Raw genomic sequence first — 72,089 nt, forward strand, 5'->3', positions numbered from 1 at the left:
TCTGAAATGTGAGGAAAGTTCAAGCTTTCCCAAGATCTTTTATTTTCTTCAATTACTAAGTTCTGTTCCACATCTTTGGCTTATTCCACTTCAGCTCATCTTATTCAGTGCCTTGACTACTGTAACATCAAGAATTTATAATGAACAATAATAGTATTCTACTTGTGATGGAGGAAATTTGGGACTATTGAAACTATTTGGGAGTTAGGTATCATTTTACCACTACAGGTACCCCTTGGAAGAATTAAAATTCACTTGCAATTTTCACACAGATTGCTTCCGTAAAACAAGAAGCATCACTGGAGGATCCTCTAGGAACTCCAAAACTTTCCAAAGTTCACAAAAATGAGACAGCTCTGGATATTCAAATTACAAGTTCAGAACGTACAGTAAGACATACAAATCATGGGAAGGATAATCGAGGGGAAGTTACTATCATAAGTTAGATTTAGTGTTAAGTCACAGACCTAGACCTAAGTTACTAAAAATAACCCCTATGATGGATGCAGCATCTTAAGCCCCTATTCATATGCAAGTCAACCAATTTTTTCTTATGAGATCTGATTGATTTAGGGGACTAAAAGCTTGAGTGGTTGACATTCCTTCCTGGTTACCTGAGATAAAAACAAATATAAGGAATTACAAGTTCTCTTTGAGGTTAAGTTGGTAGATGGTGGTGGGCAATTCATCACGGGAACTTTGCTAAGTTGAATTAATTCATGGAGATATATATATATATATATATATATATATATATATATACATACATAGATACACACACATATATATATGTATATATGTATGTATATATATACATATGCATATTTGTATATATCTCCTTTTGTATGACTAAGTATCTTTCTGTCAACTTTTGAATAAGCTATGAATATTTCATTTCATTCATATACTGAAAACAAACAATCAAAAGACTTTGATTGAGACAGACCTGGACCAAAATATCCAAAGATCATATGTTTTGCCTTCTTAGAACCATATCAACCACTCTCTTATTTACACACACACATATATATGTAGTATGTAATATATATGTGCTACATATATATATATATATAGTCATTCTTAATCTGTTGTTGTCTTTTTGGTTTCTTTGGTGAGATTTGACAATGAGAATTCCAGTTTTTCTATTCTTCCCTTTCTATTTATTCATGTCTATTACTAATTATCAGTTTATCTATTCATCCATTAATTCAATCACTTATTTATTTGCTTATTGTTTTTGCTGTGTAGGCCACAAGTTCTGATTTCATAATTCTCGTTTCTCTTTTCAATTACTCTGCCCTGCATGTTGTGGTAAGATCTTCTCAAATTCCAAAGGATTTTCTGATTCTTCTTTTGTTACCATTTTCCTTTGTTTAGCAGAAGTTACTAATATATTTCTGAACTCATTTACTAGATCTGGAGGCTATCTTTCCTTCTGTAGATAGTGTTTTTCCAATCAATATATGTATTTGTGTTAAAAATATTTCAGTTTTGTTTTGTTTTGATATGTATATTTTTTAATTTCAGCTTTTTTCTTTAATTTTCCCCTTTTATTCACTGTTTGACTCCCTTTTCATGGTGTTTTCCTTGGGGACTGAATCTCAAGAAAGATTTTCTTAAGATAAAGCCAAATTCATTATATAGTGATCAAAGATCTTAGTCACAATATTATTGTGATTGAATTTAAAAGTAATAATCAAATGCTTACTGTTGTTACAAGCACTGTTCTAGTACCAAGGATCAATCAAGAGATATTTTTAAGTGGCTACTAGCCTACTATGTGCCAGTCACTATTCTAATCCCTAGCATCATAAAAAAGAGACAAAGGCTACACTTTGCCTTAAATAAAACAGCAAATACAGTTGTTATTCTCAAGAAGCTTACATTCTGATAAAGGACCATCACATATAGGTTAATCGGGAAAAGGGATTGGATATTTTGGCTTGAAAAGTTAGGAGAAGGATGAGTGGAGCCATAGCGAAGTAAAATGACAGACTCTTAAAAGAATCATTGCTACACTGATTTGATTCCATTTATAAAATGAAAAAAAATTGGTGTGGAGAGACTTAATTGGTGACAATTTAATGAGGAAATTAAATGTAACCTAGCTTGAGTCAAGCCTAGATATGGTGGCACACACCAGTCAAGAAATACCTCCTGATAACTTCCTCTATCCAAAGACCAGGCTAGCATTCTAGAGCTGAGAGGGTTCAATCATCCAAGGCATGGTCTCTGGACTGAACATCAAGGTGGCTGGTAAAGATTTTCTACTTTCAGGGGACAGAGGCAAGATGGCAGAGTAGAAGGACAGACCTGTAGAAGCTCCCCATCATAGCCCTCAAAATACTTGTAAAAAGTGACTCTAAACAAATTCTAAAGCAGCAGAAGCCAAAAAATTACAAAGTGAAAGAGATTTTCAGCCCAGGACAATCTGGAAGGCTGACAGTAAAGGTCTATCACACCAGGATCAGAGCAGAGCACAGCCCTTGACTTCACCAAGCAGCAAGAACAGTACCACAGCAGGGTTCAGGGTGCCACCACCAGCAGGAGTTCCCAGATTTCTCAACCCATAAACATCAAAGACAGCTTCAAATGTCAGTAAAAAAGCTCTTTCATCTGGATGAGAAGGGAATGCAACCTGGCCCCACCAGCAGCAGCCATTAAAGTGGCAGGGTCCATTTTTGGAGCCCTCAGCTTAAAGACCCTAAAGGAATTGAGCATCAGATCTGGTTCTCAGCCCTGAGTGGCAGTCCTGGAGTGAGGAAGAGCACTGGCTGGTAGAGCTGGTGGAGACTCTGGACAGGGAATCCTCCTCCTAGATCCTGGGCAGAAGAATTCTTGTGCTTGCTCCCAGACCAGAGAGCAGGTCAGGAGAGAAGTAAACTCCTATCCCTTGATTGTGACACCTTGGAGGAATGGAGAATTTACAGGTCCTCAGAGTATACCCTCTTTTTGACAAAGGACTTAAAAGTCAAGTAACTGGCTGGGAATATGCTCCCAAAAAAGGAAAAAAAAAACAAGACTGCAGAAGGCTACTTTCTTGTTGAACAGATATTTTCTTCCATCTTTTCTAAAGAGGAAGAAAAATGCATACCATCAGAGGAAGACCAAAAAGTCAAGGCTTCAGCATCCAAATCCTCCAAAATAAATATGCAATTCTCTCAGAATATGGAAGAGGTCAAAAACGATTCTGAAAATCAAATAAGAGAGGTAGAGGAAAAATTGGGAAGGGAAATGAGAGTGATGCAAGAAAATCATGAAAAGTGAAGGAGACCCAAAAAAAGTGCTGAAAAAAAATAATACCTTTAAAAATAGACTAACTGAATTGACAAAAGAGGTTCAAAATGCCAAGGAGAAGAATGATTTAAAAAGTAGAATTAGGCAAAGAAAAAGGAGGTTAAAAAACTGACAGAAGAAAATGTCTGTAAAAATTAGAATGGAACAGATGGAAGCTAATGACCTTATGAGAAACCAAAAATTACAAAACAAAGACAAAAGAATGAACAGATAGAAGACAATGTGAAATATCTCATTGGAAAAATAACTGATCTGGAAAATAGCTCCAGGAGAGAAAATTTAAAAATTATGGGACTACCCGAAAGCCATGATCAAAAAAAGAACACAGACATCATCTTTTATGAAATTATCAAGGAAATCTGCCCTGATATTCTAGAACCAGAGGACAAAATAAAATTGACAGAACCCACTAATCACCTCCTGAAAGAGATCCAAAAAGAAAAACTCCTAAGAATTTTGTAGCCAAATTCCAGAATTCCCAGGTCAAGGAGAAAATATTGCAAGGAGCTAGAAAGAAACAATTTGAATATTGTGGAAATACAATCAGGATAACACAAAATCTAGCAACTTGTACATTAAGGGATCAAAGGACTTAGAATATGATATTTCAGAAGTCACAGTAACTAGGATTAAACCAAAAATCACCTACCCAGGAAAACTGAGTATAATACTTCAGGGGAAAAAATGGTCATTCAGTGAAAGAGAGGACTTTCAAGTATTATTCATGAAAAGCCCAGAGCTGAATAGAAAATTTCAATTTCAATCACAAGAATCAAGAGAAGCATGAAAAGGTAAACAGGAAAGAGAAGTCAGAAGGGACTTACTAAAGTTGAATTGTTTACATTCCTACATGGAAAGATAATATTTGTAACTCTTGAAACTTTTCTCCATATTTGAGTAGTTGGAAGGATATATATAGACAGAGAGCACAGGGTGCATTGAATAGGAAGGGATCATATCTAACAAAATAAAATTAAGAAGTGAGAGAGGAATATATTAGGAGGAGAAAGGGAGAAATGGAATGGGGCAAATTATCACTCATAACAATGGCAAGAAAAAACTTTTTCAATGGAGGAGAAAAAGGGGAAGGTGAGAGGGAAAAAGTGAAGCTTATTCCCCTCACATTTGGCTTAAGAAGGGAATAACATGCACATTCAATTTGATATGAAAATCTATCTAGCACTCCAGTAAAATAGTCAAGAAGGGGATAAGTGAGGTTGGGAGATGATAGAAGGGAGGGCAAATAGGAGGAGGGAGAAATTAGAATTAGAGGGACAAGGTCAAAAGAGAGAATAGAATAAATGGTGGGGAGGATAAGATGGAGGGAAATATAGTTAGTCTTACACAACATGACTATTATGGAAGTCTTTTGCAAAACTACACATATATAGCCTATATTGAATTGCTTGCCTTCTCAGTGGGGATGGATGGGGAGGGAGGAAGGGAAAGAAGTGGGAACTCAAAATTTTAGGAACAAGTGTTGAGAAGTATTCTTGCATGCAACTGGGAAATGAGAAATACAGATAATAGGGTGTGGAAATCTATCTTGCCCTACAAGAAAAGAGAGAAGATAAGGGAAGGGAGGGGTGTGATAGAGGGGAGAGCAGCTTAGGGGAACTGACAATCAGAATTCATGGCACTTTGGGGTGGGGAAAGGGGAGAGATGGGGAGAAAATTTGAAACTCAAAATTTTGTGGAAATGAATGTTGAAAACTAAAAATGAATAAATAAACATTAAAAAAAAAGATTTTCTACTTTCAGCCCAATCTTATAAGACTGACTTATTTTGGAGAAAAACAGCTCTTAACACCTCTAAATCTTTTGTTATCTCCTACCATCTTGTTACACTTGCTGATAAATAAATACTCTCTTGTACCATCGTGTAATGCTTGCTGATATATGCTCTGTTGGAGAAATACTAATTCAAAAGCATGGCATGCAAAAAAGAATATAAATAAAGCTAGGCGCTTTATATTGTAAATGGATTAGCTGTATGCTCTTTTGCTTTCTTAGCACATAAATAAACATAATGAAAATTGAAAGTAAATGTATATTTAGCTCATTTCATTTTAATTTCACAGCTTTGATATAAAAATGAATTTTTGCATGTGAGTACAGGTTAAAAAAATCATTCTAAGTTTCCCCATGACTGTGTAATATCTTTAGAAGATTGAAATAATCAAATATATGATATATTTGTTTCATCCTAAATTTTGCACAACAAAGATAAATGCCATTTTTCAAGGTTTCAGCATTCCCCTTACAAGTGACGACACATCTTGCAAGTTCTAACATTGCACAAAACTTATACACAGGGAATCCAGAAAGTTATGCACTCTCTGTTGGGTTTCTGAAAAGAGTATTTTATTTTCCCGAATTGCATGTTTAAAAATATTGAACTTTTTCCTTATTCCTAATTCTATCCTTCCCTTTTTCTCTCTCCTCACCCTTCCTGAGATAGTAGGCAATCCAATAGAGATTATACATGTTCAGTCATTTAAAACATTTCCATTTTATTCATTTCCACAAGAAGATGAACAAAAAAGTGAAAAATAATATATTTTAGTCTATATTACTATAATATCAGTTCTTTCTCTAGACTCTAGAGTCTAAAGGCAGATAACATGTTTCACCCTGAGTCCTTTGAGATTGTCTTGGATCCTTGTATTTCTGAGAATAGCAAAGTCATTCATGGTTCTCCATTGTACAGTACTGCTGTAACTATGTACAATGTTCTCCTGGTTCCATTCACTTCACTTTTCATCAGTTCATGTAAGTCTTTCCAAGGTTTTCTGAAATGATCTTGCATTTCATTTCTTATAACACAATAATATTCCATCACAGAAATACACCACAGCTTGTCCAGCCATTATACATTTGAAGGACACACCTTTGATTTCCAATTCTTAGCCAATACAAAAAGAGCTGCTACAAATATTTTTTTGTCCAGGCTCTTTTCCTGATCATGGCCTTCGGGTAGTCTCATAATTTTTAAATTATCTCTCCTGCATTCATTCTCCAAGTCAGCTGGTTTTCCAATGAGATATGTCACATTGCCTTCTATCTCTTCAGTTTTGGTTTTGTTTTATAATTTCTTGATATATCATAAAGTCATTAGCTTCCACTTCCTCTATTCTAATTTTTTAAAGAATTATTTCCTTCCGTGAGCTTTCAATCTCTTTTTCCATTTGGCTCATCTTACATTGTTAAAGCATTTTCCACGTTGACTTTTTGACCTCTTTTGCCATTTGGGTTAGTCTAATTTTAAAGGTGTTCATTTATTCAACATTTTGGGGGGTTTCCTTTAATAAGCTGGTGACACATTTGTAATGATTTTCTTGCGTCACTCTCATTTCTCTTCCCATTTTTCCTCTACTTCTTTTACTTGATTTTCAAAATTCTTTTTGAGCTCTTCCATCGCATGAGACCAATTCATATTTTTTGTTAGACTCTCTGGATGCAGGAGCTTTTGCTTGGCTGTCTTCTGGCTGTATGTTTTGATTTTCCTCATCACCAATGATGTAAGAAAAAACCACTTCACTAAGAAAGGAAGAATTTATAATTTGTTTCTTTTCCCCCCCATTTGCTCATTTCCCCAGCAAATTACTTGACTTTTTGCTTTGTTAAATGAAGGCTTCCAGAAGCAACCTCTGCTTCAATAGTGGCTGCAGCTGCCCTGGGGCCAGGACCAGCCCCAGCCAGACCATGCTCCTCTCTCAGCCAGGTGAGAGACTCTTCCCTCTGATCTTTGAAGCTGTCCTTAGCATTTCTGGGTTGAGAAGTTTTGGAATCCAGAAGTTTGGAAGCAGCTGCCAGCAATTCAATCCCTTAAGATCTGTTCCCACTCAGTTCATGCAGGTGTGGCCCATACCAAGATGTGCTGCACTCCCAACCTGGTGCAATAGAACCTTCGCATTAATCTTCCAGATTGTCTTGGGCTGGAATTTGCTTCAATATGCCATTTTATGGCTTCTGTTGCTCTAGAATTTGTTCAGAGTCATTTTTACAGATTTTTGAGGTGTTTAAGGGGAGAGCTATAGCAGGTCCCTGCTTCTACTCCCTCTATTTTTCATTCTTTTGTTTTCTTTCATTGTTTGTTTTTTGGTTATCATAAAGTAATTAGCTTCCATTTGCTCAATTCTATTTTTTAAATAATTATTTTTTTCATTAATACTTTGTACCTCTTTTTCCATTTGGCCAATTCTGCTTTTTAAGGTATTCTTCTCATTGGTATTTTGAATCTCTTTTACCATATGGTCCTGTCTGTTTTTTAAGGTATTATTTTCTTCAGTATTTTTTTGTGTGTGTGTGTGTCTCCTTTACCAAGCTTTGACTCTTTTTTAATGATTTTCTTACATCACTGTTATTTCTCTTCCCAATTTTTCCTCTACCTCTCTTGATTTTCAAAATCACTTTTGAGTTCTCCCATGGCCTGAGACCAGTTCATATTTTTAGACCCTTTGGATGTAAAAGCTTTGACTTTTTCATCTTCTTCTGAGTGTGTGTTTTGATCTTGCTCGTCACAATAATAAATTTCCACCGTCAGATTTTTTTTTTCTGTTCTCTGCTTACATTTCCAGACTACTATTTGACTTTTAAACTCTTTGTTAAAATAGGGCTCTGCTTCCAGAGTGAATGGTACACTGTTCAAGTTTTAGGGGTTTTATGGAGCTGTTTTCAGAGATACTTCTAAGGGCCTGTAAGGTTTTAGTTTTTCCAAGGTGGTGATCTTATTAGAGGTGTCTGTTCCACTTCTGACTTGTGTTCTGGTCTGTGAGTGACCACAAGCATTTTTTTTCTGCCCTGAGACTTTGAAAGTGGTACTCCCTCCACTTTGGCCTCAAGCTCTGCTGTACAAACTGTTTTTCTCTCCCTGGAGCTTCTACCCAGGACTACAAACCAGATCTGAGTACAGGTAAAGCAATAGAGTACTGCCTCAGTTATAGCAAAGAAGCCTCTTGTAATCACCTTCTGACCTACTCTCTGACCCAGTTATCTTGTGTGGGCTGAAAACTCCAGAAGCATCTGCTGACACTACTGATTTAGTGGGTCCCAAGGCCTGTTCTTGGTTTGGTGACACCCAGGTTTTGCTGGCACAACCTGCACTGGGCTGTGCTTCTCTCTCACTTTGGTGGGCCAACTTTCTAAGTTGTCTTAGACTAAAAAGTTGTTTCACTCCATCATTTTGTTGGTTCTGCTGCTTTAGAATTTGTTTAGAGTCATTATTTAAGGATATTTTGAGGGGTACAGGAGAGAGCTCAGGTAAGTCCCTGCCTTTATTCTGCTATCTTGGCTCTGTCTTAGAATTATATTTTAACGTTAATTCAGTGCGTTGTATTTTTTTGTATTCATGACTGAAATAAGTGTGTATGCCCACATTATAATATGAAGAAAAATATGAAGAAAGCTCCTTTCTATTTGCCACATATATGAAGCAAGTTCTTTCCTCTTGCCTATCAGTGTTTTCATCATTTTAAATTATAATGCAAAACAAAAGTCTTTCATGGACACTCTTTGATTAATCCCTTATCTGTTACATGAAGTTAGCTTCATTATTATATACCTATATCTTATCAATTAAAATTAAGACAAGCATTTATTAAATAGCTGATATATCTTTGACAAAGTAATAGGCAGTGGGTATTCAATGACTGAAATTAGTCAATCCTGTATCTAAGGAGCTTACATTCTACTGAAAAGTAAGTTTCACATAATAGTCTATCTTAGTTCATTATAGTCTATCAACTTCTTGGTAGCTCCATTAATACAAGATGACCCCTGAAGGAATTAAAGGGATTTTGACAGCAAATGTCTTCTTGTGAATCAATTCTGGAGCTAGCTTAGTTTCTATTCAATTATGGGTCTAGTGCAATTTCTGCCATTTGAGAAAGCATCATTCATTGTGCAAATTGGGAAAAAACTTTATTTCATAGTTTAAAGTTACATAGCTAGGAAACCAGAACACCTGTGGCTTAGAATCCTTAATAAAGGATTTAGGTTATGATGGCCAGAAAGATCCAAAGATTGATGTAAGGACTTTTCTCACAATTATACATCTCAAAGAACCCATACGTTTTAACTGAAAACTGATCCCTTGCTGATCAATCAATTATTTTTTCCATGCTGTTCTGATTATGTACAGATACTTGAAAAAAGTAGGGATTCTTTTTCTGATTTCAGGGAAATACTCATATTCATTCTCTCCTTCCCACCTTAGAAATTTCTTAATCTTTCCTCCAATCAAAAATCAGATTATCTAGTGTTGTATACTCGTTAATTGTTTCTTCTTAAATAATTGGCTTTATTTAATTGTTTTTAAAGCATAAAATCCATCTCCACCATATTTGGAGTTCAGTGCCAAAGTTGAGGATGGTGGCTAGTCCCAATTTCCTGGGCAATTGCCATGCATTGCTTAATAAATTGATATGTTCAGAAGTTTGAACCTGATTCTTCCAATTATTTCATTTTTCATCCAACATCCCCAAGGTTCTCAACTTCCTTCAAAACGCATATATTTCAACAATTGCCTACATAGTGATTCTTTGGGGACAAACAAGTGATGATGATGATGATGATGATGATGATGGTGATGATGATGATGATGATGATCTCAACAAAAATAATAACAGCTAATTATTTACATAGTGAGTGCCATGCACAATTAAATGTGCTAAGTGCTTCAAATATTATCTCATTGGATCCTCACATCAACCTTGGGAAGTAAGGTACTCATAATGTACTTGAATAAATTGAGACAGCAGTTAAGAGACTTGCCCAGGTTCATGTAATTAGTAATTGTCTGAGGCTCCATTGGGACTCATATCTTCCTGACTCCAGGCCCAACATTCATTCCCCTGAACCACCTAACTTACCTGAATGAGAAACATTGTTCTGAACTAGTGATTGTTGTCCCTATCTCAGGACACAACTTATACCAGTTAAGAAGAAATGGCAGAACATTCACAGTAAATCAGCTCTGTCCTTCAATGGTTCTGCAAAACAACAACAACAACAACAACAACAACAGTCCTTTGTAAGACTAGTCCAAAGCAACACTAATAAAGTAAATTAACTCAGTGAACTGAGGTCACTAGGTATACAGAAACAATTTCCAGAAGGTTGGGTATGTTCTGCTAGTCCTTAAAGTACCAGGAAACAAGTAGTCATTGCTCCACTAAGCTCATCTTACATAAGGAGCTGTTCTGCCAGCAACTACACCTTTTGTTCTCGTGACTCTTCCTCCCTTTTATTTTCATACTAAGCTGTTAAGTAATAATGAAGGATATCTGACTTTATAAAAGTATGTTATTGAGAGGCTGAGTCAAGATTCAATAGAGGCAACAACCCAGTAAACTCTCATAATATTCCCCTCCAAACAACTTTAAGATAATATCTTAAATTTAATTTTGAAGTAGCAGAGCAAATAAAAGTTTAGGTTGATATATTTGATGATGTTATTTTTGAAGTTGTGAACTTCTTCAACCATTCTAGAGAACAACTTAGAACTATATCTAAATGGCAATAAAACTGCATACGTTTTGACCCAGCAAATACCACTAGGTCTGCATGCCCCAGAGATCAAAGGAAAAGGATCTATGTGCGTAAACATATTTATATCATCTACTTTTGAGGTGACAAAGAATTAGACATTGAAGGGATACTCATCAATTGAGGAATGGCCAAACAAGTTGTGGCATATGATTGTAATGGAATACCATTGTGCTATAAGAAATGATGAGGGGGATGTTTCAGAAAAAAACATGGGAAGATCTACATGAACTGACGCAAAGTAAAGTGAGCAAAACCAGATCATTATATATAGCAACAGCAATATTGTGTGATAATCAACTCTGAAAGATTTTGCTACTCTGATCAATACAGTGATCCCACAAAATCCCAAAGCAGGCATGATGAAAACTTCAATCCACCTCCAGAGAACTGATGAACTCTAAGTACAAATTGAAGTGTCATTTTTCTCATCTTGCTTTCTTTCATTGTGTGTTCATCCTTCATTGCCAAAGAAGACCATGTCATCAGAGAAAGGTTGGCTTAACTTGCACTTGACTTTGTTTTGAGGGAAGGAGGGCTGGGCAAGGTCACCAGCCTAACTTCTCCTCTGGAGCCATCTGAATCCAGTGGCCAGATATTCATCAGGATGACTGAAGATGGCCCAGGAGTCAATGAGAGACCTTGGCCCCTTTAGGGTGCAGCAAACGTGCATTCAGTGAATAGGCCTGTGAAGATGCAGTTGAGGGATGTCCTCTTTAATGAGTCAAAGAAAAATAACTACATGAGGCAGGGAGGGAAACTTCAGCAGTTACTATTGATAATCACTCTTAAGCCAGGAAGGTTTTTTTTTTTTCTTTTCTTTTTTTTCTTTTTTGGTTGCAATATGGCTAATATGGGAATATGTTTTGCATGATTTCATATGTATAATTGATATCATATTGCTTGCTTTCTCTGGACAGAGAGGGGTAGAGGAAAAGAAAATTTGGATATCAAAACATTTTAAGTGTTACATATAAATAATAAGTATTTTTTAAAAGTATTTATAAAGCCTACATAGCTTTAAATAATATCTATGTATGTAGACAAGACGTTCTTACATTGCTAACTATGTATAGGCAACTCAAGTCAAACTTATTTTTTTGGACAAAGAACATTATATTCGTTTTCACATCTCTCTTTCCTGAAAAACAAAGACAATGCACATCCTCTCTTTTTCTCCAAATGTAATTCAATCATCAGTCTTCAATGCTCTGCCTCTGCTATTGTTTAACAAGATATAATAGCTTGATACATTAACATATTCTTAACCTTTTCTATAATAATCACTTTCCATTTCATTCATTTTCTATTTTCATTTCCAAAACAATTATTGCTGCTTTCTATGGTCTTTTCTCTCAACAAAATTCTATTTCACTTCCATACCTCTAAGATATAATGTACAGAATTGTATGCTATTTTTCAAAATTTGTTGAAAACTGGATTTTATACCTGTCACATTTCTGAATATATCTTTTCTTCCTTTACCAAACAAATAAAGCTTTATAAAGAACAGGAAAAGAAAAAAAAATCTACTTCAGCAGAACTAACCAACATATCAAGCAATCCTGATATGTGCAATACACTTGGTTTAAAAAAAGTCTTAACAGAGCTATCACCAATACTGTTGCATCTTTTTGTGTCATCACTCACTAGAGCCCTGAACCAGTTTAATTCTTTTGATTATTTCAGTACCATCTATGCCCCAATATATATGTGTGTATGACCTTTATTTCCAATGTTGCCAAGTGCTCAGAAGAACCACATGATTTCATGCAGTTAATTATGAACCTAATGGCACTATATTGACGGCATTAGTTCTCAAATCTGTGACTTTGTTCAGCCTGCCATCACAATCTATGGCCTTTTCTCATAATGACCATTTATCATTTTTATATCACATGGTTTTATGGAATATATTTGATCATTTTATCTTTTTTATTAAGAAAAAGCTTTATTGATTATTCCCCAGTGTTTGTTTCTGGATTATTCTCTATATTTACCAATTATCCATCCTTCCCAGATCCAAAGATCCATTCTACCATAGTTAAGCAAAAATATATACACACACATATATTTGTATGTATGTATGCACATATGTATGTGTGTATATATGCATATGACATAGGAATGCCCACACATGTGCACATGCATGTATACACATATATACATATGTTTACACAAACATACAAATTAATCTTATTTGACAAGTGTGACCCATTCTACACTTATGGCTCACTGACAAACTGCTGAAAGGAAGGAGGTATAATTTATCACTTAATTTTCTAAGTCTTCACTGCATCGGTTAGAATCATGGTGCCTTTCAATATTTCTTCCCTTTACAACATGTGCTCTTTGTATCTATTCACTTAATTCAGATTCCTTTGCTCTTCATTCATTCATAGAAGTATTCTCAAGTTTCCCTGCAATCTTCATGTTTGTTGTTCCTTATATCACCACTCATTTGCTTCTTTATTAGATTATAAATTCCTTAAGGTCAAAGATTGTGACTGTTCTTTCAATCCATGTCAGTAGCACTTACCCAATGATTATGAATATTTGAATTCAATGATTATCCCCGATGCATATTCTATAAAAGACAAAAAGTTTGAAGGAATGCATTTTTATTAATCACCATCAGTGGTTGGAATAGCTCTTGAATCTCCTGAAGCCCCTTCCAAAATAGCCACCTTCAGCAATTTATATTATTGACAGATAGCTATCCACACACCAGAAAGGCATGCTTGTTCAATCAAATGTCCTTATTGAGATAGCAGATTCAAATACCTGAAATCCTATTAAGTCCAGTGATTGCACTCATAATCATTTCAAAGGAAAATGATATGGCTGCCAAAGAGTTTTCAATGTAACAGGTCATTTTTATTACACACAAAAGATAAAGAAACCTGAAAATAGAACATATTCAAAAAAATGTGGGAGTTCATGAAGTGAAAAATTATGGGCTTGGATTTTTATCAGATTTAAAGGGTCAAGAGGGTAAGCAGATGGCTCATGGTAGAATTTATTGGGCTTTTAGCAATTGTTTTGATGTGCCAGGCAAACCCCAGCAAGCTTATGAGATTGTAAAATCCAATGACCCTGCATTACAGTGAGGGTTCTGCTCCTGATATGTATGTGATTTTAGAGATCACATCTATCACTGGTTTATTATCTGTCAAAAACTCAGGGGATGCAACATGATTAATACCCCATGCTGTAATTTTTACTATTGCTCTCCTTTTAACTCTTTTCCCCCTCATTTTGCTATTTATGCTTCTCTTACAGTATTACCAAGCTCATGATAATTCAGTTGATAGCTCAGCAATGCAGAATGATTTTCCAGTAACTTTTTAGTTGTCATCAGTGATAAAATTTTATAAGGGATATAAAGAAGTTAAGTAAGTACTCATTCTCAAATACTGCCCTCAGTACGTGCATGCAACTCTCACTAACATCACAGGGATTTGTGGAAATAGGCGAAGGGCAGTCTGTGTTCTTTCTTAAGTACATAAAATTCACAACACTTTGTTCACTGAAACAAAGTATTTAAATGAGATGATCAGGCACTACAGTAATGATTCAGACAAATCTAAAAAGGCCCAATGAATTGGGCTTTTGCTTTTTGTTCTGGCAATGTTAATAGAGGTTTGGCATTGTGCTATGCTTTATTGTGTCAAAGGGTTCTATGTCAAAGCTCCTTGGAAACTGATGTGGAATCTATAATAATCCTGTATTATTTCCTCAAATAATAGAGTATGATGAGTAGTGCTAACTTCTCATGGTATTTATCTCAGGCTTCTGAGTTACAGGAAATGAAATCCTGTTGTCAATTTTGCTCAAAAGAATTCCAATATGTGATGAATTTACTCATTGAAATGGTCAAAAACAATGAAATGGGATAAATAACTTAATCATATATCATTTTATATATTCATTAATAGAATTCTAAAATGCACTTGAGATTCTAAATGGGAAAACTGAATATTATGTTCTTTTGCTTTACTTTTGTTTTAACCTAGGGGCTTAATACCCATAATGAGAATTACTTTCTCAGGCCAGTTAGGCCTAATATATCAGTTCTCCTACAAGTTCCATTACCTGGACAAGTCACTCAATGTGACGGTTAAGTTGACCATTCCCTGCATTTACTTGAGTACTTATTTTGTCCAGTATTCAATGGTTCCTTTTCAAAGGGTGCCAAAAGTTTGCAAGTCATTAAAAAGGAAAATAAAATTGGCATTTTAACAATGCAGATAAAACATATTACCATCTACACCACTGACACTTGGTGAGATGAGCTTTATGTCTAAAATGTAGGAATAAAGAGAGAATTATTTCAATGCTTCAAGTGTAGGTGATTTCATTGGTGTTTTATTTCTTCTATTTGTCCACAGCACAATTACTCTATACTTTTATAAATCCTTTTCATTAGTTGCAATGGAAGTTAAAAAAAAAACAAACATAAGATAGTGGCAAACCCTGTGAACACAAGTTTCCTAAAAGAGCTTGTCTTTGTTTTGGAATATAATCCATTCCTGAACTTGTATTCAAACTTTGTGTTTACAAACTTTCAATAATTCAGTTTGTATTTATAACTTTATCAGACTTGTTATATCTAATGCCTTGTTGGTATTAACTTTGCAAGCTAAATGTCAGGTATACTCCATATTGAGTCACTGGAGTAACTATGTAGGGAGTAAGGCAAAAGATATACTTTATTCAAAAGGAACAAATCAAATGTGCTGAATATTGGTAGTAGATAAATTTGTATGAAAATTAATGACTCTAAAGGTAGAAGAACAGTTGAACATATCTGGATCAAATTAAAAGAAAATTGTGGGAGGAGCCAAGATGGCAGAATAGAAAGATACACATATGTTAACTCCTAACCCACAGCCCATAAAACACCTATAAAGAACTCCCAACAAATTCTGGAGCAGCAGAAGACACAGAACAACAGAGTGGAGGAGATATCTGTTCCAGAGAGACCTGAAAAACTGACATGAAAGGTCTGTCCAGCGCTGGACCCAGAGCAGAGCCCAGCCCTGCCTTGGCCACACTGCACTGAGGGGAGCAGATCCAAGCAGGCTTCAGGGAAGGAATCTCCAGCAGCAGCACAGGTCCCTCCACCCACAGGTGCCAAAGGTCAGTGAGAGAGATTTTTTGGCTAGCCAAGAGGGGAGTGGGGTATCCCCATAACTCAGGCTCCCTTGGGAGGCAGCTTCGGAGGCAGCAGTGTACAAGGGCTCCCAAAGCAGGCAGGAGTGCAGATCCATTGTTGAAGGTCTCCATGTAAACCCTCTGAGGGAACTGAGCCCCGTGTGACAGCCCTGCCCCCACATGAGCAGCAGAACTTAATCTCACACTGAATAGCAGCTCCACCCCACGAAAGTCCTGAGGCTGGGAAGCAGCATTTGAATCTCAGACCCCAAGTGCTGTCTGCACAGATCTGGAGGTGAGGTGAGCGTGGAGAGGAAATTCAGAAGTCAAGTAACTGGCTGGAAAAATGCCCAGAAAAGAGGTGAAAAAAATAAGACCATAGAAGATTACTTCCTTGGTGAACAGATATCTCCTTCCATCCTTTTGGATGAGGAAGAACAATGCTTACCATCAGGGAAAAACATAAAAGTCAAGGCTTCTAAATCCCAAACATCCAAAATAAATATTCAATGGGCTCAGGACATGGAAGAGCTCAAAAAGGATTTTGAATATCAAGTTAGAGAGGTGGAGGAAAAACTGGGAAGAGAAGTGAGAGCAATGCAAAAAAAAGCACAAAAAGCAGGTCAACACCTTGCTAAAGGAGACCCAAAAAAATGCTGCAGAAAATAACACCTTGAAAAATAGGCTAACTCAATTGGCAAAAGAGGTTCAAAAAGTCAATGAGGAGAAGAATGCTTTAAAAATCAGAATTACCCAAATGGAAAAGGAGGTCCAAAAGCTCACTAAAGAAAATAGTTCTTTCAAAATTAGAATGGAACAGATGGAAGCTAATGACTTTATGAGAAACCAAGAAATTACAAAACAAAACCAAAAGAATGAAAAAAATGCAAGATAATGTGAAATATCTCATTGGAAAAACAACTGACCTGGAAAATAGATCCAGGAGAGACAATTTAAAAATTATGGGACTAGCTGAAAGCCATGATCAAAAAAAGAGCCTAGACATCATCTTTCATGAAATTATCTAGGAAAACTGCTCTGAGATTCTAGAACCAGAGGGCAAAATAAGTATTCAGGGAATCCACAGATCACCACCTGAAAGAGATCCAAAAAGAGACACTCCTAGGAACATTGTGGCCAAATTTCAGAGTTCCCAAGTCACGGAGAAAAATATTGCAAGCAGCTAGAAAGAAACAATTCAAGTATTGTGGAAATACAATCAGGATAACACAAGATCTAGCACCTTCCACATTAAGGGATAGAAGGGCATGGAATATGATATTCCAGAAGTCAAAGGAACTAGGACTAAAACCAAGAATCACCTACCCAGCAAAACTGAGTATAATACTTCAGGGGAAAAACTGGTCTTTCAACGAAATCGAGGACTTTCAAGCATTCTTGATGAAAAGACCAGAGCTGAAAAGAAAATTTGACTTTCAAACACTAGAATGAAGAGAAGCATGAAAAGGTAAACAGCAAAGAGAATTCATAAGGGACCTACTAAAGTTGAACTGTTTACATTCCTACATGGAGAGAAAATATTTGTAACTCTTGAAACTTTTTAGTATCTGGGTAGTTGGTGGGATTACACACACACGCACACACACAGAGAGACAGAGAGCACAGAGTGAATTAAATAGGATGGGATCATATCTGTAAAAAAATGAAATTAAGGGGTGAGAGAGAAATTTATTGGGAGGAGAAAGGGAGAAATGGAATGGGGCAAATTATCTCTCATAAAAGAGGCAAGCAAAAGACTTTTCAGTGGAGGGAAAAAGAGGGGAGATGAGAGAAAAACATGAAGTTTACTCTCATCACATTCAACTAAATGAAAGAAAAACATGCACACTCATTTTGGTATGGAAACCTATTTTACAATACAGGAAAGTAGGGGAGAATGGGATAAGCAGGGTGAGGGGGATGATAGAAGGGAAGGCACATTGGTGATAGGGGCAATTAGAATGCTTGGTGTTTTGGAGTGGGGGGAGGGGAGAAATGGGGAGAAAATTTGGAATCCAAATTTTTTTGAAAATGGGTGTTACAAGTTAAATAAGTAAATTAAAAAAAAAAAAGATTTCCATACCCCCCCCTCAAAAAAAGTAGTGTTGAGTCTAAAACATCTGTACCCTTTAACCCAGAGATACTATTGCTAAGTAGATATCCTAAGGTCAAGGATGAAACACCCCATAAATGTCAAAATATTGATAACATCACTTGTGTAGTAAACAACAGCTGGAAACAATGTAGAAATATGGCTATTGACTGAGGCACACCAAACTGTGATATGTGAACATATTGGAATATTATATCACGGGATACCAAAAAAATAAACAGAACAGTATGGGAAAATTTATATGAATTGATAAAAATTAGAAGTATATAGATCCAGGAAAACAACACACTAAAATGACTACAACCATGTAAACAGAAAGAAAAACTATAAAAACTGAATACTTCATAATTACAAAAGAAAACTGTGAAATAAAAGTAATGTTATTATTGATTACATTTCAGATTGCTCAGCTTGATAATGGGCATAAAATAATGTTTAATAACAAAGGACAAAATGAGAATTAGACTTGTGATTTTATAGGGAGCTCCCATATGAAGATATCCCTCTACCAATGAAAGTCAAAATGTCTTGTACAATTTACTATCCTAAAGAGTTGGCTAGAGAACTAAAAGATTCAGTGACTTGGAATCACCTTCCTTGATATGAGGATAGCTCTCTAACCACTATGGTTGGCAGATTCTCATTTATTAAATCATAGATTCTTTTCACATGGCAAGGAGGCAATATTTAAATACGTTCAGGACTTCAATTATGAATCAGGTCCAAGAGAAGGAGTTTTAATGTATTAATGCATGTTACTTTAGCTTCTTCAATCTCCTTGATTTTGTGATTTGTATGAAAAAGAATCTCAAATAGAAACATTTTCTGGAAGATCTTTTCATTTATCAGAATATTTGATAAAATAGTTTGCATTTTCAATAATTAAAATTACTAGATGATTTTAGAAGCAATAAAGGAAAATTCTGTTCTGCGGTGTTATTTCATGAAAAAGGAAAAAAAAATATCAGAAGTGCCAGTGACAAAGACTTGAAAGAGATTGATGATATTTAGCAAGCTTCTTAAGAATGAAGACTGTCCTACTTTAATATCTATAAATCTATAGTTCCTGGTATATCATATGTACTTAACAAATATTTAATGATTGATTGATAGAATAAACAAATAATTTGGGATGCAGATGGGTAACAATACTGCATTAAGAAAATACTTTTTCCCAGTATAGCAGTTGATATTTAGCATTTTTCAAGTTTTCAAAAGATGTTACATATAGAGTCTCATTGATTTTTATGCTCATGACTGTTAAACAAGTGCGACATAACAAAGAAGTGATTTGCCTATGATCACATACCTAGAGTTTCAGAAATGATGTCCAAATCAAGTCTTTCAATTTTAGATTCAGTGTTCTTTTTATAATATCACACCACTTACAAATATAGAGAAAAGAGAGTTATGACTGTATGAAAAATAAATTTTAAAAATTAGGTGACTCAAGCAGAATAGGGACCATTTAGAAATGATATTAAAAAAATTACTTTACAAGTATGGTCAAAAGGAAAAAGAAAAGGGGACTCCTCTAAAAAGAACAGTGTGACTTCACAGTATATTCTCCATTTAGCTTATATTTTAAGAAGTCATGTAAAAAGAGCAATTAAATCTTGAGAGTCAAGATGATAGAATACAGGCCAGGACCCAGCTGAACTCTTCCAATATCCCCCTCCATACAACTTTAGGACAATGCCTCAAATGAAAATTTGAAGTGACAAAGTCAACAAAATGTAAGAGGGATGTATTTATCCAGTCTAAGTCAACTTAGGTGGTCCATATGAATGGTTTATAACACCAAGATCAGTATAGGCCCCCACACAACAACAGGAATAGTGGAGGTGAATTTTGAAGGTAGTTGTGAGAACAGCAGCCAAAGCTTCAGGAACTCCCAACCCAGAGTTAGCAAACACATTAGACAATTGGCCAGAAAGGTATTTAAGGGGACCTTTTGCTGGCACTGTGTGCACCTGTTGTTAATTGGAAATTCTATTGCCTGTTAGCAGTTCTGGGTCACAGTTCCAAATGGAGAAGAGAATTTTTGATCAGTCACAAGGTTGAAAAGAAGCACAAAAAAATCAATAAAGAGAAGAATTCTTTTAAAAATAGAATAGAGAAATTAGAAGATGGAGTACAAAAGGTTATTAAAGAAAATAATTCCTTAAAATTTAGGGAAAGTAATAGAAGTTAATGATGCCAGGACACTTCAAGAAACAGTTAAAGTCAAAATAATAAAAAAAAAAAATACAAAAAAAATACAAAAATTTCTACTTGGAAAAAATTACTTGGAAGGGACCTGGAAAATAGATAAGGAGAGATAATTTAAGAATTGTTCAATTATCTGAAAATCATGATTCCAAAAAAAAAAGAGCTTAGATATCATATTTCAAGAAATTGTCAAGGAAAACTATCCCTATATCTTATGTCCAAGAAGTGAAATACAAGTTGAAATAATCCTTTGATCACTTCCGAAAAGAAGTCCAAAAATGAAAACTCAGGAATATTATAAGCAAATTCCATAACTCTAAGGTCAAGGAGAAAATATTGCAAGCAGCCAGAAAGAAAAGAAAAACTCAAATGCCATGGAGTCAAAGTCAGGATCACATAAAATTTAGAAGATTCCACATTAGATGAGTAATGGCTTAGAATATGATATTGCAGAAGGCAAAGAAACCAGATTTTTAAACAATAACCTACCTACCAAAATTGAGTATAACACCTCAGGAGTAAGGAGTGGAGGAGGAAGCATATTTAGTGGGATAGAGTATTTCTAGGCATTCTTGTTGAAAAGACCAGAACAGAATAAAGTTTGCCATTCAAAAATCATAAGAGTTTCAATAAATTCAAGCAGTTTACATTCCTATATGGGAAGAAGACACATGTAACACCTAAGAACTTTATTAATATTAGAGCACTTAGGAAGTGTCTACATAAACAGATAAACTGGGTGTGAATTGGATATGTTTGTGTGATCTCAAAAAAGAAAAATGTAGAGAGAAAGGGAGATGCACTGGGAGAAGGCAGAAGGGAGAAATAGAATGGGGGAAAGAGGCACACAAGGAAGAGTTTTTATAGTGAAGGGAAAGTGGGAGTTAGGGGTGACAGGCAATGCTCAAACCTTTCATTGGAAATAGTTAAAAAGAGTAAAGAAGGGAGGAGGGAGAGAATGATAAAATGGAAGAACTATTAAGAGATGTAGTGTTCAGAAACAAAATAAACTTTTGAGGAGGGACAGGATACAAAGAGAGAGAAGGAAGGGCAAAGAGAAGAAAATATGATGCAGGGAATCACAGTTTGTAATCAAAACTGTTAATGTAAAGGGGATGAACTCACTCATAAAATGAAAGTGGATAACAGAATGGATTAGAAAATAATAAAACAATACGTTGTATAAAATACACACACTTAAAAAAGGAACACACACATATGTAAAACAAAGGCCTAGAGCAGAACCTATTTTGCTTTAGCTGAAGCCAAAAAGGAAGAGGAATCATGATATCAAACTAAACAAAAGCAAAAATATAACTAGTTTAAAAAAATAATGAGGGAAACAATATTTTATTTAAAGGTACCATAATAATAAAGTAATATAAAAAAAAAAACTTCAATTTTCTCTGAGAAAAGCCTCACTTCTCAAATATATAGAAAACTGAGTCAAATTTACGAAAAAAATTAAAAATCTACAATATTAAATCATTAAAGGACTAAAAACTAAAAATGATTGGTAGTTTTCAGAAGAAGTCAAAGTTATATTCATAGATGTATTTTAACAATGTTCTAAGTCATTATTGACTGTTGTGTTATGAATGTATATTTAATAGAATTGATATATTTTTGCATAATGGGAAGATCTTTCTCATCCATTAATAAGTCCATGCGGCCTGCTTGAATCACACGTAAACCTAAGTCACATGAGTTTGGGGTCACATGAAGCCTGTAGTGGAAAGAGCTTGATGAATGGGGAGAACAGGAAAGGGTGAAGCAGGAAGGGTGAAACAGGAAGAGGTGGAGCTGAAGCTGAAGCTGAGGTGAAAGGAAGTTAGAGACAAATTGGAGCTGGGAAAGACAGCTGCCTAGCATGAATGAGAGAGCTTGTTTGTTGTTTGTTTAAGGGAGATGGTTTGTGAGAAGCCTAACAGAGGGATGGCTTGGAGATGGTATTGCCCTCTGCATCATTATTCTTTATAGATTTCTTTGCTGCTATGATGGATTCAGCTTTCTGGTGTCTGAATTGATGTTTTGGTTCTGTCTTCCATGTGGAGAGTCTGTTGTATTTCATGATTCAGAATTGTGCCGGGATATTCATGGCCACAATGGATGCTGTGAATGTCATATTGGCACTACACTTGTTTAAAAGAAAAGTAAAACAACTCTGAGGTAACACCTTATGCTTATCAGAAAGTACAAATACTGGAGGGAATGACAGAAAATAGCTATAACAATAAACTCCTAATGGAGTAGTGTATTAGTTCAACCATTCTGGAGAACAATCTGGAACTATCTCACAAAGCTTAGAAAGTTATGTATTCTCTTTGATCCAGTAATACCACTACTGGGTCTATACCTCAAAGAGATCAAAAAAGGAAAAGAACCCATATGTACAAAAAATATTTAGAGAAGCTCTTTTTTACAGCAGCAAACTACTGGAAATTGAGGAACTGCTCATTGATTAGGGAATGGCTGAACAAGTTGCAGTATGTGATTGTTATTGAGAGCTATTTTGCTATAATAAATGGTAAAGGGAGATCATTTCAGAAAAATAAAAACACAACATATATGAACTGAAGTAAACTGAAGAGACAAGAACTGAGGGAGCATTGTGCACAGTATGCATAAATGCGATAAGAAACAACTGTGGAAGATTGGCTACTATAATTAATACAGTGATCCAAAACAATTTCAGAGAACTTATGATGAAAAATTGCTACCTACTTCTAGAAAAAGAACCAGTGAACTTTGATTGCAAATTGGGGTATAACTTCTTCAATTCATTTTTCCCTTTTTTTAGTGATATGGCTAATATAGAAATATAATTACATGTTATCACATATATAATTAGCATCATATTGTTTGCCTTCTCAATGAATCAGTGGATGGGGAGATCAGGGAAGGGGGGAAAGAATCAGGAACTCGAAATCTAAAAGAAAGGAATGTTAAAAAAATAAAATTAAAGTTGCAATGAAGAGCATATTACCAAGGAAAAATATAGAATGGCATGGTACTAAAAGAATGTGAAAAAGTGTTAAGGTCATGTATGATTTCAGGCTTATGAAAATTGCTATATATATTCTTCCTATTTACATATGGAACATGACTCAGAAAATGTGAACTACTTCCCTTCTCTCCTGTCATATTCACTTTAATGTCCTTTTAACACCTTAATGCCAGACTGAGCAAATAGACGTTTGCTGACCCTCGTTACCTGCTTTATATCTTTTTATTCAATTAAATTCTGTGTCCTGGCTAGGTAGGAGGCTATAGAAACAATGGGCAGTCTAAGTTTATGATGATATTGATTAGGGAACTCAAATTTCAATAAAGATGTGTCACTATTTTACTCCTTAATGTTTAGAAAATTATTTGAGAAAATTTGCAGTTAAAAGATTGTCCAAGATTACACAAACAGTACTTATTGAACAGGGATTAACCCCTTGATCTTTCTAACCTCAAGATCAATTTTCTATCCCTTAAACAGTGCTGTCTAAATTCTCGGACTAAAATGTTTTTAACTTGGAGGAATGGGACCAGCCAACACCATCCAGTCAGATGACAATCAAGTCCCAGAACCTTACTCTAAATGAATATAACCCGACTGGATTATGCAACTGTTCTTCTGGCCCATTAGCAAACAGCCAGTATGCTACCATCAAATATGAGAAAGATCAGTGCTTTTTGTTTACGAAGGTGACAGAATGAGCAGCTTTCCATAGGTGCATGTGGGAGTGAGTTCGATTCAATAAAAATTATGAGAAAGCTCTGGAGCAAATTGAAGAAAATCTTATTTATTGGTCTCCCTTCCTTCAGCACAAATATAAACAGTAGTTCACCAGGATCAACAGTACCTTTTTCAAATTCATAAATTTACTTGAAAGTGACAGAGGAAACTTGTTTCCTTGGGTAAAATGGTGGAAAAGTGTGAAAAAAGATGAGAGGAAAAAACATTAATAGCTACTCAACTAGATAATGCAATAGAAAAGGAATTATTGGAGAGGCTAAAACAAGATATGTATGGTGACATCTACAACTTTTCTGTTCATCCCTTTGACAAAGTTTTGGAACATCAGGAAGTTGAAAGTGACACCTCAAATACTGAAGAGAAAGAGGAAGAGGAAGAAGAAGATGATGATGACTTGAACAAAAGGGAATTTGTGGCAGATGATGAGGTGGAAGAGAGCAGCATCAGTGATTCTGAGGCTGTAGACAAAGTAGAAGCTATCAGTGAAGAAGATGATGAGGAGAATTCTAGTGAAGTAGAAAAAGCTATTACTAGCAAACACAAAGACAAAGCCCCATTGAAAGATCCCATGAAGAGAAATTGAGACTATGCAGAAACAGAGGATAAGTGGGAGGCAGAAACAGTGACTAGACCCCAGACTGCTTGATTGTTTTCAGACATTTTGTAAATAGAAATAGGAAGGAGTATTCTCATTTTTCTATCTTTTAAAAGATCCTCTCTCTCTCATTTTGTGTTTAACACAAAATTTGTTGTTAAATACACTATTTGTCACTCAAATACTCATACTTTTCTTCTTTTGTGAAGGGATGGAGAAAACCTTAAATTCTGATCAGGATTTTCATGGGAGAAGCAGATGTATTAAAATAACAATTGGGCAGGTGAAGGCTCACAGGTTGGGGTTAAGCTTCCAATAGCCTTAGAATGGCATAGCATCATTTCCCACTTGATTTGACTTTTGTTCAGTCATATCTAACTGTGATTCATTTGGCATTTTCTTGACAAAGATGCAAGAGTGGTGTGGCATTTCCTTCTCCATCTTATTTTACAAATGAGGAAACTGAGGCAAACAAGGTTAAGTGACTCACTCATGGTCACACAGCTAATATATGTCTGAGGCCACATTTGAAGTCAAGTCTTTCTTACTACAGGTCTGGCATTCTGTCAACTAGCCAACTGGCTGCTTGATCACACTCCTTTTTGCTTAAGACATTTTTTGTTTTTTGGTTTTATTTACTCTTCTTTGTCTCTGCTCCTTTGGAGTTAAGAGGGAAAAAGAAACAGGCCACCTTATTTCTGGTCTCTTTTATACAAGGGGGGGAAATCTTCCTCCTCCCAAAATGAGCTTTGTCATTCAAACTGTAAGGAAGACATGGGAATCCTTTTCTTCAGGTTAATGGAGGATGAAGGAAAGGTAATATTTGATCTTCAAAGTAAGAAAATAAATATTTATTTTTTTAAAGACAATGTGTTTGTCTACATTTCAGCTTTGGTTTGCTTCCTGAAAGGTGTTGTACTTTTCTGATAAGAGCTAGTATCTTCTTATCTTCATAACTTTGGAAAGCTTTTGCTAGCAGAATTTGAAAAAAAAAAAAAGGAATGTCTTGGAAAAAAATGATTTAAACTTTAGAGGAATAGGTGTTCTATGACAATATCTCAGTATAAAGGGTTATAGTTATAACGAAAATTATAAATAAAGAGAAATGGAGCTGTCAGTTGAGATCACTGAAATTTCCCAATAGCAATTGATGTAAGACTGGTTAAGGGGAGATTGTTTAAATGTTCACCGCATGAAATTTATTTTGCTTGTTTTCTCACTTACCTCGAATACTTATTTATATTAGGGGTAGAGGTACATGTAAATTAATACATGAGCTACTATATCCTCTTATTTATGAGAAACTTGCATTTCCTAGGAGCATGGTTATAATATGATTTTATTCATTGTGAGATTTCTGAAATAAATCAGTATCCACTCCTTCCATATTAAAACTGTCTCCAAAGCAGGGATAATGTCTCCCACTGCTTTAAAGGAATCAAATTTGTTCCCATATCCCAATCCATATTGACATCATACACACAACTAGGGTCATACAATTTGTACTTACTGAGTTATATGTTTAAGCAGTTGATCGATCTTGTGTTTATAGCCATATAAACATGTATGACAACCAGAAAAATCAGATGAGAAAGTAAGCAACACAATGAGCATGAGGAATTTTGGTTGACAGCCAGGAGACTCAGATCTTTGTCTCTCATGTTCTTTCCTTCCTCTGACTGATCAAGGAGAAGAATGAGGTCAAATATATTAAAGGGAGTTGAGATTTTCTTTAAAGACAAGATGACTCTACCCAAAATTTAGTCTCTTGAAGATTAATCTCTGAGAGTATATTTACAGATATGACCAAAAGGAAAAAGAAAAGATGGGCTCCTCTAAAGAAAGCAATGTGATTTGATAGTATATCTCCAACAAGATCATTTTCTGAAAAGTGAAATTACAAAAAGCTTTAAGGAAAAAAAAAACAGTCATGGGCAAATGCAGAAGAGTGGCATGGAGCTGAAAGAAAACATATGAGTCTTCTAAAAGTTCTAATTACCAAAGGAGTCCTGGAGGAGCGGTCTAGGGAAAGGTCATTCTTAAACATGATGCATTATTCGACTAAGATGACCACATTTCCTCTGAGAGAGGACAAAACTGATAGTCTCCAGGTTTCTCTCACTTGCAAGTCTCCAAAACTGATGTTCAAAAATATGTCACCAAACTATTCAACGCTGCAATAGAGTCCATTTGCCATTTATAGAGACGGGCATATCTATAGCAACATTCTTATTGTGTCAGCCATGATTTACAGTAACACTAATAAATTCTTAATAAATACATGTCTATTATCTTTGAACATCATTATCTCGATTTTTATGAGATCAATGATTTTACAATATGGCAATAATTTATAAGAACATGAGAGAACTGGGAATAAAATCAGATTTTTACCTTCAAAAATATATTTTTTCTCTTTAAATTTAGAGAAGAGCACATTCATTACAAACATGTGTCTATTTATCATGAATAATGGCTTGTGATAGATCATTTAACTTCTTCCAAAATGTGTCTTTGAGAGTCAGTGGCCAGAGAAGTGTGTGTGTGTGTGTGTGTGTGTGTGTGTGTGTGTGTATTTATATGTGTGTATGTGTGTGTAAGATATATATATATGTGTGTGTGTGTGTATGTATAGTTATATATGTGAGTATTGTAAACTAAATTCCAAATTATTAGGTTAATTAACAGCTCAAATTATGAAATATTAAAATCATTATAAATAACCCAGGCTAAAATGTTCAATTTTTCTGAGACAATATGAATAAGTAAAATTCTGTTAAAATATAGTTCTTTCTATGTGACATTGAACATGGGAATGAAAATGAAATATTCCATGTAGCATATAAATTATTTTGATGAATCATGTGGTAATCTTCCAAAATTCTAAAGAAAAAAATTTGTAAGAGTTAAACTTAGGGAAGACTAAGACACAAAGTTCTGAGCATGATTAATTCATTATTAAAGTCCAAATTTACCAACAATGAGATCATCCTCTACTAGAAAAGTTGGAAGCAAACAGCTATTGTTACTTTTTGCTCCTGCTACTTGTTCTTTACGTAACTGAAAGCTTGTCTTAGGCTATCACTAATCCTTGCCCTGAACTGTGACCCCTATATACAGCATCCTTCCTGTATCCTAACTGCTTCTGGTTTCTAGTTCTTAGGTATTTTTTATAAAACCTAAAACTGATATTTGTCACTGCTACAAATACATCAGACCTGTTTCTTGGATCCAGGATCACATTTTGCCTATTTCTAAAAATTTAGTTGTTAGGAGAAATGGTGTTTCCTCAAACTCCTGGTATCTTATTCATGAAGCAGTCTTTTTATAATGTGATTTTATATGTAATTATTTTTAAAATTCATTTAAAATTAATTTCAAAATCTCTCACTCTCTGCAAACCCTCCCCATCCATTGTGAAGGTAACAAATGTAACATCAGTTATGTCTTTGAATTAAAGCTAAACATATTTATGCATTAGCCATGTTACAAAAAAGAAAAAAGAGAAGGATGGAAAGAAGGAAGGAAGAAAGGAAGGAGGAAAGGAGGGAAGGAAAGAAGCAAAGAAGGAAGGAAAGGAGGAAAAGAAGGAAGGAAAAAGGAGGTAAAGAAAGAGAAAGACAGAAAAAAGAAAGAAAGAGAGAAAAAGAGAAAGAAAAAAGAAAGAAGGAAGGGAGGAAGGAAGGAAGAAAAAGAAAGAAAGAAAAAAGAGAAAAAAAGCAAAAAACATACACCAATCCCCATTCCAAGTCCATCAGTTCTTGCTCTGGAGGTGGATATTTCTATTTTCATCATGAGTCCTTCAGAATTGTCTCAAATTTTTGTATTGCTTAGAAAAGCTAAGTAATTCACAGTTCATTCTTATATAATATTGCTGTTACTATGTAAAATATACTTTTGATGCATTTTGTATCAGTTTATAGAAGTCTTCAAAGCTTTCTTTTTTGTCTGAAAAAAAACTTGCTCATCATTGTATAGGTTCTACATCTACTTTCCTATTGAGTACATTTTCACCATAGTCATGCTATGTAGTCGAACTAAAATAAATGGAAGAAATCATATAACAAATCAAAACATGATACAGAAAAACACACATACACACAAACATGATCTACTACATTCTGCGAATGACTCCCATATTTCTTTCTCTGAGTGTGGAAGGCATTTTGCCTTAGAAAACCACCATTGGGATTTTTTTTTTTTAATGAGTTCTTGCGTTATTACAAAATTCCAAGTCTACCAGAAAAAAACTCTCACACACTGTGGTCGTTGCTGTGCACAGATTTCTCCTGGTTCTGCTCCTTTCACTCAGCATTAGATCATATAAGTCCTTCCAGGCCTCTCTGAAGTCTTCTTGCTCATCATTTCTTATGGCACAACAGTACTCCATTACATTCATATACCATAATTTATTCAGCCATTCCCCAATTGATGGGCATCCCCTTGACTTCCAGTTTTTGGCAACTACAAAGAGTGCTGCTATAAATATTTTTGTACATGTGGGACCCTTTCTCATTTTTATGATCTCTTGGGGATACAGTCCTAGTAGCGATATTGCTGGGTCAAAAGGTATGCATATTTTTGTAGCCCTTTGGGCACAGTTCCAAATTGCTCTCCAGAATGGTTGGATGAGCTCACAGCTCCACCAACAATGAATTGGTGTGCCAATTCTCCTACATCCTCTCCAGTATTTATCATTTTCTTGTTCTGTCATGTTTGAAAATCTTATACATATGATGTGGTACCTCAGAGTTGTTTTGATTTGCATCTCTCTAATCAACAGTGATTTGCAGCATTTTTTCATATGATTATAGATATCTTTAATTTCTTCTTCCATAAATTGCCTGTTCATATCCTTTGGCCATTTATCAATTGGGGAATGACTTGTATGGTTATGCATTTGAGTCAGTTCTCCATATATTCTAGAAATGAGGCCTTTATCCCCGAGCTTAGCTGTAAAAATTCTTTCCCAATTTACTACATCCCTCCGAATTTTGGTTGAATTGGGTTTGGTTGTGCAAAAACTTGTCAGTTTAATGTAATCAAAATTATCCATCTTGCATTTCATAATGCTTTCTATCTCTTTTTGGTAAAAAGTTCTTCCCTTCTACATATATCTGATAAATACACTATTCCTTGCTTCTCCAGTTTATTCATGGTATCAATCTTTATACCTAAATCATGTACCCATTTGGACTTTATTCTTGTGTATGGTGTCAGGCATGGGTCTATGCCTAATTTCTGCCACACTGTTATCCAGTTTTCCCAGCAATTTTTGTCAAACAGTGAGTTCTTATCCCAGAAGCTGGGCTCCTTGGGTTTATCAAACAGGAGGTTGCTATATTCCTTGCCTATTGTGTCTTGAGTGCCAAGTATATTCCACTTGTCTACCTCTCTGTTTCTTAGCCAATACCAAGTGGTTTTGATAATTGCTGCTTTATAGTACAATTTGAGGTCTGGTAGCACTAGGCCACCTTCCCAAGCATTTCTTTTCATTAGTCCCTTTGATATTCTGGACCTTTTGTTCTCCCAGATGAATTTTGATATTATTTTATCCAGCTCTAGAAAATAATTATCTGATAGTTTAATTGGTATGGCACTAAATAAGTAAATTAATTTAGGTAGAATTTTCCTTTTTATTATATTAGCACGGCCTACCCATGAGCAACTGATGTTTTTCCACTTACTTAAATCTGACTTTATTTGTGCAAAAAGTGTCTTGTAATTGTGTTCATATAATCCCTGGGGTTGTTTTGGCAGGTAAACTCCTAAGTATTTTATACTGTCTACCCTAGCTTTAAATGGGATTTCTCTTTCTATCTCTTGCTGTTGGACTTTGTTGCTAATATATAGGAATGCAGAAGCTTTGTGTGGGTTTATTTTGTACCCTGCAACTTTGCCAGAGTTGTTTATTAAGTAGTTTTTTACTTGAATCTCGGGGATTCTCTAAGTAAATCATCATATCATCTCCAAAGAGTGATAATCAAGTTTCTTCTTTGGCTATTCTTATTCCTTCAATATCTTTATCTTGTCTAATTACTATAGCTAACATTTCTAGTAACATATTGAATAACAGTGGTGATAATAGACATCCTTGTTTCACCCCTGATCTTACTGGGAATGCGTCTAGCTTATGCCCACTGCATGTAATGCTTGCTGAAGGTTTTAGATAGACACTGCTTATTATTTTATGGAAAGTTCCCTTTATTCCTATGTTCTCCAGTGTTTTTAATAGGAATGGATGAATATTTTAAAAAATACAAATTGCCCAGATTAACAGAAGAGGAAGTTGAATACTTAAACAACCCCATCTCAGAAAAAGAAATTGAACAAGCCATTAATGAACTCCCTAGGAAAAATTCTCCAAGGCCAGATGGATTCACAAGTGAATTCTATCAAACATTTAAAGAACAGTTAATTCCAATACTATATAGACTATTTTTGAAAATTGGGGAAGAAGGAGTCCTCCCAAATTCTTTCTATGACACAAATATGATTTTGATACCCAAGCCAGGAAGAGACAAAACAGAGAAAGAAAATTATAGACCAATTTCCCTAATGAATATAGATGCAAAAATTTTAAATAAGATTTTAGCAAAACAAATACAGCATCTTGTCATGAGATTAATATATTATGATCAGGTAGGTTTCATACCAGGAATGCAGGGCTGGTTCAATATTAGGAAAACTATTAGCATTGTTGATCACATCAACAACAAAGCTAACAAAAATTCTAATTTTTAATAGATTGCTTTTTCATTTAACTTTTGCATCTCCTTTTCCATTTGTCCAATTGTTCAAATTAGATTTTGTATCTCTTACCATTTGTCCCTTTTTTAAACAAACTTCTGCTGTGAATTCTTTTTTTCATATTTTTGAAGTCACTGGCCATTTTTTCTTCTACCTCTCTAATTTGTCTTTTAAATTCCTTCTTGAGCCTTTCCAACAATGCTCTTTGATCTTGAGACCAGTTCATATCCTCTTATGAGGTTTCAACTGGGAGTACAGTCTCAATGCTGACCTCTTTAGTATTATATTCTGATCTTTTTTCTCTGTAGTAAGATTATATGGTTTTTTCTTTCCTAGTTTACTTCTTGCTCATGATGATTGCCTTTTTCCTGGCTTTTAGAGTGGATCTCTGCTTATGGGGCACAGTTGATTCTGTCTCATGGTTCTTGTGCTTAGGACTTGAGGCTTTGTGCATTGTTGCCTCTGATTCTTTCAGAAAGAAGCTAGAATACTTCAGCTTACCTGCTGCTGAGTTTTCTGGTATGAAAAAGCAGAGGTCAGGTGATGTCATTCTGAGTTTCCCCAGATTTACCCTGGAGCTCACTACATGAGGTGTGATAAGGGGGAGGGTTGGCCTGGCCAGAGGAGTTTTCCTCTCCTGTGCTAGAGCACAGGCAGACTCAGTGGTTGGAGAGCCCATATCTGTGCTAGTGTTTTCTCAATTCCCCTGGTTGAGATTAGGCATGCTTGGGGTCTTGGTGTTGGTGCTTATGGGCTCAGGATCTCCTCCTGGTGTGCTGAAGTAGGGCTGTCTGGGAAAACTCTTATCCTGCACTGGTCTCCTTCAGCCAGACCAAGAGGGAAGTTCCTTTGTGATTTTCATGGTCTCTTGAGCTAAGAGGCTGTTTATCCCTTCAGCTGACCCAAGATTTTTCCTGGGAAAATATTCTCTGGGTTTTTCAAGGTCAACAAGGGGAGGGGATAGCACTTACAGATCACTCCACCATCCTGGCTCCTGGAAGTTCAAGCAGGTGATGTACAGATATTTAATTTGTGTACTGATAGTCTCAGGAGTGACTGCTGCTGTTACCAGGAGTCTTGTGCTTTTCTCTCACTCAGTTCCACGGAACTGCTGTCCTGAGCTGGGAATCAGCTCTGCTTCTTCTCTTTCAGACTGCACAATGCTTCCTAATCTGCTCAGTTATGGTGTCTGCACTGCTGTAGCCTGCATGCTCTGCACTCTCCCAGTCCCCTCCCACAGATACTTCCTGTCTCTTCTCCACCATCTTTTGTTGTAGATTTTCAAAAGCTTTTTCTGCATCCATTTTTATGACTTTTTAAAAAGTGATCTATTATGCTGATTATTTTTTTAGCTTTGGTACATCCTAGAATCTCTTGTATAAATCCATCTTGATCATGATGAATGATTTCTTGGATAAATTGCCGTAACTTGTTTGAGAAGATTTTTTTCTTTAAATCACTTGTTGATGTTGATTTATACTTCTCTTTCCATAGATTTCTTTCTCTCCTTTACATATTAGTACTATTCTTCTATTAGAACAAATCTGTCAGGGTGAAATTTTATCAACTTCTAAAAATAATTTGTGTAATATTAGTCAATTTTTCTTTAAAAGTTTGATAGAACTCTCCCGTTAATATATAATGATGAAGAGGTGTTTTATTTTTGCTTGTTTTGATTTGCTGTTGTTGTGCTTTTTTTGATAGTACATTTATAGTTCACTATAGTTCCTTTTGGAGATTGGGATGCTTAATATCTCAGTTTGTTCTTCTCTTAGCTTGAGTACCTTATATTTTTTTAAAGTAACTTACTATTTTACATTTTCAGTTTGAAAGCATATAACTGCATAATAGGGTCTGATTATTCTTCATATTTATTCTGGTTCTGTTGTGATTTTATCTTAATCATTTGATTTTTTTTAATTGAATTTTCTACCCTCTTCTTTTTTGAATAATGTTGGATACAAATTTCTGAATTTTAATGGTATTTTCAAAGAACCAGTTTTTAACTTTATTTATGATTTCTATAGTCATTCTGATTTACAGTTTATCTAATTTTGAATATCTACTCTTTTGTATATATTTTATATTTGTTTAATTGTTGATTTTCTAGTTTTTAAAATTGCATATTCATATTCTCTGTTTCTACTTTCTTTGTGTGTCTTTTTTAGTAATATTATTTTCCATTAATTTATTTATTTTGATCTAATTAGGACAGTAGAATGATCACTAGTTCAGAAGTCAAACCACTTTGATTTAAATTCCATCAAATATTCTTTGGATCTTCTTCAGCAAATCACTTCACCACTATAACCCACAGTTTTCTCATCTTTAAAGTGAATTGGTTAGACTAGATGTCCTCTGAGGTCCCATACATCTATGCAATATGATATCATAATTCACTTTCTGCTCTGTAATCGTGAATAATGCCTCATATATCATCTCACTGGTCAGTGAGTTCTCTTTTACTAGTAGTAATATAGCTAATTTGCTAGGCTATTACTGTGAATTAAGATAATGAAGGGTTGAGTTTTAGTAGAAATTACCATAAATGTTAAGAAAATTACATTTTATTATCAATAAATATTTTAAAGTTTGATTTTATTTTATTCTGAATTTAACAAACTGCAAAGAACATTTTCATATACAAAATAAAGCTGAAAAAAGAGAACTACATTTTAAAAGATGAATATTTATTACATAAAACTTTCTTTAAAATTTTTAAAATCCCATTTTTTTTTTTACTTTTTCTTCATTTTTAGTCTTTACAAAGGGAGATTTAATGAAAAGATAGAACAATAAAATAAATCAATATGATTTTCTCTCCCCACCACCTGGGATAAAACTCTTTCCCATACTATCTCAAGCACTAAGGTGAAGAGATACAAACCTACATTGTATTCACCACATTGAGTTCCATTATGAATGTGATATTTGTGATAGATGGGTTACTGTTGCTCTGTTAGGTGACATTTATCCATTTCTTTATTGGCCCAAGTTTACTACTTGAGACTTTGTCCTATTCTTATCTGTCCCCCAAGCCTAGCATGGATTGTAGCTCTCAGATTTTCTTTTTCCCTTCACAAATTTAAAACCTAATAAATTTCACCTTTACCCAAAAATTGGAAAGAACAAACACCGAAAGTGAAAGAACAGTGACCTATATTCATTGATGCATGATGGAATGCTGAAAGAGATCAACAGTCCATTGCTTTTCTCCTCACATAAAGGCTTAAAGCATGTTAAAGTATGTCTTCACTCTATTACAACTAGGCAGGAAAGAGCACTGAGTATATTCAGAGTTCTCCTTTCTCCACCCCAGCTTCATATATGTTAGCCTCATTTTTCCCTAAAAGGCCACAAGACCAGTCTTGATAGGGACAGAGCAATGCTCAAGTTAAGTTTTTCTAGAAATAATAACGTGACTTGCTAATCACTTAGCGACATAAAAGGCACACCCATTTGAATGACTGCCCTAAGACCTTGTTATGAAAATGACCTTTTATGCTTGAGGCAAGTGCTATTGTATCTTTGTTGAATAACTTTTCCATGTTAAGATTATATAATCCTTTTTTGGCTGACTTTGCTTGACAGTTAGTTACATTTATTGCAAACAAAAAAAAGGAAGTTCTTGACACCAAAGTCTTTAACATTATCAAATGATTCAGCATAAAATATCTATAATTTTGTCAGTGTAAATGCCATGAAAAAAAGACACAATATCATTTGTTTTGCTACTGCACCCTAAAGACTATGGGAACTTTCCATCTGACTTACAGCTGAAATTTCCCATTAGAATGTGAACTCCTCAAGAGGAGGGACCATCTTATTTTTTTATTTGCAAGCCAAGTGCTTATCACAAGTCTTTGTACAAAGTAATCACTTAATTAATTCTTCTTTAATTCATATTTTCATTTATTTGTTCATTAAATATTTGATGACAAATTATAATGACTTCATTTTATCCCAGGATCAATTGTGAATTAATAATATGCTTGTCTAACACCCTAAATCACCACATGGTTAGCAAAGTAGGAGTGGTCACACCTATACCTTCTCTGAATCTCTGAACCCCCATGTGGAGATGGTGTCAAGCAAGCTGAATGTGAATGCTCATAATGTGTGCATTTAGCCCGTCCATCATTTTATTTTCTTCCTTTCCCTCTCCTCTCCTCCTCTCTCCTCACTTCTTCTCTCCTTTCCTCTTCTCCCATCTCTTCCTATTCCCTCCTCCCCTCTCTCCTCCTCTCCCTTTTCTTTCCCCTTCCTTTCCTTTTCCCTCCTCTCCTGCTGTTCTGCCCAAAGGAAGGCAAATTTTGATGCCTGAAAGCTGCCTAGGTAACTTGGGGTTTACTGACTAAATTTCTTTCTCAAACACCAAGCCTTAAACCCAATTCACTCTGGAACTCATAGATTGGACAACAATAGCTCTCTGCCCTTCTAGCACAGATTGAATGTAAATAGTGTCATTTCTCTTTTGGCCAGCAACACTGAAAATCTCCCCCTCCCACTTTGACTTTTTTTATTAAAAGGGGCATACCTTGACTCACTTTATTCACTGAATGGGCACTGTCTCACTCGAAGTGAAAACCTATAAAGACCTTAGCTTAAAAGGTCCAAGGTGTCCCACTGCATTTTGAATCGTCTTCAGTCCTCTTGATCAATATCTGGCCACTGGAGCCAGATGGCTCTGGAAGAGAAGTCAGGCTGGTGACCTTGCACAGCCCTCCTAACTAACATCAAAGTCAATTGCAAGTCATGTCATTATCTCCCTGAGATCATGATCCTCTTCAAGAGTGAAGGACAAACCACACACACATTTCATTTGCCAACATTTTTAAATGTATGCCCTCCTCATCCAGTCATCCAGATAGTTTTTGACACATTATCAATATTCCAATTCAAGAAAATTCTTTTGGGGGTCATATGAAGACATAAGTAACATCTTTCTACTATTTCCTTAGTGACCAAGAATAAATACATTGAAAACAATCATAATTCAATATCACACCACAAAAATTACTGGAGAAAATAGCAACTGTCCACAAATGCTAAGTTCTTCTGACTAAACAAACAGAATTTACAAAACTTGACAAGATTATTGCAACTTAATTCTAAAATAGATCCAAGTATATACTTGAAATAACATTCCTCAACATGATGGAAATAAAGAAAAGAAAAAAAGGCAACCAACAAACCAACTTCCTTTCAAAATGAATTCTGATCACTACAATACTTTCCATCTGAATGTTTTCCTACAGAGAATTGACACCTTGGTTGGACTTATATTTATACCAACACTGTCAGGTGAGAGACCATCTGTCCTGGGTGACACTCTCCCATGATTCCCTCAAGACATAGGACCACCTAATTTGTGTCTGAGCAAATGTCCAGTTGCTTTGCAGGTCAGTTGCCTATAGATCCCTTGACCTGAGTCGTCTTCCCCTAATCAGAGGCTAATAAGTTTTTCTTGAATTGAAATCAGGAAAGAAATATTGGACATGATCATTTCAAAGCTGTCCTTGTTTCTTTCTTGTCTTTTTTTTTAGTACTTTAATATGCATTTTAAAAATCCTTTTCAAGGCTCTCTTTTCTTTCTTTTTTTCTTTTTTTTTGAGTGTGATTGCAACCCTATTAAGAGCTCACTCTCACTTCTTCTAAGCTCTCATTCTTTCTTCCCAAATACATAAACACAAAAGTTAACCATGATCCTTGGAGCCAGTTATAGTTAAGTAAAGCAAATTTCCCCTTTGGCAAATCTGAAAATCTATCTATCATTACGCATATTATATCAATCAATACTCTGACAGAAGCTGAGTAGAGCATTTCCTCATCAGTTCTCTCAAGTCACACTTAGTCATTATGTTGATCAATGTTCTCAAGTGAAAGCGAGGATTTTCTTTTTTTTAATGATTAATTTATGTATTTTTAGTTTCAACATTCACTTCTGTAAAATTTTGAGTTTTAGATTTTCTCTCCTCCTCACCTGCCCTTTCCCTTTCCTCCTATTTCCCCAAGACAGCAAGCAATTTTCCAATTCTTATCCCAAAAAGAGCTGCTATAAATATTTTTTGTGCAAATGTGTTATTTAGCCTTTTTTATGATCTCTTTGGGATACAGATCTAGAAGTGTTATGCTGGGCAAAAACGTATGCACAACTTCATAGCCCTTTGGGTATAATTGCAAATCACTCTCCAGAATGGTTGGATCATTTCACAACTCCACCAAAATGCATTGGTGTCCTGATTTTCCCACATTTTCTCCAAAACTTATCATTTTTTCTGTTCTGTTATGTTAGCTAATCTGATAGATGTGATATGGTTCTTCAGAGTTATTTTGATTTGCATTTCTCTAAACAACAGTGATTTAGAGCATTTTTATATAACTATAGAAAGCTTTAATTTCTTCCTCTGAAAACTGATTATTGATACCCTTGGACCATTTTTCAACTTGGAAATGACTTGTATTTTTATAAATTTGACTCAGTTCTCTATATACTTGAGAAAGGAGGCTTTTATCAGAGAGACTGAATGTAAAAAATTGTTTCCCAGGTTTCTGTTTCCCTACTAATTTTAGTTGCATTGCATTTGTTCACGCAAAAACTTTTCAATTTAATGCAATCAAAATCACCCATCCCACATTTCACAGTTTGCTCTGTCTCTTGGTTGATCATATATTCCTCCCTTCTCCATAAATCTGACAGGTGAACTATTCCTTGCTCTCCTCATTTTCTTATCGTTTTCCAATTTTGATCTTATCTTGGTATATGTTGGTCTATGTCTAGTTTTGGTCATGCTATTTTCCAGTTTTCCTAGCAGTTTTTGTTAAATAGTTCTTATCCCAGAAGATGGACCCTTTAGATTTATCAAAGAATAGATTACTATAGTCATTGGCTACTGTGTCTTTCACACCCAACCTATTCCACTGTTCTACCATCTTATTTCTTAGTCAGTGCCAAGTAGTTTTCCTGATTTCTGCTTTATAATACAAGTTATAGTACAGTTAGGCCACAATGACTGGTATTTCTTTTCATTAATTCTCTTGATATTCTTGGCCTTTTATTCTTCCAGATGAATTTTCTTACTTTTTTTTCTAGCTCTATACAATATTTTTTGAATAGTTTCATTGGGATACTTCGGGGGCGGAGCCACGATGCAGAGTGAAAGCAATGACTCACTTAAGCTCCTGGACAAATTGCTCTAGATACCTCTGAAAGGAGAATCTGACCAGGCTTTGGAGGTGTAGAATCCAGTGGGTGACAGACTTTGACGGATTCGGAGCCCAGGTTGGACTGGAGGTCCGCGGGAAGGATCTGTTCCGTGGGGGTGAGCCACAGGGCACAGCGCAGCGTAGTCAGTGCAGCAGGGTGGAGGGGACCTGAGAGGCCCGAGAGTGGTGGGCAAAACCAGCGGAGCAAGAGACCAGCCAAACAGAGCTGGTGAGAGCCGCTGAGCACCAGATATCAGCACAGCAGCCCTTGAAACCTTCAGCCTGAAGACTAAACTTCGGTAAGTCACCTACTTGAACTTCCAGGAGCCAGGATGGCGGAGTGATCAGTAAATGCTCTCTCCTCCCCCCTGATGACCGTGAAAGAACCATAAAATATTTCCCCAGAAAAATCCAGGATCAGTGGGAACAGCAGAAGGGGGCAAGTGGTCTCATAACACCAGAGGCTAGGAAAATAGCAAAGGGGGATTCTGCCTACTGTGGCAGAGGCAATCCGGAAGGACAGAGGACCCAGGGCAGAGAAAATTCGCACTGAGACCCAGGCAAGCCTCAGCGCTGGGAGACCAGCCCCAGGAGGGGTGGGAACACACATTAGCATCTAGGCGTGCCTTAGCCCTCAAGGGGAAAAGGGAAGACAATAGAGAAGCTGGGATTACCATCCCCTGAGTTTGCCTTTGCCTCAGTTCAGCTGAGGAGATCTCCTGTGACCAGACCACCCATCCCACACACCTAACAAGCTAACCCCAGGGTTGATCTGGGAAACAACAACAACAAAAAAAAAAGCCTGCTTTTAGCCTAGACACACATCAGCTCAATTTAAAAGATCTGTATCTTCTGACTGAAAGAACCAGAAGCTACAACACTCAGCCAACATCATGAATCGGAAAAAGCAGACAAAAAGTGAAAAAACCATAGAATCTTTCTATGGGGATAAGGACCAAAACACAAACACCAAAGAGGTCAGAGCTGAGACTGTACTTCCATCTGAAACCTCAGATGGGACTATGAATTTCTCGCAAGCACAACTAGATTACCTGGAACATCTGAATGAGGATATAAGAGAAAAACTGGCCAATGATTTTAAAATTATAAAAAAAGAATTCACTGATGAGAACATCACTCTGAAAGGGAAAATTGAACAAATGGAAAAGGAAGTTCAAAAATTAACTGGAGAGAATACTTCCCTAAAAGGAAGAGTTAATCAAACGGAAAAGGAAACCCAAAACCTAATTGGGAAAATTGATCAAATGGAAAAGGAAACCCAAAACCTAACTGGGAAAATTGGTTGAATGGAAAAAGAAGTACAAAAATTAAATGGAGAAAATAGCTCCTTAAAGGGAAAAATTGGTCAGATGGAAAAGGAGATGCAAAAGTTAAGTGAAGAAAACAATACGATGAAGATTAGAATTGGGCAAGTAGAAACTAATGACTCAATGAGGCAACAAGAATCAGTCAAACAAAATCTAAAGAATGAAAAGATAGAAGAAAATGTAAAATATTTAACTGGAAAAACAACTGACCTGGAAATAGATCCAGGAGAGAAAATTTAAGAATTATTGGCCTGCCAGAAACCCATGATGAAGTAAAGAGTCTGGACAATATCTTCCAGGAAATCATCAAGGAAAAATGCCCAGAAGTACTAGACTCAGAGGGCAAAAAAGTCATCGAAAAAATCCACCATTCCCCTCCCGAAAGGGATCCCAAACTCAAAACCCCAAGAAATATCGTGGCCAAATTCCAGAGCTATCAAGTGAAGGAGAAAATACTACAAGCAGCCAGAAAGAAACAATTCAAATATCAAGGACATACAGTCAGGATCACACAGGACTGTGCAGCTTCTACATTAAAAGATCGAAAGAATTGGAACCTAATATTCCATAAGGCAAAGGAGTTGGGACTTCAGCCAAGGATCAACTACCCAGCAAAGATCAGCATAACATTTCAGGCAAGGAGAAAGTCATTCAACGAAATAAGGGAATTCCAGAGCTTCCTGACAAAAACACCAGAACTCAATAGACAATTTGATCTTCAAATGCAGGTCTCAAGAGAATCATAAAAAGGTAAACAGGGGGAAAAAACAAAAACAAAAACTTGCTACTGAGTTAGGGCAAACTGTTTACCTCCCTATAAGGGAAGATGATACCTGTTAATCTTGAGAACTGTGCAGCAATTATGATAACAGGGATATACGTAGAGGGAACGGGTATAAAGTAAATGATGTCATGTCAAAAATATGATTTAAGTATGAGAAGGGATTGTAATAGGAGGTGTGAAAAGGAGGAAGCAGAAAATGGCAAATTACATCACGGGAAGAAGTACAAAACTATAGTAGAGGGAAGGAGGGGAGGGAAATGAGCATTGTTTGAGAGGTACTCTCATCTGATTTGTTTAAAGGAGGGAACAATAATCTTAAGTAGATAATCCTAACTAGCTAGATAAGGTAGTAGGAGGGGAAGGGGAAAAAAGGGGAGGGAGGTTAAAAGGGAGGGAAGAAGCAATAAGAGTAAAGGGGAGTAAAAGGGGGGGGGGCTAAAAGAAGGAGGGGAAGGCTGCAGGAGGAGGGGGAGAAAAGTAAATACTATTGAGGAGGGGAAGGGAGACGGGAGAGCTAAAAGCACAAATGGTGGGAAAGAGGTTGGAGGGAAATACACAGATTGTAATCATAACTGTGAATGTGAATGGAATGAACTCTCCCATAAAATGGAGAAGGATAGCAGAATGGATTAAAAGCCATAATCCAACAATATGCTGCTTACAAGAAACACATTTGAAACAGGGGAATACACATAGGATAAAGGTCAAAGGGTGGAGCAGAATATATTGTGCCTCAGCTCATGTAAGAAAGGCAGGAGTAGCAATCCTGATCTCAGATAAAGCAAAAGCAGAAATAGATCTAATCAAAAGGGATAAGGATGGAAACTATATCCTGCTAAAAGGCACCATAGACAATGAAGCAATATCATTACTAAACATGTATGCTCCAAGTGGTATAGCATCCAAATTCTTAGAGGAGAGGTTGGGGGAGTTGAAGGAAGAAATTGACAGCAAAACTATACTAGTGGGGGACCTCAACCTCCCCCTCTCTGAACTCGATAAATCTAACCTCAAAATAAACAAGAAAGAGGTTAAGGAGGTAAATAAAACTCTGGATAAGGTAGATATGATAGATCTTTGGAGAAAAGTAATGGGAATAGAAAGGAATACACCTTTTTCTCAGCGGTACATGGAACATTTACAAAAATTGACCATGTACTAGGACATAAAAATCTCACAATCCAGTGCAGAAAGGTAGAGATAATCAGGGCAACCTTCTCAGATCATAATGCATTCAAAATTACATGTAAAAAAAGGCCATGGAACGATAAACCAAAAATCAATTGGAAACTAAATAATCTAATTCTAAAGAAGGGTTGGGTTAAAGAAGAAATCATAGAAACAATCAACAATTTCATTCAAGAGAATGACAATAGTGAGACAACATACCAAATCCTATGGGATACTGCAAAAGCAGTTATTAGGGGAAGTTTTATATCTTTGAATGCTTACATAAATAAAATAGAGAGAGAGATCAATGACTTGAGCTTGTAGTTGAAAAAGTTAGAAAAAGAACAAATTGAAAATTCCCAAGTAAATACCAAATTAGAAATACTGAAAACCAAAGGAGAGATTAATAAAATTGAAATTAAGAAAACTATTGAATTAATAAATAAAACCAATAGTTGGTTTTATGAAAAAACTAAGAAAATTGATAAACCTTTGGTCAATCTGATTGAAAAAAAGAAAGAAGAGAATCAAATTACTAATATTAAAAATGAAAGGGGTGAACTCACCTCCAATGAGGAGGAAATTAAAACAATAATTAGAAACTACTTTGCCCAACTTTATGCCCACAAATTCAATAATCTAAACGAGATGGATGAATATTTTAAAAAATACAAATTGCCCAGATTAACAGAAGAGGAAGTTGAATACTTAAACAACCCCATCTCAGAAAAAGAAATTGAACAAGCCATCAATGAACTCCCTAGGAAAAAATCTCCAGGGCCAGATGGATTCACAAGTGAATTCTATCAAACATTTAAAGAACAGTTAATTCCAATACTACATACACTATTTTTGAAAATTGGGGAAGAAGGAGTCCTTCCAAATTCTTTCTATGATACAAATATGGTTTTGATACCCAAACCAGGAAAAGACAAAACAGAGAAAGAAAATTATAGAGCAATTTCCCTAATGAATATAGATGCAAAAATTTTAAATAAGATTTTATCAAAACAAATACAGCATCTTGTCATGAGATTAATACATTATGATCAGGTAGGATTCATACCAGGATTACAGGGCTGGTTCAATATTGGGAAAACTATTAGCATTATCGATCACATCAACAACAAAGCCAACAAAAACCACATGATTATCTCAATAGATGCAGAAAAAGCTTTTGACAAAATACAACACCCATTCCTACTAAAAACACTGGAGAACATAGGAATAAAGAGAACTTTCCATAAAATAATAAGCAGTATCTATCTAAAACCTACAGCAAGCATTATATGCAATGAGGATAAGCTAGATGCATTCCCAATAAGATCAGGGGTGAAACAAGGATGTCCATTATCACCACTATTATTCAATATGGTACTAGAAATGTTAGCTGTAGCAATTAGACAAGATAAATATATTGAAGGAATAAGAATAGCCAAAGAAGAAACTAAGTTATCACTCTTTGCAGATGATATGATGATCTACTTAGAGAATCCCAGAGATTCAAGTAAAAATTACTTGAAATAATAAACAACTCTGGCAAAGTTCCAGGTTACAAAATAAACCCACACAAATCTTCTGCATTCCTATATATTAGCAACAAATTTCAACAGCAAGAGATTGAAAGAGAAATCCCATTTAAAGCTAGGGTAGACAGTATAAAAAACTTAGGAGTCTACCTGCCAAAACAAACCCAGGGATTATATGAACACAATTACAAGACACTTTTTGCACAAATAAAGTCAGATTTAAGTAAGTGGAGAAACATTAGTTGCTCATGGGTAGGCCGTGCTAATATAACAAAAAGGACAATTCTACCTAAATTAATTTACTTATTTAGTGCCATACCAATTAAATTATCAGACAATTATTTTCTAGAGCTGGATAAAATAATATCAAAATTCATTTGGAAAAACAAAAGGTCCAGAATATCAAAGTAACTAATGAAAAGAAATGCTTGGGAAGGTGGCCTAGCGCTACCAGACCTCAAACTGTACTATAAAGCAGCAATTATCAAAACCACTTGGTATTGGCTAAGAAACAGAGAGGTAGACAAGTGGAATAGACTTGGCACTCAAGACGCAGTAGGCAAGGAATATAGCAACCTTCTGTTTGATAAACCCAAGGACCCCAGCTTCTGGGATAAGAACTCACTGTTTAACAAAAATTGCTGGGACAACTGGATAACAGTGTGGCAGAAATTAGGCATAGACCCATACCTGACACCGTACACAAGAAGAAAGTCCAAATGGGTACATGATTTAGGTATAAAGATTGATACCATGAATAAACTGGAGAAGCAAGGAATAGTGTATTTATCAGATCTATGGAGAAGGGAAGAATTTTTTACTAAAGGAGAGATAGAAAGCATTATGAAATGCAAAATGGATAACTTTGATTACATTAAACTGAGAAGTTTTTGCACAACCAAACCCAATGCAACCAAAATCCAGAAGGATGTAGTAAATTGGGAAAGAATTTTTACAGCTAAGCTCGGGGATAAAGGCCTCATTTCTAGAATATATAGAGAACTGACTCAAATGTATAATCATACAAGTCATTCCCCAATTGAGAAATGGTCAAAGGATATGAACAGGCAATTTTCAGAGGAAGAAATTAAAGCTATCTATAATCGTATGAAAAAATGCTCTAAATCACTATTGATTAGAGAGATGCAAATCAAAACAACTCTGAGGTACCACATCACACCTATAAGATTGGCAAACATGACAGAACAAGAAAATGATAAATGCTGGAGAGGATGTGGGAGAGTTGGAACACTAATTCATTGTTGGTGGAGCTGCGAGCGCATCCAACCATTCTGGAGAGCAATTTGGAACTATGTCCAAAGGGCTACAAAAATGTGCATACCCTTTGACCCAGCGATATTGCTACTAGGACTGTATCCCCAAGACATCATAAAAATGGGAAAGGGTCCCACATGTACAAAAATATTTGTAGCAGTACTTTTTGTATTTGCCAAAAACTGGAAGTCAAGGGGATGTCCATCAACTGGGCAATGGCTGAATAAATTATGGTATATGAATGTAATGGAGTACTGTTGTGCCATAAGAAATGATGAGCAAGAAGACTTCAGAGAGGCCTGGAAGGACTTATATGACCTGATGCTGAGTGAAAGGAGCGGAACCAGAAGAACTTTGTGCACAGCAATGACCACAGTGTGTGAGAGTTTTGTCTGGTAGACATGGAATTTCGTAATAACGCAAGAAATTCTTAAAAAAAAAAAAAATCCCAATGGTGGCTCTCAAGGCAAAATGCCTTCCACACTCAGAGAAAGAAATATGGAAGTCATTCGCAAAATGTAGCAGATCATGTTTGTGTATGTGTAAGTTTTTGTGTATCATGTTTTGATTTGTTATATGATTTCTTTCATTTATTTTAGTCTGACTACATAGCATGACTATAGTGAAAATACACTCAATAGGAAAGTATATGTAGAACCTATACAGAATTGTATGCAGTCGTGGGGAGGGAGGGGGGTAGTTGGGGGTAGGTGTGGGGGGTATAAAATCTCAATTGTATGGCAGTGATTGTTAAACAGTAAAAAATAAAAAAAAATTAAAAAATAAATAAAAAAAGAAAAAAAGAAAATAAAAAAAAATAGTTTCATTGGTATAGCACTGAATAAGCAATTTGAATTAGTTTGAATTGTCCTTTTTATTATATTAGCTCAGCCTACCAATGAGCAACTGATATTTTTCTAGTTATTGAGATCTGACTTCTGCTGTGTGAAAACTGTTTTGTAATTGTGTTCATATGATTCCTGGGTTTGTTTTGGTAGATAGACTCCCACGTATTTCTTTACTGTCCACAGTAACTTTAAATTGAATTTCTCTATCTCTTGCTATTGAGATTTTTTTAGTGGTATATAGAAATGCTGGAGATTTATGTGTGTTTATTATATATCCTACAACTTTGCTTAATTTAAGTATTTTTTTACTTGATTCTCTAGGATTCATTTAAGAACATTGTAAAGAGTGATAGCTTTGTTTCTTCTTTGCCTATTGTAATTTCTCCAAGTTATTTTTCTTCTCTAATAGCTAAAGCTAATATTTCTAGTACAACACTGATAATGGACATCCTTTTCTCACTCCTGATCTCATTGGAAAGAAAGTAAGGTTGTCAGAGCTGTATTATGATGTGAATAATTTAGATGCTAACAGTTCAATGATGATCATTCTGTTTATCTGGTCATATGACTTCCATAGAAAGAAATATTCTTATTTTTTTAGCACAAGAACACCAGAAATGTAGTTATTAAATTAATTCCCAGCACCAATGCTACGAAAATAATTCAAACAGATAAAATTTAACACTACCCTTCAAAATCTATCTGCATACAATTTTTACTGTTCAACAACAAAATAAAAATTCCCAAATCAAGATTAAACATAATAAACTTGCATATTATATAATGGAATTGTTATTACTACTACAAGTAATTGATAACATTACTTAAAACTTTAAAATTTGATTGTATGTGCATATGTATGTGTTATCTAATTAGACCCTCACAAATACCCTGTGGGGTCAGTGCTATTATCTTATTTTCCCCACTTTATAGCTAAGGAATTTGTGTTAGCATTTTGGGTGGGCTCTGAACAATAATTTTCTTAAATTAATTAATTGATTTTTCCCAGTTCAAGGAGAAAATATTGCAAGTAGCAGAAAGGAACAATTCAAATATGGTAGAACCACAGAAAGAATAACACAAGATTTATCAGCTTTTACATTTAAGGTTTGGAGGGCTTGGAATATGATATTCTGGAGGGCAAAGGAACTAGTGTTACAACCAAGTATCATTTACTCATCATTTTTTTTCTTTAACTTTATTTGTATGCTAAGAATTCTTCTTTCAAACTGGGTCAAAGGTTAAGAAAATAAATACTTCTATTAACTGAACTAGTGAAACATCTTTATTCTAGTTTAATTGTTAATGCTAGTCATTTTGGAGAGGGTTCCCTCCTAGGCAGATCTGAACTCTTCTTTTTGAAAATAGTTTAGCATTTTAAAAGGTGAGCTTCAAATATTTCAGAGTTGCATGTTGTTTTGCCATTTTTTAATGAAAAATTGATAAGGATTTTTCATTCAGATTAGGCCAAAGACTTTAGAATAAAGTACTATTCTAACATTACTTTGTAATATGAAGGCTAAAAAAGGTAGAGTGGAATGGAAAGAGTGGTATTATTTTTTCTATACAAACATTATGAAAAACAAATAATTTTTGTATCTTTTATTTTAGATATTCTAGTTAGAATATGTAAGAAAGTAAGGGAAAACACAACACACTATCTTAAAAGCAACTTGTAAAAATTTAACTATGATGAAAAACCTTGCAATGGTAGCACAGTGAATTTTGAATTGATTCATAATCTCATAAATGATAATGTGAATTTATATTAAACCTATAACCAGAAATAACCTTCATGACAGGAAACATAAAACTCCTAGCCTGACTCTAAGCTGAAACAAGAAGTCTAGCTAATTGATGACCTACATTGTAAGACCTATACATTTTGTAATGATGTGATTAGTCATCAAAAAAATCATCAAATCACGCTGAATATTGTGACTGTGACTTTTTTCCTTCTCTCTAAAGACAAAGCACCAAGGAAAACAGCTACACATTTTAGAATAATTTTTGTCAGATTTGCTGATTATGAAGTATCATGTTATAAAATCGAGAGTGATGGCTAAACATTAGATTATAGAGTACAAATGATCTTGATAAGCTAGAACATTAATCCAAACAAAATATGATGAAATGTAATATGGATAAATGTTAATTCTTATGTTTGAGGTAAAACAAAATCAACTCCACATTTATATCCATCCATACACATATACATATAAATATGCATATACACATACATATAGAAACATATATACACATACCTGTGTGCATATATTTATTTTTGTATGTATATATATATACATATGTATATATGTGTATGGATGTATATGTGTTATGTGTACACATATATGCTGGGCAAATCACAGCTGTAAAGCTGTTTGATAAAATTGGTAGGTTCTTACTAGAATACAATACAATGTGTATCAATAGTATGAATATGACAGTAAGGAAGCTAGTGCAATCTTAGGCTTCAATGGAATGGTAATATAGATTCCTTTTTTGTGACTTCATGGAGATATTCAGGGAAAACCTGTACAACCCATTGTCACATAGCATGTAGAGGCTCAAGTTGTTCTAGTATGAACTGGAGTGTTGAACACGTAGTAAATGCTTAAGAAATAATTGATGAATAAATTAATGAATGAATAAATGGCTTCTTCAATTCTTTCCACTTACGTGATTCTGTAAGTTATACATTATTAATGCTGAAGGAAAGATGACACAGAAAGAGATTTCCCTTCTGTTCTCAGATAATAGTTTTATTTCTGAAAAATATCTTATATATTATCTAGTCCAGTACTCATTTTATAGATGAGAAAACAGAGATCTCTATAGGTTAACTGACTTGCCCAAGGTTACCGAGGTTTAAGGGTACAGAGCCAGGATTCAGAGCCAGTTCTTATTTCGGATTCAGCAATCTTTTCATGGCAACATCTGAATTTTTCATCTTCCTTGATTTTTTAAAATTGTCTTTTTATAACTGAACATAATTTTATTAATCATCATAGATCGCACTACAACTTTCCTTGGTAATTGAATCAATAATAAATATTGTACCTACTTCAATAAAATACATTGTATAAAACCACTGTGGCAGAGCTATAAGATAAGTTTGAAGAGATATACAATATAAGGAGACACGAATGAGAGAAATATTGTTTATTAAAATATTGTGGTGTATTAGTAATTTTAAATGCATTTTTTTTTTGTCGGGGATGAATTTGCTTCTACTTCCACTTGATTTTGATTTGAGTGAAGGAAGGCTGTGCAAGGTCACCAGTGAAAGAAAGAAAGAAAGAAAGAAAGGAAGGAAAGAAGAAAGGAAGGAAGGAAGGAAGGAAGGAAGGAAGGAAGCAGGAAGGAAGGAGGGAAGGAAGGAAGAAAGACAGGGCAACTCCCTTCCTTCCTTCCTACCTTCCTTCCTTCCTTCCTTCCTTCCTTCCTTCCTTTCTTTCTTTCTTTTTTCTTCTTTCACAGAACCTTAAACACAGTTCACTGTGAAGCTCATAGATTGGACCACAATAGGTCCCTGCGCAAGCTCCACTTATTGGCTGTATTTTGTGCCCTCCTGACTTGCAGTGACTATGGTAACTGTTTCTTTTGGAAAGCAACCCTGAGGGTCTTTCTCCTCCCAGTATGATTTTTTTTTCTTAATCAAAGAGGCCATCTCTTGATTCACTTCTTAAAGATATCTAATCACTGAATGGGCATTACCTCACTCTAATCCAGTACCTGAAGAAGCCTAAAAGTGCCAGGATTTCCCATTACATTCTGGATCATCTCCAGTCATCCTGATGAATATCTGGCCATTGGACCCAGATGATTCTGGAAGAGATAGTGAGGCTGGTGATCGTGCACAGCCCTCCTTCACCTATTACTTATATAACCATAAACAAGGCTCTTACACAATAACATTTCCCCAAACAGTACTTGAGAGACGAATTAATGATGTGTATTAGTCAATTGGCTTTCTATACATTTATAAAACCACAGATTCAGACTAAGAAAAAAGGGAGAGTGATTGGTAGTCATGTAATAACATAGTCTGTGAAGCTTGAGAAACTTTTCAATTTATAAACAACACTTAAAGAGGCTGAAGTCCTTAATACGGAAAGATCTTATTTCCTACTATTCTTCATCATAGACTCTGTTCCAGGCACCTTGTGACTTGTTAGCTCTTCTTGCCAGAATTTGTTCCATCTCCTACCTCAAAGCCTCTGAAAAGGTATATTGCCTACTCACCTTTGAACATCAAAGCACAAATTCATTGTCACCTCCAATATCAGGCTCTCCCTAAACATTTTCAGGGAATAATGCTACTAATTTCACCACGTGGAACTTGTGTTGAACTACTTTTTATATGCTTTGTTTTTGCATTTACTTGTCAGTGCACACTTTACGTTTTTTACACCCTACCTAACTCCTAAAATTTAGACTTTTTCAGGATTGTTTCATTTTTGCCTTTTTGTCCTTAACTAGGCCTTTCCTATCACAAAGCCCAGCTCTTTGTTATCACTTAATAAATATTGGTTAAACTATATTGCATTTCATAAAGAACAGTGCCTGCCCTGGTTTGTATGGAGATAGTTTAAAATTGTCCAGAGTGTTGTGATGACAAATAAAAAATATAATAATGAAAAATAATAGTTAGAAACTTTATTAATAGGTAAAAATGAAATCGTCAAAGCTAGAATTTTATACACACACACACATACACACACATACATATATATAAATATACACACAATAGTGATAATGTGAAAACAAATGTTTGAAAACTGTATGAACTATGATCAATATAATTACTGTTCATGATTCTACAAGACTAATGATGAGATCTACTAAGTGATAAAGAAACATTATATATTTGGGATATGAAATGAGGCATATGTGTGTGTTTCTATCATCTATAATTTTTACTGTTCCTCTGGGAGGCCTATGGTTCTTAATTTGTCTGTATGCATCCCAGTTTTGAGATGAAAGTGCTTTTCTTGGATAAAAGTTTATGTGTGCTTTTAACGTTATGTTTTTTTGCTTCTCTTTTTCCAGGTTATATTTCTCTTCAGTATATTTACATTGCCAAGCTTTTGTCTCTCTTCTGACTTGCCACACTGGACTAGAATTTTTCATTTCTGCTAATTATTTCTTCTACGCAAGTCATAATCTTTGCCTTCAATTACATTCTATAATGCCTCTACGTTCTGAGTTTGTTCTTGAGTCATTTTGGAACAATCTACAGTTTCATGCTCTCTAAATAATCTAGGGTTCCCTATTTCATCATATTGGTTAACTCTCTTTGTCTTGAAATATTTATTTAGAAAAGTTGGTAATGACTTTGGTAATATAAATATCTTAGCATTTATACAGCACTTTAAAGTTTGCACAGTGTTTTATATGTTATGTCATTTAATCATGATATTTTGGTAATCATTTCCTACTACTACATTTATTATTACTTTTGCTACTATGCTACCACTACAGCTACTATTACTAATCATAATAATATGATGCCTCTTCAAAGAACATTAAGAAAACTTCCTTGAGTAATAATAGCTAGCATTTATATCAGCAGCTAGATGAGTCAGTGGATAGAGTGTTGGACATGGAGTCTGTGTTCTTAATGTAGTTTTGCATAATTGCTTAATGTTATTTTGCTTAAAGGAAGATCTCTCTCATCCATTATTAGGCACATGAGACCTGCTTAAGTCACATGGAAGCCTGAATCACATAGAGCCTGTAGTGGGAGGAGTTTGAAGAATGAGTGAAACAGGAAGGATAGAACAGGAAGAGGAAGAGCTACAGCAGAACTGAGAGGAAATTGGTCAGTCTAGTAAGAGCTAAGAAGGATGCAGACAAGCAGGTTGCTGGCTAGCATGAATGAAAGAGTTTGTTTGTGATTTTGTTTAAGAGGGCCTACTTGTGATTTGTTTAATGGAGCCGGTATGTGGGAAGCCTAGAAGGGGGAAGGCTTGGGGTATTGTTATCTGCATTGTTATTGTTTATAGATTTTTGTTACTACGATTGATTTGGCTTTCTGGTTTCTGAATAAATGTTTTGCTTCTGTCTGACAGAAGAGAGTCTGTTGTATTTTGTGATTCATAATTGAGCCAGGATATTTATAGCCACCATAGACACTGTGATTATCTTATTAACCTGACAAATGGAGACAAGGATGGGATCAGAAAGGCAGAGAATATAGAGGAAGAAATGTATGTGCTAGAGTAAGAGTATTTGCCTTATTCCTCCCTAGCAAGGGAATGGGTCAAAAGCACAGGACTCTGTGAAAACTGGGAACCAATTCTACAGAAGGCAAAACTGAGACACTTAGAAAGATGTTTGCAGGGAATACCAACAGCACCAGGGAAAGAAATGGCTGGGGTATGTAGAAGAGGAGGGCATTGTTAAAAAGCTATCAAATTATATGTAAAAGCAGAGACAATCTGCTGTAGGAGAAAGCTCTGATGGAAAAGGAGTCTGCTGATTTGCAAGAGAAGCCTTCTAGGCTGAACTCTCCTTTAGAAGATCAAGCTAAAAAGTATCAGGTTGTGGGATAAAAATCCATTGTTGGTTTGCCTCATAAGAGGGAGCTAAAAAGTTAACAAGAGGAAAGAGAACGCAGCCCTTGCACAGGCTGAGCTTGAGTGGGACCCAAACACAGGCCAGGATGATGTGTGAGAAGAGAATGAAACAAATGAGGAGGCTGAGGTCAGGCCAGTACTAAGAGGGAAGCAGGAGAATCAGGGGGCCCCCCAAGTGTTTGGGGAGGTAATTGAGGATTTTCCTCACAGGAGATCACAGATATTATGAGTTAGTTCACCCAAAAGCTCTGAGAATCATTGATATCTTGGATGGTGAAAATCAGTGCAAAAGATAAATTTCCTTGAGAGAGAAGAGTAAATATCCAGTGGATTCAAAGTCAGAATAGATTAACAAGAAAAGAGTTGTTTACTTCTATTTTGAGAGCAGGGATAGAATTTGGAAGAATATTCATTTTAGAGGGAGCAGGGAAATGAGAATTGCCCTTGAAGATCCTCTTGAAACATTTTATCCAAGTTTGTCATATCTGCAAGGAGAATGGCAGGTGGGTCAGGCCCCAGCTCAGATTAAAGAAAGTATACTTTTAGGCAGAGTGGTGACCCCAAAACTGCAAGTTAGAAAACAGTAAACAGCAGTGAATGAGGCTATGATAGTGAATTCATGGACTGCAGAACTATGGTTGACCCTATATCTACCCTGCTTCTGGTTATTCTCTCCTGCTTTCTTTTTGTCTGTTCACCTTGTTTGTAAGATTTCTTATCTGCTGGTTTAATACCCTCCACCAGCAGCTGGCTTATCGCTTAAGCCCAGATGTCACCCCTGTCTACAACTCTGCTGTGCCCCCCCTGTACCTGGGCATCACCCAAGCTCCAGATGTCAGCTAAAGTACTGACCCCTCAAATAGGGTTTCTTGGTACAGGAACAGGTCTACATCCAATTCCAGCAGGAAATAGCTGGAAGAACAGACCTTTGCCCCTTATCCCAAGATATTGGAGCCCATTTGTTAGAGGGGGAATTATGGTGTCTTTGTGTTCAACACCTTACGATGTTGTTTTACATACTTATTTTGTGTTATCCCTGCTATATTGCTACATAGTTTGGTTGATACCAGGTGTCCCATCAACCTATATAATGAGTATAAAAGATCTTGGGGTTGAATGTATTGTAAATGTATTTTTGCATAACGGGTTAATGTATTTTTCCTTGAGGGAAGACATTTGCCATCCATTAATAGTTCCATGTGGTCTGCTTAAGTCACATGGAAGCCAGAGTAACATGGAACCCGTGGTGGGAGGAGTTTGTTGAATGGGTGGAACAGGAAAGTTGAAACAAGAAGAGGTGGAGCTAGAACAGAACTGAGAAGAAATTGGTCGGTAGTCAGAGCTAGGAAGGATGCAGGCAAGCAGGCTACTGGCTAGCTTGATTGAAAGAACTTGCTTGTTATTTTGTTTAAGAGGGCCTACTTGTGATTTGTTTAATGGAATTGGTTTTGGGGCAAGGCTTGGGGCTGGTGTTGTTCTCTGCATTTATTGCTGTCATGGATTTGGCTTTCTGGTGTCTGAATAAATGATTTGGTTCTATCTTCCATGTGGAGAGTCTGTTGTATTTCACGATTCAGAATTATGTCAGGATATTCATAGGCAGTGTAGGCACTGTGAATATCTCATTGACAGTACAGAGGCAGAAAAATCTGAGTTCAAATCCAGACTCAGACACTTACTAGATGAGTTAACCTGGGCAAGTCAATTAACTTGTTTGCTTTAATCCATGGATAAGGAAATGCAAAACCATGCCAATATCTTTGAGAAGAAAAACCCATGAACTATATGATCTATGGGGTCCCAAAGAGTCAGACCTGACTCAACAACAATAAGCATTTATGTAGCACTTCGGAGAACTTTATAAATGTTATCTCATTTTATTATCACAAAAACTCTGAAAGGTAGATCCTATTATAATTCCCATTTGACAGTTAAAGAAATAGAGTTTAAGTGACTTGTCCAGGGCTACACAGCTAGTAAATCTCTCAGGCTGGATTTGAATCCCTCTAATTTGCAATCTGATCAATAAACATGATTTTAAAATAGAATTTTTCAAGTTTAGCATTTATTTCTGATCTCCTAGAAAAACAAACTTTTAAAATATAAATTTCTTTCCCTCTGTAGTAATATATAATCAAAATCTGAATCATGAATATAAACATATATAAAATAATGTTGAATCCCTCCTAAAGGAGAGCAAGAAAAATGACAGCTGAAAACTGCAATGGTATTTTAAATGAGAATATCTTTCCTATTCATTAATAGCCCCATGAGACCTGCTTAAATCACATAGAAGCCTGAGTCACATGTGGTGGGAGAAGCTTGCTGAATGAGTGGAACAGGAAGGGTGGAGCAAAACTGGGAGGAGGTTGGTGAGAGCAGTTAAGGCTGAGGAAGGAGAGGACAAAGGCAATCAAGGCACATCTAGGCTCATGAGTGTCTGTTTGTGGGAAGGCCCCAGCAGGGGTTGGGGGGGAGGCTTGGGAATGGCTTTGTCACCTTCTGTGATAATGATAAGGACTAGGGATACAAAGAAATTTCAAAAGCAATTTGTTACTTCAAGAAGCTTCAGAGAATTCTATGTTCATCTCATTTGATAAAGGCTTGACTGACTTCAGCTATCCAGCTCCTCCATTTCCCCACAGCAGCTTTTCTTTTTCTCATTGATTAATAGACCCATGTGACCTACTTAAATCACCTGGAAGCCTAAGTCACATGTGGTGAGAAGAGCTTGCTGAGCAGATGGAACAGGATCAGTGGTGAAGAACTGGAAGGAAGTGAGTGAGCATGGTTGAGGCAGAGCAAAGAGGACATAAGCAGGCAAGCATAGCAAGCCTCAGGCTCCTAGTGTTCCCTTGTGAAGAGGCCCCATGGGGGTGGGGGGTGGGGTTGGAAATGGCTTGTCCCATTACGGTGATCATGTTTATTAACTTCTTGGTCAGTATGACAGATTTAGCTTTCTGGTTCTGGAATTTGGCTTCTGGTGTCTAAATAAATGTTTTTCTACTGCTTTCTAAATGGAGAGTCTTTTATACTTTGCAATGAGAACTGCTCAGGCATATTCATAGCTACCACCAGTGCTGTGAATATTGACTTGGCGAAACACTATATTGTATAGTTTCTAATGTGTGGGTATCTGCATATGGTCATCTATAATGTGCATTATGTATTAGTATGTCTATATATCTGTATATGTATAATATTTTTTCTATATGTACAAGTGTATTTGTGCACACATGTATATTTGTAACATATATATGTATGTATCTATGATTATTGAGTTTGTAGGCACATTTGTATTAGTGTATATCTTCACATGGGCAATGTATATATAAATATATGTGTATATATAAACATGCATATATGATTGTAGTATGTATCTGTGTCTCTGCATTGTGTACTATGTATGAGACTATAGTTATATCTCAATGGTGTACTAGATACATTTGTACATGTGCAAGTGTGTGTTTACATGTGTGTATAGAAGTAGTCTATACTATGTGCTATGTACGTTTATATATGTTAAGTGCACTAATGTATACAAATACACAAGTGTATATCTGTGCATGTGTACATGTACATGCATATCTATATAACCGTACATTTGTATGAGTGTACATTTCTATAAGTGTATATTTATACATGTGTACTTGTACTTGAATACATCTGTATGATCTTATATGCACATAAGCTTTTATGTCTATGTACTGGTGTATGTGTACATGTACTAGTATAAATGTGTAGAGATTAACAAAGATATGAAGAAACAGAAACTGCATAACTAACTAAATAAATATACACAGTTGAAGATGTATGTATTTGCATGTAGGCGTATACACATATATGTATATATACATATGTGGAGAAATGAATAAGAAGAACAAGAACAAGAAGAACATGCAGTTTCAGCTTTGTTAAGTTGATTGATAATTTGGGGATACTGTCTCAAAGTGACTCCAAAACTATTACGATGCTAGTTTCCTGTGCTTCATGGGATCCTTAGTTATATTTTCTAATTTATCCTGTCAACCTAATCACAGTTCATCTTGCCCTAGCATATTTGGGAATGTGGTTTATTTATATATTTTTTTGGTTATTGGAGTTATGAAGATAAAAGGCATTATCTTTTCTTCTGCCCTTTCTTTTTTCTCTTCTCAAAACAGCGGGCAATGCTCATTATTACTGGATTAGTTGGCATTTTAGATATTTTGGGACATAGCACAACTCACAAAGCATCCATAATATATGACAAAGAATTAATTTGCATGTTTGAATTTGTATTCAGTTTTTATTGAATCCTCATAACAAATTTGGGAATCTTTTATTTGACATCATGGTATTGTAAGTAATGTACCAAATCTGGAATCAGAACCTGAGTTTGAATTTCAGTTCTTCCACTTTCTAGCACATGACTTTGAGTAAGTCATTTCACCTCTCCAGGTCTGTTTCCTCAGTTGAAAAATGGAAGGGTTTGTTTCCATTACTTCTAAGGTTCCTTCCAACTTTATGTCTGACATCTGCCAGACTTAATTAACTTTTAGAAATGAGTGTTTCTTGAGATGGTAAGAACTATTGTTATAAAAACAAAAACAAACACCTTGCACATCTTCTACCACAAAGACAAACAGAATTGAGAGGAAGAGTTGGCTAGGCTTAAAAGGCATATGCCATAAAGGGGCAATTCTCAGCTCTTAGTTTCTGGAAGTCTTCTCTCCCCTCCTATAGGTACTCAAGAAATTCCCTTTAGTTCTGATAGTAGTTTTCTGTTGGCCTCCTTATGGAGACTTGAAGCTGCCTTTGCTCAGCATATCTTACTTGTACTCTGCTCCTGAAAATGACAAAAAAATCAGTTGTTATGAAAACAACGTTAAACAGTTCAAATTCTCTAATCTTTTGAAGATTTCCAGATTCTTTTCTGGCCATTGCGGGAATGGGGGAGGAAATGGGGGAGGAAACTTTTGCCAGAAATTTTTTTTTATGTTATCCACCATCAAAACCAATCTTTTTTTAAGTGTAATTCTCTGCTTTCATGCCAGACATGAGTTCAATGTTCCAAACTGGACTTATTTTAGAGATGACCCATAGAATGTGATCAAGACTTCTCCACCAATTCTAAAATACTTCCATTGTAATATCACTCTAGTTCATCTAGTAGCTTTCTGGGATATCTACACAGATAACAACTTTGGAGACACTTAGTGTAAAACATATGATTGATTGATTCAATGCCGATGTATTTTCACAAAGATATTAGGGCACCATAGGCACTCTAAATAGGGTGGGATTATGTGATTGATTGACTCAATCAATGCCCACACACACTTATATCCCTATTAAATTTGACCTTATTAGATTTTATTCATCATTCTAACCTGTCAAAATTTACTCATCCTGGCCAGTTAAACAGAACATATACATATATTCCCTGTCTGTTTCCAATCCAAAAAGATTGTGTGATAGAGGGGCTAGTACTTACAAAATGGCTCCTAACTGGCCAAGCAGATGGAAGGGCTGGTGAATCAAGAGGTGAATCAAAATTTTTCAGCTCATTGAAAAGAGAACGATGTTGATTTATGAGTCTCTTTTTTCCTTTCTAGTAGATAGTGAATATAGAATCTTTGTGAGCTTCCAGGTGGGAAATAGGGCAATTTCCCTTCTCCGCACGGAGACCATGTACTTTTCCCCATGCATCAGCACTACAGATAGGGAGAGTTTTGATGTTAAAAGATGTTTCTCTTTATTCAGTTACATAATGACTTCTTAATGAGGTTCCTGACATATAGTAGGTGTTAAATAAATTCTAGTCAATGACTGACTGACTTGTCTCATATATTCAAGCATACTGTGTACCAGAATAAGGATAATGTATCCATGAAGTCCAGTGTGGCACAGAACTGACTACCTGAAGTATTTCATCTGATGACATTTCTAATCCTGTGTCAACAGTATGAAAAACTTGTCTGGAGGATTGTGGAAAATTAGAAACTATTAATTATTTATTTTCCCTTTTAGAAGATTCTTTACTTGTGGCCCCGTAATGAAATTTCAAGTAAATTCAAATCAAAAGATATTTATTCAGTGTCTTTTATGTGTATGGCATTCTATGGGGTGAATTTTTGGAAGAACACATAGAAGAATTATATGTACTGTTGAGGATGTCTTAGTATGGATGGATTATGACCTGCATGTATTCATGTATCACATATTAGTTCAGCTAGATGGTGAAGTATAAGGAATGCTGGACCTGGATTCAGGAAGACTCATCTTCCTGAGTTCAAATCTGGGCTAGGACACTTATATTAGCTGTGTAAACCTAGGCAATTCACTGAACCCTGTGTACGTTATTTTCTTCATTTGTAAAATGAGGTAGAGAGGGAAATGGCAAACCAATACACTATCTTTGTGAAGAAAACACCAAATAGGGTCAAAAAGAGTCAGATTCTGCTGCAAAGCAATGAAAAAAATATTCCATTGAGAGTTCCATTCAAGTGCTAACTATTACAACACATCTATATTTGTCCATCTCCTTTATCACTTGTCTATGTTCATACAAAATGTGCCAGAGAGGTTCCACCCAACATATAAGAGGCTTTCTACATTTTCTTCCAACATCCCCAGGGTGCCAGGGGAGCATAATCATGGTCCACATGTTTTTCCTTGTACTTTCCACATAGCCCGCTCATTTTTTCTTCTTGTCATAAAACTCATTGATGATGTCCTTCACTCCTATTCTTTGGATATCCTTTTTGGTTGTATAACAGGCTTCTCATATTTACCATGCACTTCTCTGTTGTCTCATTTTCAATTTTTTGGGGTCAGTGATATTGCCATATAGCAACCATGTTGAAAAAATAGACCCCTACTTTCACAGGAAACTGGGAGTAAGTAAAACAGTTTTGCAATTCCCCAAAGAAAGTCAGCACCTCCAGGGGTGAAAATCAGTTCCTGTCTCCAAAAGCCTTATATTCTACAGGGCCTGATATATTCATAAGTAAATAAGATAACATAATTTCAGGAAAGAGTGAGCTTTAGCTTTTTCCTTAGAAGTAATTAGCACTATTGGCTGCATTTGAAACTTTAGGAAGTAATTAATTTCAATCTCTGTGCAGCTAATTAATGATTATTAAATATTGAAATTAAATTGGCCTTTTTAGTGTATGAGGTAGGCAAACCATTTTCTATTAACCACATATGGATCTGTTCTCTCAAAATGTCTTTGTCCCATTTCTTTTGTCCTACAATATTTATTTTTCTGTCCAATAAGAAAGTAGTAATCATGAAGCAGGAGTAAATGTAGTTCTTTCATGTTCCTTCTTGTTCTGATTTGAACTTAAACTGTTTTCAGATATTTTCAACATATAATGTAATAAGAAAGTCAATTAGAATGATATTAGTCTTTGAAGCTGGTAAGCAAGTTTGTTGCCTAGAAACCCCACTATTTTCTTCATAACAGAGTTCTCTTCTCTTGATTCTTATTACACACACATATCTATGCATACATACACATACATACACATAGCCATATTTTGAAGAGATAACAATATATATTTTTTTCTTGGCAGACATAAAAAGTAGTGAAATCAGAGCAGTTTCCATAAAATAAGGAAGATAAACAATTTATTAGTCAATGAACTTTTCACATTCAAACTTTACTCAGCCAGGTTACACTTATAAAAGTCTTTCCTTCCATAAGGGGGCAATTATAACAAAAATAAATATTATTACTGTTTATAGTTTAGAAAATTTTCACTTTTCTTTTTCCTATTTGAAACATTTCTCTCTCACATTGGAAAGCTATTTTTCACTGCGGGGTTTTTTGTAAGGAATCCAAATCTAATAATTTTAATTTTGCAGTTTTTAACCTTGCTTTAATACCTCTTTTCTCCTCTTTTATGGTTGGGGGAAATAATATGTTTCTGTGGTATGAGGATCTTTTGAAAAGTTTATTAGATTCCTTTTCTCCCATTTCATTCTGACACAATATTATAATTTTATACCTTTTACCAAACACTTTTTATGGTGACTGGTTATATTTTTGATCACTAAATTTATATTGAAATCTCATAAATATTTTTTGAAAACAATTAGTTTTAAAGGGTAAAATCAAATAACCAGTGGCCCAGCTAAACTCTATCACAATTTTCCTCCAGATAATTTCAAAATAATTCCTGAAATCAAATTTTGGAAAGGCAGAGCCAACAGAAAAATAATAGCAAGTTATTTTTCTAGCCTAAAACAACTTAGGAAATCTGTGGGAGATGGCTGTAACACCATGGTGGGAATCAGTCTGGAACATAACAGGAGAAACAGTGGTGGACGTTGGAGGTGGCCAGAACAATGAAGGCAAACAGCAACAGTAGCAATTTTGGGCGCTCTGATACAAAAGATTTTAAGCGAGCCATAAAACTACTCAGAAAGAGGTTACAGAAAAAAGAAACAAACCTTTTGCTGGCATTGGGTATATTTGTTGCTGTCAATTTTGTTGCCCATTAGGAATTTTTGCCAAGTTTCCAGAGATAATAGAAGCAGTTGTGGTTGGTCAAAAGGGAGCAAAGGGCTTGGTTGTATTTGCAAGATAAAACAGAGTACTAGCTTTTGTGGCTAGAGCACAGGACCTGGTCATGGTCTCAGGGCTAAAAGGAACATTAGCATTTGTGACTTGAGAACAGGGGCCCTTTCTGGGTAAAGACCAGAGTACAGACGAGAAGAACAATGATCACACTTCTCCCCAGATCATGCCACCTTGAAAACAATTAAAACTTGCAGACTCCCAGAACTAGCTCTGGAAAAAGCAGCATCAAAATTCAAGGAGCTGGGGTTGTGCACACCCACCCCTAGGTGAATAGAGCCCATCTTAACCATAAATTTCAAAGTTTAAAAAAAAAGGCTTGGAAAATGAGCAAATAACAACAACAAAAATAACCGGGCCACAAAAAGCTATAATAGTGGCAGAGAAGACCTAGAAAAACATAAACTATAACAATGTGAAAACAGCTACAAACAAAACCTCAAAGAAAAAAATGCTAATTGGACCCAAGTCCAACAAGAATTCCTAGAAATGTTAAAGAAAGCGATAAGATTGGTAGAGAAAAATGGGAAGAGGAATGAGATAGATGGAAGAAACTTATGAAAAGAAAATTGTTAGATTTTATGCTCCAGGAAACAAGATGATGGAGTGTGATCGGTAACTGCTATCTCCCTCCCCTTGTTGACCTTGACAAGACCAGAGAATATCTCCTAGGGAAAACCCCTGGAGCAGCGGGAGGAGCACAAAGGGTAAACAGTGTCTTAACTAAGGAAGATTGCTAAGGAGGGTCCCTCTTGCTGTGACTGAAGGGGGCCAGTGCAGGATCAAAGCTGTCCCAGACATCTCCACTTCAGCAAACCGGGAGAACATCCTGAGCTGCAGGGTGGTAAAGCCAGCAACTGCCAACATCAGGCCCCCAGGAGTGTCTCAGCACCCCAGGGGAATTGGGAAGACACTAGAGCAGATGGGATCACCAATCACTGAGCTTCCCTATGTTCTAGCTCAGCAGAGGAGATCTCCTGTGGCCAGAACACTCCTCCCCCACACTTAATGAGCTACCTCCAAGGTAACTAAAGGGAAACCCAAAAAGACCTCATCTGGCCTCTGCTTTCCAACACCACTCAGTTCAGCACAAGGCAAGCTGCATCATTTTAGCTTCAAGCTGAAAGAACCAGAGGCCACAACACACAAAGCACCAAGTTTTAGGCACAAGAACTGTGGGACAGAGCCCCCTATGCCCCAGAAAAAGAGATCTACTTTAAAAGTCAGAAAAAGGGTGATTATCATGAGTAAGAAGTAAAGCAGAAAAGAAAAGTACATAGAATCTTTCCGTGGAGACAAGGACTAAAACACAAGTACCAAAGAGATCAGACTTGGGACTGTACTCCCATCAAAAAATTCAGAAGGGGAAAATGAAGCACAAAGAATCTTCTTGGAAGAGCTCAGGAGGAAAATAGAGAAATAGAAGAAAAACAACTAATGAGTTTAAAAATATGAAAAAAAATCACAGAAGAATTTAAACGGATGGTTGGACAAATGGAAAAGGAAGTACAAAATCTAACTGGAGAAAATAACTCCTTAGAAGCAACAATTGGACAAATGGAAAAGGAGATGCAAAAGTTAACTGGAGAAAACAATTTGATAAAAATTAAATCTGGCAAGTAGAAGCTAATAAATCTATAAGACCTCAAGAATCAGTCAAACAGAATCTAGAGAAAGAAAAGACAGAAGAAAATGTGAAATATCTAATGGTAAAAACAACTGACCTGGACAATAGATCCAGGAGAGAAAATCTAAGGATTATTGATCTACCAGAAACCCAAGATGAAAAAACGAGCCTGGACAATATCATCCAAGAAATTATCAGTGAAAATTGCCCAGAAGTCCTAGATCCAGAGGGCAAAATTGTCATCAAAAGAATCCACTATTTACCTCCTGAAAGGGATTCCAAAGTAAAAATACCAAGTAACATCATTGCCAAATTCCAGAACTATCAAATGAAGGAGAAAATACTGCAGGCAGCCACAGAGAAACAGTTCAAATATGAAAGAGCAACAGTCAGGATCACACAGGACCTTGCAGTGTCTCCATTAAAAAATGTGAAGGATTGGAATATGTTATTCTGTAAGGCAAAGGAGCAGGGACAACAATTAAGGATTAATTACCCAGCAAAGTTGAGCATAATATTTCAGGCAAGGAGATGGACACTCAGTGAAATAAAACATTTCCAGACCTTCCTGATGAAAAGGTCAGAACTCAATAGAAAATCTGATCTTCTAACACAGGTCTGAAGAGAGGCATAAAAAAGTAAACGGGGAAAAAAAATACTTGCTACTTAATATGGGCAAACTGTTTATGTCCCTATAGGGGAAGATGATAGTTTTTAATCTTGAGAATTGTATATTTTTTTTATTAATTATAAAAGGTATATACATAGATAGAGGGAGTAGGTATAAATTAAATGATGTGATGATAACAAATGTGATTTAAGGATGTGAAGGGATTGTAATGGGAGATATGAAAAGGTGAAGGCAGAAAAAAATAAATTACATCATAGGAAGAGGCACAAAAATATATTACAGTAGAGGGAAAGAGGGGAGGGTGATGAGCATTGTTTGAGAGGTATTCCCATCTGATTGGATTCAAGAAGGGTACAACAAACTCAGTTAAGTACAGAAGTACAGCTAGTTCTATAGGCAGTAGGAGGGGAAGGGGGAAAGAAAAAGGAGGGGAGGCTAAAAGGGAGGAAAGAAGTAGTAAGGGAAAAAGAAATTAAAAAGAAAGGGAGTAAATGTAAGGGGTGCTGACCACCACACCATCTGGGACGCCACACTGACAGACATCAGGTAAACTGAGTCTGAAGCAGGGAAGTGTGAACAAGATGGCGCTGGAAGGGACAGCTCCACCCCTGGTTTGTTGTTGTCACTATAGTTCCAGTTTGTGTTCATTTCTATAGTTTCGGGTTTGTTTATGTGTGTTACCATGGTTCACTGGGCTAGCTGGCAGAGACTATATAATCAGAGTGCTTGCTTGAATAAATCGGAGTTGCTTCACTGACCTGCTATCCCGCCTCATTCTTTTACTCATGAGCTCCACAGGAGGACAAGCAGCCTGCTGGTCAGGCATAAGACTTGCTCCTCTCGCTAAGCTATGTCATCACCATAGCAACTTGGCACCCACCAACGTGGGGCTATTAGCAAGTAAAGAAATGCAGGAAGAATGAGGGAGATGGTGGTCAAAAATTAAAACTCTATTTTGGAAAGGAAGGGAGAAGGGAGAACTAAAAGCATAAATGGGACAAAAGGTGATGGAGGGAAAATCACAGATAGTAAACATAACTGTGAAAGTAAATGAGATGAACTCTCCCATGAAACAGAATTGGATAGCAGAATGGATTAAAAACCATAAACCAATAATATGTTGTTTACAAGAAATACATTTGAAACAGGGACATACACACAGGGTAAAGGTAAAAGGTTGGAGCAGAATATTTTGTGCTTCAGCTGATGTAAAAAAAGCAGGAATAGAAATCGTAATCTCAGACAAAGAAAAAACAGAAATAGATCCAATCAAAAGAGATAAGGAAGGAAACTATATCATGCTAAAAAGTCACCATAAACAATGAAGCAATTTCATTACTAAACATATATACTCCAAGTGGTATAGCATAGTTACAGGAAGAAATAAACATCAAAACTATCTACTGGTAGGCCTCAACCTCCCCCCTCTGACCTTGATAAATCTAACCTCAGGATAAACAAGAAAGAAGTTAAGGAGGCAATTGAAACTCTGCATAAGGTAGATATGATAGATCTCTGGAGAAAACTGAACGGGGATAGAAAGGAATATACCTTTCTCCCAGTTGTACATGGCACATATACAAAAACTGATCATATACTAGGCCATGAAAACCTCACAATCCAGTTTAGAAAGGCAGAGATAGTCAATGCATTCTTCTCAGATCATAATGCAAAAAAATCTAGATGTAATTAAAGGCCATGGAAATATAAACCAAAAACCAATAGAAAACTAAACAATCTAAGGCTAAAGAATGAGTGGGTTAAACAACAAATTATAGAAATAATCAACAACTTCATTCAAGAGAATGATAATAATTAGACAACCTAACAAATCTTATGGGATGCTGTGAAGGTAGTTCTTAGGGGAAGTTTTATATCTTTGAATGCTTACACGAATAAAATAGAGAAGAAGGACATCAATTAATTGGGAATGCAGCTAAAAAAGCTTGAAAAAGAACAAATTGAAAATCCCCAAGAAAATGCCAAATTAGCAATACTGAAAACCAAAAGAGAGATTAATAAAATTGAAATTAAGAGGACTATTGAACTAATAAATAAAACCATGATTTGAGTTTATGAAAAAAATAATAAAATTGACAAACATTTGGTCAATTTGATTAAAAAAAGAAAGAAGAAAACCAATTTACCAGTATCAAAAATGAAAGAGGTGAATTTACTTCCAATGAGGAGGAATTTAAAACAATAATTAGAAATTACTTTGTCCAACTGTATGTCCATAAATTCAATAACCTAAATGAGATGGATAATTATTTTAAAAACTAAAAATTGTCCAAATTAACAGAAGAGGAAGTTGAGTTCCCCATTTCAGATATCTCCATCTCAGAAAAAGAAATTGAACAAGCCAGAAATGAACTCCCTAGGAAAAATCTCCAGGGCCAGATGGATTTACAAGTGAATTTTATCAAACAGCTAAAGAACAGTTAATTCCAATACTATATAGACTACTTGGAGAATTTGCTGAAGGAGGAGTCCTACCAAATTCTTTTTATGATACAAATATAGTTCTGATACCTAAACCAGGAAGAGCCAAAACAGAGAAAAAAACTATACACCAATTTCTCTAATGAATATAGATGGAAAAATTTTAAATAATGTATTAGCGAAAAGAATAGAGCAACCTATCAAGAGAACAATTCATTATGATCAGGTTGGATTTATACCAAGAATGCAGGGCTGGTTCAATATTAGAAAAACTACCAACATTAATTATCATAACAACAACAAAACTAACAGATACCAAATGATTATCTGAATAGATGGAGAAAAAAGTTTTTGACAAAACACAAAATGCATTCCTATTGAAAACACTGGAAAGTATAGGAATAAATGGAACTTCCCATAAATAATAAGCAGTATCTACCTAAGACCATCGGCAAGCATTACATGCAATGGGGACAAGGTAGATGCATTTCCAATAAGATCAGAGGTGAAACAAAGATATCCATTATCACCACTGTTATTCAATATGGTACTAGAAATGCTAGCTGTAGCAATAAAAGAAGAAAAGGAAATTGAAGGAATTAGAATAGGCAAAGAAAAATATATCTTATCACTCTTTGCAGATGATATGATGACATACTTAGAGAATCTCAGAGAATCAATTAAAAATAACTGTGAAATAATAAAAAACTTTGGAAAAATTGCAGGTTACAAAATAAACCCAGATAAATCATCTGCATTTCTATATCTTATGAACAAAGCCCAACAGCAAGAGATAGAAAGAGAAATCCCATTTAAAGCTAGGGTAGACACTACAAGATATTTGGTAGTCTACCTGCCAAAACAAACCCAGGGACTATATGAACATAATTTGAAAAAACTTTCAGCACAAATAAAGTCAGATCTAAGTAAGTGGAAAAACATCAGCTGCTTGTGGGTAGGCTGAACTAATATAATGAGAATGACAGTTCTACCTAAATTAATTTACTTAGTCAATGGCATATAAATCAAACCACCATATAATTATTTTCTAGAGCTAGAAAAAATAATGTCAAAATTCACCTGATATTATTATTTCTAGTTCTAGGAAATAATTATTTTCTCGAGCTGGATAAAATAATATCAAAATTCATCTGGAAGAACAAAAGGAGCAGAATATCAAGGGAAGTAATGAAAAGACATGCTAAGGAAGGGTAGCCTAGCTCTACCAGATCTCAAATTGTATTATAAAGTAGCAATCATCAAAACCACTTGATACTGGCTAAGAAACAGAGGTGTAGACCAGTGGAATGAGTTATGTACTCAAGACACAGTAGTTAACGACTATACCAATGTACTGCTTAATAAACACAAGGACACCAGCTTATGGGAAAAGAACTCACTGTTTGACAAAATTTACTGGGAAAACTGGATTACAGTGTGGTGGAAACTGGGCATAGACCAATGCCTGACATCATACACAAGAATAAAGTTCAAATGGATACATGATCTTGGTATACAGGTTGGTACTATAAACAAATTAGGGAATCATGGAATAGTATATTTGTCAGATTTATGGAAAATGAAGAAATTTATGATCCAACAAGAGATAGAGAACATAATGAAGTGTAAAACAGATAATTTTACTTACATTAAATTAAAAAATTTTTGCATAAACTAACCCAATGCAACCAAGATTAAGAGGGAAGCAGAAAACTGGGAAAGAATTCTTGCAGCTAGTGTCTGTGATAAAGGCCTCATTTCTAAAATACATAGAGAACTGAGTCAAATGTATAAGAATATAAGGCATTTGCCAACCGATAAATGATAAAAGGATATGAACAGGGAGTTTTCGGAGGGAGAAATTAAAGCTATCTTTAATCACATGAAAAAATGTTCTAAATCACTATTGATTTGAGAGATGCAAATCAAAACAGCTCCGAGGTTCAACATCACAGCTATCACATTGGCTAACATGGCAAAACAAGAAGACGATAAATGTTGAAGAAGATGTGGGAGAGTTGGAACACTAATACACTGTTGGTAGAGCTGTGAGCTCTTCCAACCATTCTGGAGAGCAATTTGGAACCATGCTCAAAGGGCTACAAAAATATGCATGCCCTTTGACCCAGCAGTATCGCTTCTGGGATTGCATCCCAAACAGATCATACAAATGGGAAAAAGTCCCACATTTACAAAGATATTTATAGTAGCTCTCTTTGTGGTGGTCAAAAACTGGAAATCAAGGGGATGTCCATCAATTGGGAAATGGCTGAACAAGTTGTGGTGTATGAATGTAATGGAATACTATTGTGCTATGAGAAACGATGAACAGGAAGACTTCCGAGAAGCCTGGAAAGACTTATACGAACTGATGTTGAGTGAAAGGAGCAGAACCAGGAGAACTTTGTACACAGCAACAACTACAGAATGCGAGGAATTTTTCTGGTAGACTTACTACTTCATTGAAATGAGTGAACTTAAAATTTTCAATGAACCCTTGAGGCAAAATACTTTCCACATCCAGAGAAAGAACTGTGGAAATGAATTGCAGATAGAAACAGAGCAATATCTTTTGTATTATGTTCTGTTTTTTTTTTTTATGGGTTTCTCTCATTCATTTTAATTGTTATATGCAAAATGAATTTAATAGGAATGTACATGTAGGAATGTATATATATATATATATATATATATATATATGTATATATATTGCATACCATCTCAGGGAGGCAGTGGGGAGGGAGGGGGCAATAAGGGTGTGGAAGTGGATAAAAATCTAACATATATGGACATGATTGCTGAACACTGAAAACAAATAAAATAATTCAATTAAAAAAGAAAATTATCAACTTTGTGTGAAAAGCAAAAAATATATTAAATGATACCTACAAAAAGAAATTGACCTAATAGAGTAAGATGTATAAAATTCACTGAAGAAAAGAACTCCTTTGAAAGCAGAGTGAAACAATTGGCAAAAGAGGCACAAAAAGTCTCTGAAGAAAATAATTTCTTCAAAATTATATTTGGGCAAGTAGAAGCAAATGGCTCGAGACATCAAAAAACAAAACAAAGTAAAAAGAATGAAAACATAGAAGTAAATGTGACCTATTAGAAAAGAAAATGAACTGGAAAAAGATCAAGGAGAAATAATTTAAGATTATTTAGACCACTTGAAGGCTATGATCAAAAAACAGACAAGGCATCATATTTTGAGGAATTGTTAAGGAAAATCACCCTAATATCTTAGATCCACAAGTTAAAGTAGAAATTGAATGACTTCACCAATCATCACCTGAAAGAGATACCAAAATGAAAACTCCCAGGAATACTATAGCCAAATTCCAGAGCTCCCAGGTCAATGAGAAAATATTACAAAAGTCAGAAATAAACAATTCAAATTTCATGGACCCATAGTCAGGATCACACAAGATTTAGAACATTCCACGTTAAGGAAGAAGAGGAATTGGAATATATATATATATTTGTATGTGTAATTATTTCCTATTTTGAATCTTCTAATTTAAAGATACCAAGATTCCTTTATTTTGACTTTTCATTTTGATTCTTCTTTGCAAATATGCTTCAGTTTTCATTTTGTAAGATAAATGGCTATGATACCACTGAGAATTTCCAGAATGTAACTGAGGATGTTATTTTGTTTTCTGTTAAGATGAGATTGGCCTAGTGGATCTTTTATCTGCTTCATTTGTATAATAGTTTAAAGAGATGATAAAAATAACATGTAGTATTTTTTTCCTTCAATTTTTAGCAAATTTTTAAGTTTTGATTACAAGTGCCTGTATTTAAATTTTCAAGGCAATGGCAATTAGTTTTTTAGAGGATGCTATTTTTACCCATTTTAAATTAAGAAGAGTGGATTATTTGCCTGAATAAGTCTAAATCAGACAATAATGTAAAAAAAAAAGCAGTTTTGAAAAAAAATCCTGTTTTTCTCTGTCTTTGGTTAATGTCTTTTCTTCTTATCACACTCATTTTTTTAGGAGTTTGTTTTCAGGAGGTAACTGGAAGATTTTTTTTCTATTTTCACAATATCTTGTTCAAAGGTATCTTGGCAGTTTTTGATTAAGATTTCTTGAAATATAGTATCTTTTTCCTTTAGGAGGGGAAGTCATGATTTTTAGATTATTTTATATTTTTATACTCTCTCCTTTATCAGTCCACATTCAGGTTGAATGTTTTTGATAATGTATACCTCACATTCTCTTTTATTCTCAATATTTTGGTTTTGCTCTATTATTTCTTGTTGCCTCATGAAAATGTGTGTTATTTTTCACTTGACCCATACTAAATTTCAGAGTTCAGTTTAGTGTAAGGTGTATTATTATGTATTCTGAGGTATTAATTTTCTTTCTCATTTCCCCCCTTATATTCTGATTTATATTTATTATTTCCTTTCTTCTAGTTATTCCTGTAGTCCATGAAATGACAATTTCTTTTCTCTGAGGTTTATTTGGATTTATCATGGAATTACTCTCTTGTCCAAAGTTTATTACCCGTGTGCTCCTTGAGATTCTTCAAGAAATTATTTCATTATATTTGGTATCTTTATTGATGTCTCTAGTCATACTTTCTGGATGAGATGCTATTGCTTAGGTCAAACTCTCTTCCTATACTCTCAGATGTAGGTAGATCCTATTTTATATTGAGTTTAGTGAGAAAGAGTAGTCCTAACTTTCTGCCAAAAATTCTTGCATTTTTCCTGCTATTTTGTGGTGTATGTGTGTGTGTGTGTGGGGGGGGGTGTCACACAGCTAGTAAATGTCAGGTGTCTGATGGTGGAGGTGATCTTAGATCCTCATGATTCCAGGACCAATGCTCTTTCCAATGCTCTTTCTACTGCACCACTTAACTGCCACTACCTTACCCATCACCTCAGTATTTTTCTAGCCGAGACTGTCTGGTTGCTGATTAGAGCTGGAGCTAATTGAACATGAGGTTGCACATAATCTTTCTAGATGCTAGTTTGCTCCTTTCTCCAGCTACATGTGAAGAATTTGTCTTACCAACCACCAGTCAATGCTTTTGCTTTTCTGCATCATCCCATGTTCACCTCTATTCTGCCCTTTTCTCCTGCTCTGGAATCAGTATATTTTACATTTCACCACATATCTAGCCTAAGAGCTTGTCACTGTTCCTTGTTTCTATAGCATTCTGGCAATCATACACACACACACACACACACACACACACACACACACACATATATGTGTAAAATTTTAGACCGGATGGATGGATAATTTTGGACCGGATGGAGGAATTCATAGTTTATTTTTCTTAGTTTTCTCAATCATTTTTCTTTCTGGTACATTTTTAGGCATTTACCATGTGTTTATTCAGTCATTCTTTCATCCATTCACTCATTTATTTATTGTTTTACTTACTTATTCATTTGTTATGTGTAAGATATCTTCTGCATCTTAAAATGCAAACATCTTCCAACAATCTCTTATTTATTCATATAAACAAGAAATATGTGACATATATGTGTGTGTGCATGTATGTATCACTTTTCCCTACTCATTATTCTTCTTGCTACTTGGGTTACAAAAAAGAGAGCAAGAGCATGTGTGTGTGTGTGTGTGTGTGTGTGTGTGTGCATCTATGTGTGTGTGTACACATGAGAGAGACACAGAGAGAGAGAGAGAGAGAGAGAGAGAGAGAGAGAGAGAGAGATACAATAAAATAAAGTACATATCCATTGTATCTAACAATATTCATAATATTCCAGAATTAGAGTTCCTGACTTCTGTAATGAAGGAAAGATACCACATTTTCCAAACTTGTTTTCACATCCACACTGGCTCATTACAACTATATGATATTCAACATCAGTTTACTATTTTTTTCATTTCTTTTATTTTACTGACAGTGTATATTGCTGTTCTAGTTCTACACACTTCACTCTGCCCATATTTCTTTTCTATTATAGCATAATTTCAAAGTCCTGATCTGAATGGCCAAACCAGTTAAATTCTATCAATAAAGTATTAATGTGACCATGTTCCCACAGATTCTTTAATTGATATTTTTTCCATATTCTGTGATATTTTTTAAATTACTAGGTGAAACTTCAATTTTTTTGCTATGCATTTTTCTTATGATTAGAGACTTGAAATATTCTTTCTTATAATTATTAATAGTGTATAATTATTTTGAAGATTATTTGTATATAATATTCAGGACCCAGAGATAACTAGAATTAGAGTCTTATTTTAGCAATAATAGTAATAGCTAGAATATATAGTGCTTTATATTTTGTAAAGTGCTTTTTTATGTGGTGTATTCTTTGATTCCCACAACAATCTTGTGAAGTATGGGCTTTTATTTTGCCTATCTGATAAATTAGGAAAGTGATGGAGGATAAATGACTTGTCCAGGATCATGCAATTAATAAATGATGTAAGCAGGGTTCAAAGTCCGATCCTCAATACTCCAAGTCCAGTATATTATTGAGTATTCCATGTAGTTGTCATTTTTATATAATCTATTTGTTTGATAATGAATTTTCTACCTGACTCTTTCAGGAATATTATTTAACTTAAATAATAGGATGTTTTAAAAACTGTTTCAGTAGAACTAGAGAAGTTACAGGGGCAGAATGAAGTTTTCTTATATTCAGGCAATGTTAATATATTTTTCAAGAATTTCTTTGAACTGAT

The 72,089-nt window shown here is 35.3% G+C and overlaps 1 pseudogene; it reads left to right on the top strand.

The window, feature by feature from the left end:
• Window positions 1-23,884: 23,884 nt before the first annotated feature.
• Window positions 23,885-24,720, top strand: LOC140507844 (protein MAK16 homolog pseudogene; annotated as a pseudogene).
• The last annotated feature ends 47,369 nt before the right edge of the window (window positions 24,721-72,089 follow it).

The sequence above is a fragment of the Notamacropus eugenii genome, chromosome 5, assembly GCF_028372415.1.
Source record: "Notamacropus eugenii isolate mMacEug1 chromosome 5, mMacEug1.pri_v2, whole genome shotgun sequence".
NCBI lineage: Eukaryota > Metazoa > Chordata > Mammalia > Diprotodontia > Macropodidae > Notamacropus > Notamacropus eugenii.